At 42.7% G+C, this 62,642-nt stretch overlaps 2 protein-coding genes across 3 annotated transcripts; one reads left to right on the top strand and one right to left on the bottom strand.

Annotated features, from left to right (window-relative positions):
- Positions 1–6,068: 6,068 nt before the first annotated feature.
- CAGE1 (cancer antigen 1) lies at positions 6,069–28,312 on the bottom strand. Its single transcript, XM_074943501.1, has 13 exons — positions 28,201–28,312; positions 26,088–26,284; positions 23,510–23,606; positions 21,726–22,213; positions 21,226–21,417; positions 18,965–20,161; positions 18,246–18,368; positions 16,860–17,009; positions 11,591–11,695; positions 9,521–9,601; positions 7,250–7,357; positions 6,660–6,764; positions 6,069–6,140 (listed from the first exon to the last, which is right to left on the bottom strand). The coding sequence occupies exons 1-13, from the start codon at positions 28,310–28,312 to the stop codon at positions 6,069–6,071; spliced, it is 3,027 nt and encodes a 1,008-aa protein (XP_074799602.1).
- Positions 28,313–28,834: 522 nt separating this feature from the next.
- On the top strand, positions 28,835–58,676 carry RIOK1 (RIO kinase 1). 2 transcript variants are annotated; one of them, XM_074944910.1, is made up of 18 exons: positions 28,835–29,047; positions 29,402–29,513; positions 32,185–32,380; positions 33,655–33,745; positions 34,710–34,779; positions 36,724–36,766; positions 37,558–37,650; positions 39,108–39,220; positions 39,348–39,428; positions 43,115–43,201; positions 43,887–44,024; positions 44,933–45,036; positions 48,323–48,429; positions 49,772–49,837; positions 51,265–51,384; positions 53,020–53,073; positions 54,234–54,383; positions 55,807–58,676. In XM_074944910.1, exons 2-18 carry the CDS (start codon positions 29,443–29,445, stop codon positions 55,915–55,917), a joined length of 1,695 nt encoding a protein of 564 aa, XP_074801011.1. In that variant the 5' UTR covers positions 28,835–29,047; positions 29,402–29,442; the 3' UTR covers positions 55,918–58,676. The 2 variants fall into 2 exon arrangements, with proteins under 2 accessions (XP_074801011.1, XP_074801010.1); XM_074944909.1 differs by having other exon boundaries at positions 28,909–29,047; positions 29,398–29,513; positions 55,807–58,675.
- Positions 58,677–62,642: the final 3,966 nt, after the last annotated feature.

Genomic DNA, 62,642 nt, shown 5'->3' with positions numbered 1-62,642 from the left:
CCAAACAGATATATTATGCCAACTTTTCTGAAAATAAGTCACTTTTGATTACGAACAATCATTGGCAACATTCTTTGACTTACCTCAGTTGTGGCTTTTGGAAAAGCAGACCAACATCTTTGCCTGTGGAAATTACAAAGATAGGTTGTGTCTGTGACAAGAGGTTTTCTGTTTGGTGTGCTAGAACCTGGAATGATATCCTAACATCTTCTGGGCAACAAAGATGAAAATTATTTTCTAACTGAATTAACTGACCACTGCCCCACATCAATTTATAAATGGACACTAAATGGTGCTGTTACTGAAACTGCTAGAGGTGTATTCTAACTTGCGGGTGGTGGAAGGCATATTTGAAAAGAGCTGGGATAGCCCGTATAGCCCAAGGGAAAGGTTGATTATTGTTATTTATAGTGTTGTAACACCTGAAGGCCTCAATTAGGCTGGGGCCTTACTGTGCTAGTATATATAATATACTAATATAGTAAATGACGGACCCTGTAACAAAGACCTTACAGTCTAAAAGAGAACATAACAAGTGTGTGAAACAAGCAAGCAGGTAGGGGGACATCGACGGGAAACACTAACAGTAGAATGTTTTAGCATAGACTAGCTGTGAGCTCAGTTCACAGGTGTAATAAGCCAATCAGTAGCAATAGTTGCTATTATCACAACTTGATTATATGATACACCTCCTCTCTGATACTATTTCTGTGAATCAAAGAAGGAGCATTAGGAATTCCCTGTCAAGACACCTACAGAAGATCTGATTGATACGGACAAACATCTTTGTATTAGGATTACCAACCGCACAGGTTTGTCCTGGAGTCTCCAGGAATTAAAGATTAATCTTTAATTAAAGGTTATTATGTCACATGATAAAACCTCCAGGAATACATACAACCAAAACTGGCAATGCTACTTTGTATTAAAAAGAGTTATTTTCAGCTAGAAGGGGCTGATCATGACAGTGTTCAGTTATATAGATTTTTTTTCCCTGCAAAAAGGGCCCTCAGTTGATAGTATCTATTATAAAAAGGGTTGATTTTTAAAAATCCTTTTGTTCTGGCATTTGAACTATATGATGTTTACCTCAGCTTTCTGGCTTTCATTTTGAACTTCTTTATTAAATCTTCCAGATGCTTGTTTCTTTTCTCTAAACTGTCAGCAAGAGACAATGTAACTGTTTGTACACTGTATAGATATATATGTATCTATCCTTATTTTTCAGTACAAATATTTTTATTAGGTACAGTACAGAAATTAAGACTATCAAACTGTCTCTTCTGCATGTACCGTATGTGAAGACACTGGGTGGGTTGGATGCAAGGGGCGGGTGTATAGAAAGCAATTTGGGCAGCAGTGTCATCAGTGTAACACCACATTCTATGTCTGCCTAATTTTTCTTTCAGCTCAGAATGGTGCAGTGTATTTGTGTTCCCAGTGCCTGGCTGAGATCGGCACTTGAATGAGAACAAGCTGGCTGAAGCTAAATCCAAACATGATGGAGGTAATGCTTGTGGGACAGAGAAAATTCTTGGGGGTACAGCAGGGGTTATTCTTGCCATCACTGTTGAAGAGGTGTCCCACCTTTTGTCCAAGAGGTTCACAACTGGGGGTGCTTTTGGGTCCCCAACTGCTCCTATAATCTCAGGTGCCTTTAGTGGCTAAAAGTGCTTTGTACCTGCAGTTATTATTCTTAGATCTGGACCTTGCTATGGCTATTCATACCATTGAGACTTCAAGGCTGGATTACTTGGCTATTGAGCCAGGTTAGTCACCAATATTCCAGGAACAACACTGGTTTCCTATTCACTTCTGGATTCAGTTCAAAGTGGTAACTTTGGTGTATAAGGTTCTGATGCAGCAAAACACTTAAACATGTGCTTAATTTTAAACACTTGAATAGATGCATTGATTTCAGTGGGACTACTCATATGGTTAAAGATGAGAACATGCTCAAGTGCTTTGCTGAATCAAGGCCTAAAGTCTTGGGAGGTTTGGGCCCGAGTTACCTAGGGACTTCCTCTCCTCCCATGTTTGGTAGCAGCAGCTGAAATCAGATGAGTCCCACGTGGCCGCCAAGGATATCAGCTCTGGCAGCTCCTTCATGGAACCATCAGCATGGGCATGTACCTGGAGCAGATCACTCCCATCCCTGATGCCTGTCCATTTTGCAGCATGAGGGAGACCCTGGCACACATTTATCTGCAGTGTGCCATGTTGCAGGCCCTTTTCCAGTTCCTTCAGAGCCTCCTTTTGAGGTTCTGGCTGCACTTTTCCCCACACTTTTTCATTTTTGCACACCCTTTTCATGGCCCCATGAAGTCACAAGACCTCCTCATCAACCTCCTCCTGGTGCTGGCCAAAATGGCCATCTACGATACCAGGAGGAGGATGTTGGACGGGAAAGTACTCACTCTGTGACTGTGGGGCCTACTTCTATTCCTCCCTTGTTTCATGCATCCAGGCAGAGTTCCTCTGGGCAGCATCCGCTGGCTCCCTAGCCATCTTTGAGAAGCAATGGGCACTGTCCGGGGTTCTCTTCTCGGTGTCCCCCTCTGAATCCCTGATTTTGAACCTAAGACCCTCACTCTTGTCCCTGCTTAATCATTTGTTGTCCCGTGCGATCAGTTGAACCCTGGGTTTAATTGCTCGTCCTCTTAGGCTGTGGGAAGAGTCTTCTGATAAGGGCGGACTTGCGCTAGAATTCAGTAAATCAGATGAGGCACTCCAGATATCAGTTCTTAGAATGAAATATCTGGAACTGTTCGCAGGTTGTTCTCACTGAATATCACTCAACTGAGGAAGATGCTTGCCTCTGGTGAACCAAGAGAACCCCAGTATGTTGACCCTTAAGACACATTGACTGCCTGAGTGGTGGTGGAATTGCATGTTTGAAGAGTTGGTGAGTTGATATTTAAATTGTTTTGGGGGAAAATCTCTTCCTTTAAAAATTGTATAAACTGTATTTTCTTACACATTTTTATACATGCACCTTGATTTTTTAATTAGATGCATTTTATTAATTAAATATAGCTTTTATAGAGAAGGCCTACAGAATTTAAGAGAGAATTAGAACATGTCTATAGAATTTTTAATCAGGCTAGGAAATCTAGAAGACAGGGTACTGGACCAGGAGTCAGGACACCTGGGTTCTACTGACCTGTTGTATGAACTTGGGCAAGTCACTTTACCTCTCTGTGCCTCAATTTCTCCTCCCACCCTTTGTCTGTCTTATTTATTTAGAATGTAAGGCCCAGGTCCTCAAAGGTATTTAGGCATCTAACTTTCACTGATTTCAATGAGACTCAGGTGACTCAGTACCACTGCAGATCTAGGTGTAAGGTCTTTGGGGTTAAGACTGTGTCTTATTATGTGACTGCACAGTGCCTATCACAGTGGGGCCCAAATCTCAGTTGGGGTCTCTAAATAATAATAATAATAAATAATAATAATAATAATAAATACATATCTGATCAACCTATACAATTCAATAGTAAGGATATAATTCTCTATTAAATTCTGTAGTTTTCTAGAGTCATTCTATAGAGCCATATAATCCTGTCGGTTTCAGCCCTATTATATTTCTATAGGACTTTCTATAGGACTTCTATAGGACTCTAAAAGGTAAATGACTATTGTATATAATAATTATAACTAATAATAGGTCTTATTGGAAAATCTTACAATGGGATTTTTGCAATAAAGCATATACTTTACAGAGCACACATTTTACTATTTATTACTTCACTACATGTATTACTAGACTATTAAGTCAAAGTTTTCAAAATTGGCCTTTTGTTTTTTTTGCCTACATTTTTGGATTCCAAAATTGAGATACCCTGGGCCTAAAGTCATTTTTGGATTCCAAAAGTCATGAGATCCCACAATTCTAATTGAAGTCAATGGGATTTGCAGATCTTTAGCATCTCTGAAAATCAGGCCCAAGGCATCTCAGGTTGGGCATTCAAAATCTGAGGCCACTTTTGAAAATGTTGGTTTGGTCACTGAGCCTCTCAGTCAAGAGTTTGACAGGCTTTTTAGTCTTCCCCATCTTGTGCTGGATTTCTCAAATTAGAAAAGAATAACAGGAAAATAAAGCATGTTTTAAAATTGTAAGTAGGCCCAAAAATAGATACTGAATGTCCCTACTAGCCAGACAATGGGAGACTTCAGTAGAAAAATAAGTTTTAACTTGTGTTTTTAATCCCCCACCCCTCCCCCGTGAAATCCTCTGACACTTACTGTATTGATAAAGATAGTCCATAATACATATTTCTGTGGTATAACTGACACCACTAGTCCCATGCAATCTATATGGGATATATATCAGCCTTTGGAAAGAGGTTTGGATTACATAACCTTATTATCTCTTACATATTTAATCAACTGCATGCTTTTACAAACTCAGGCCCTGATTCAGGGCAGCAGTTCAGCATATGTTTAACATTAAAAGCATGTGCTGAAGTGCTGCCCCGAATCAGAGCTTCAGTGACCAGTCCTGCAGAACCTTATTTACAGAGCTTGGTGTTTACTACCCTTAGCAGACCTGCTGATGTACTTTGTACTACTCATGGTAATAAGTAGTGTGCATAGTGCAGGATTGGGCCTTCTCATTGTTACCGGATATGATGTCATATTCATGTGGAGTCTGATTCTGCAAGGTGCCAAATGCTCTCTGCTCCCATTTACTTTATTATTGGGTACCCCATTTGAGATCTGAAAATCAATGGGACTTGAGAGCACTCAGCACCTCAGAGAAATGGGTCCTAGGGGTCCATGCCTGCTCCTAGTGAAATAATGGCAAATCTCCCATTGACTTCAATGGGGTTATGATTAGGCATTGAGGCTGGGATTTTCAAAAGCACTTTAAGAGGTTTAAACTTCAAGCTCTCATAAAATTCATTAGGATTTCAGGCAATTAACTGCCTTGTGTTCCTTTGAGAATCACAGGCTTAAGAGTTTTAATTTCCAGAAAGGAATTGTTGCTGTTATACTGCAACAACATTTTCTCAAAAACATGCTGATTTTTTGTTCTGTCTAAAGAACAGTGATAACTGTTTGAAGATCAAACAAATAAAAACAAGTTGAGAAATAATATGTCCTGTCAGCTTGACCACTTTTGATGTACTTGTCAGACACAGAAGAAACAGAAACAGAAGATAGCTGTTGAAAGTCAAGTGATCTAGATAATTTTATTGTCCTTGTTAAGGAGAAAGATGGAACTGATCATGACTCTTTCAAGTACATTAGGAAGTGTAGCACAATGGTTGAAGCACTCTAAATAGCCACACTTAAAAGCATTTCCAACTTCCATTTGGTGTTGGTGGGTTTGTTTCTGTTTGTTGGTTTTGGGAAGAAGATTGATACCAAAAAATGTTATAAATAATATACAGGCCTCAAGCTGTATATATTGCAAAGCTCTTTATCCCAGTTCTCAACTGGAATGGTGCAAGTTGGCCCTAAATTAGGCATAGCCAGGCCTGGGAAAGGCCCCCATTTTAATGGGATGCTCAGGTAATGTAAGGCAGCCATAACAACTTCTGTGTCCCTCTCCCATTGCCACTGTAGGGAGCATGGCCAAAGCTCCAGAGGCTCCCCTGCACTCTGACAATCCACAGATGTCATATCAACTCTTTGGGACAGATGTAAGCCAATGAGTTGTAAATTGGTCCACTGCAGCTAGTGTAAGCGGGACTCACCCTTAGGCTGCTCTAACATACATTGTGTGAATGCTCCATGACACATCTTTACCAAGATAAGACCACCTTTGCAATCCCCTTCCAAAGATTCACTGTTTACTCCATTGCTGCAGCTGAGGATGGAGGCCTATCCTTTTAGTTTCGGTGATATGTATTGTACAAAACAACTGATCTTTGTTCTCATGTTTTATGTTGTACAGTATCTAGCACATTTCAGTAATTATAAAATATAAAAATACTGTCATATCAAGGAACATCATTTATTCTTGGTCTCCCTGAATATGGGAAGCAAGGGAAAAATCTCTCTCTCTCACACACTCTTCTCTGCAAAATGAAGAAAATCAAGTAATTAGTTCAGTCAACCTACTATGATATCTGGGAACTTGCTATCTCAAGCCTTTGGTCAGCACATTCAATAATTTCCTCATATGATGTTACCTTTCAAAATAAAATCATCAAGCGATTAGCTGCTGTATAATATCTAAAACAGCAAAAGACAGTTTCCACAAAGCAATACATTCTCATCTCCATAGGCCTTGCATTTGTATGTGTTGCTCCCACTGGCCCTAATGAGCATTCCACAGCTATATCCTACTTGTCCTGCTCATGCAGATAATCCTACTGATTTTAGAGGGACTAACCATGTAAATAAAGTAAGCAGGACTTGGCTCATATGCTAAGTTTCTACACATACTGAGTTTAGCTTGCTTTTCTATCAAAGTATATCAAACCCAGCTCTGTGTTCTTTAGAGGTTTCCCATCCAAGTACTGATCTGGCCTGACTCTGCTTACTTTGTGAGATCTGACAAAGAGTTCACAAGTCTAAGAAGACAATTAACATAAGATAGGTCGGAAGAGGGGGAGAAACATACAATATAAACAAATGTCCTGAAAATGTCAACTTTCCATTATGTCAGGTTAACATGTAGAGTTTCTGCTATACAATCACACTTGTACCTTGCATGTCAAGCTACCCAAATCTCCTTGAAGCTTCTCATTTTCTCCTGTGAGTCTCTTGCATTCTTCTTCCTTTAGCGCCAGATGGTTTTCCAGTTTTGTAATCTCAGAAAAAAAACAAAAATATTTCATTGACAATTACTGTCTTAAATGTGTCCTGTTAAACATCAGAAATAAAGAGCTACCACTCAGAATGGAAGAGTGGAAGATAGATGGCAGCTGTGACTTCCTGAAAAGGGATAGTGGTCTTTGCAAGCCTTTATTTGTCACTTGTCTCAGTTCTCAAATTGTAAAGTGAGGATAACGCTGCTTGTACTTACTAGGGGTATTGTGAGGCATAAATCATTAATATTTGTAAAGTATTTTGAGGCTCCCAGATGGCAAGCACTATAAATAGAAAATGCCATTACTTATCACCACCAGAATGTGTCTGTGTTTGTATGTGTATGTAAATATATCCATAGGAGTACGTAAGGTTCACCAGACTTAGGAAGTGAACTAGAATGCAGTGTGACAAAGCATTATTGTACACTGATTTCCAACAAAAATAACTTCCAAGGCTTTATTCTGTCATATACTGGTTTCCTCACCTGGCAATGGAGGTCATCACTTTGCTTATGGTATTCACCCAGTTTTGTTCTCAGCAAATCAAGCAGTTCTGTGCCACTCCCAGTTTCCTCTTGACCAGCACCTGCATCCTATGGATAAATGTGTCATTAAGGAAAATTGGGTCAAATCCAATATTAGTCATTATACTTGCTTCCTTTTCTATAATAATGGATTTCAAGTTCCATAATGTAATTAGTCTATTTTTACAACTATTATCCAAACCACTCAATCTACCAAAGACTAGTTTGGTCTTCAAGGTTTCCAACACACTCATTTTTTTAAAAAATTGCTTGTCAAAATCAGGACAATATAGTCTCTGGGCCTGATTCTCCACTTGTTAATCCAGGTTTAAACTGGTGTAATTCTGCTGATTTTAGAAGTGTTACACTTACCTAAAACTGGAGTAATGCAGTAATGACTCAAATCCTCTATTTAGTATGTTTACATTTTCCTAAAGACTACATCCCAGAATTTAAAATGTTTGGTAAACGTGACTGATCCACAGAGTTCTACTCATTCTGATACAACTTTTTAAAGTGTAAAATGTAAAAAGATTATGGCACAGAATCTCACCCCAACTCCACTCCCTTTGTGACTCTCAGGCAATGTAAAGGAAGCTGAGACCCACTATAACTAAGGCTAAGATTTTGTAATGGTTATTTTTAGTAAAAGTCACAGACAGGTCACGGGCAATAAACAAAAATTCTTGGAAGCCATGACCCCTCTGTGACTTTTGCTGCTGTGGCTCCATGGTTTCCCCCACCACTGTGGTGGCTGGGAGCTGTGGGGTTTCCCCTCCCCCCATGGCAGGTAGAAGCTGCGGGGGGGACCCCTCCGCCCCCGGTGACTGGGAGCAGCAGAGTGACCATATTTCCTAAAGAAAAAATGGGACACCCCCAGCCACTTGCCTGAGATGTCCCCCTCCCCCCCGCACAAGGCTGTCGCCTGTCACTGGAACCCCGAGGAGGGCCCCCTCAGGAGTCTGTCACCTGTTGCTAGAACCTTGCAGGGGGGGCCCCTGTCGCTGCTGTCGCTGAAACCCTGCCAGGGCCCCGCTAGCTGCCACCTCCAGAGTCCCACAGCCCCTGGGGCTGAAGCGGAGAATGTCACGGAGGTCTCTAGAAGTCGGATTCCGTGACTTCCATGACCTCCGTGACATAAACATAGCCTTAATTATAATTCCCATGCAAGGAATTCCCCCAGCACTGGATGTCCCCAGATGGCACACAGATGTCAGACAGGGCTCTAGGCTGCCTTCCTTGCAGGCCCTGGTGCCAGGGGTATATCAGGACTGGGAGTGGAGAGCAAATGACCAAAGTTTGACTCCCTCAGGCATTCCCCAACTGGATCATAGCCAGCTGGGAGAGGTGAGGCATGTGGCAATGGAGTATGGGTGCTGGGAAACAAACACATCCAATTCTGAATCCTGACCTACCTACACCTTGTCTTCTTGATAGTCAATAAAAATATAACAGCTCTTTTACGGATAGGGCATGAAATTTGGAAAGGGAGAGGAAGAGTGAAAAAGGAGGCCTGTCTACACTAGGTAAGTCACTATGTTAATGAATGGGGTAGCACTGCTAGCATTGTCTTGCCCTGCAACAGAGCAGCGTGACTTCATTAGACCGTTTGGCTTATATGTATTAGTGCGGTGATTCCAAAAACACCCAACTGTTATTGTACCTATGCACTGAAACTCCTTCCTCAAAGTTCCCTGCATATCTGTCCACAACAGGGGCACAGCAGCAGGTGCTAAGCTGGCAGAATTCGGATACACACATCTAGTTTTTATTGTACTGTTAGTAGTAGTGTATTTGTCTTAGCACCCACGGCCCTAATCATGACTGAGACCGTATTGTGTTAGGCTCTATACAAACACAAAGGGTATGTCTAGGCAAAATCACAGGGTGTGCAGCTCAAATAGACTTTCCTGAGCTAACTTTAATTTAGCTAGCTGGAGTAGTGAAGCAGCAGCAGCGCATGCTTAGCATAGGCTAGCCCTTAAGGTAGTTATCCAGCGTGCTGGTTTGGCCTGTGCTGCAGCAGCTTCACTCCAGGACCCGAGCCAGCTACATTAAAGCCACTTTGGGTTCATCTGCTTAAACTGCAATCTAGACTCACCCACATAATGAGACAATCCTGCCCCTGGGGAACTAAGTCATATTTTAATCTAATATCACCGTATATTAATACTGACCAAAAACCAACCTATTACCTCTAATTTCTATAACTGTTGATAATGTTGAACTCACCTCAGTCACTTGATCTTGGGAAGCTTTCTCATGAATAATTAACTCTCTCATGGCTGCTATGCTTTCCCTGTGTTTCTGTAACTAAATATTTACAGTGATTAAAGTACGTGAGAGAGAGAATATATGCCGCTCAAGTATAATTTATTTTTAACACAAACATCATAGAAAAACTATCAATCACACAAGCAAATCTTGGGTGGAGAGACTCCCAACCAAAAAATACTGCCTTATAAATGATACACAGAGCCTGGGTGTAGTACATTATTTATATCACTTCAGTATCCACAGAAGGAAGCACAGCTACCAAATGTATCCAATTTATTCTGTTCAGATTTTTGTATCATGCCCATTGCTGTGTTCATCCAACAATTTTTATCACTTCTCATCCCAATCCAGGCACCTATGCAAGGGTACAGCTGCATGGAGATAATTGCAGGATCTGGGCCTTAGGGATCAAGCGTGCCTGTTAGACCCTAGCCCCTGCTGAAACCCATCCCTTCCCTGGAGCTGGCTACAGATCTGTTCCTTAATTTATTTTTTATTTATTTTGATTTTCATATCAATTTTCTCTTTTCTTCAGACAGAACAGCAAACCTGGGTACATTAAGGGACATTTTGTAGCAGTAATAGAGTGCAGCAACTGACATTCCCTTTAAAGAAATTCAGAGTTCCAACTGCACTGTCATCTCTTGTAACAATATTTTGGTATCAATACAGGGGCATAGTCACTCTGTAAAATAGTATGTTTATAAAAGCCTATTTATAAGGCAGTATCCAGAACGAAATGTGAGGATCAGAAGCCAGGTTCCCAAGATAAGTCAGTTTAACCAGCCATTCAAGGTTAAGCGGGAGAACAATTTGATTCCATTTAGAAACATATACTGAGTAAGTTCAAGTGTTATTTACTCCTTCTCATAATACAGGAACAAGGGGCCACCAAACGAAATTAATAGGTAGAAGGTTTAAAACAAACACAAGAAAGTATTTTTTCACGCAACGCACTGTCAACCTCTGGAACTCCTTGCCAGAGGGTGTTGTGAAGGCCAATACTATATCGGGGCTCAAAAGGGAACTAGATAGATTCATGGAAGATAGGTCCATCAGTGGCTATTAGCTAGGATGAGCAGGAATGGTGTCCCTAGCCTCTGTTTGCCAGAAGCTGGGATTGGGTGACAGGGCATGGATCACTTGATGATAACCTGTCTATTCATTCCCTTTGGGGCACCTGCCATTGGCCACTGTCAGAGGACAGGATACTGGGCTTGATGGACCTTTGGGCTGACCCAGTATGGCTGTGCTTATGTTCCACCACTGTACAGCACAAGGTAGGGTGGCAAGATTTGCAGATGCAGAGTATTCCCCATCCATAGTACTAGCAATGGAGCTTGAATGCTTCACCACAATGGGCTTGGTTCTAGCTCCTCCTAGTGGACCAGTACAGAAGGTATGGACACTGCACGCAGTATTGGCACACATCCTAGCATACGGCAATGTACCTGCCATTTATCCCCATTCTTTAGAGTCATGGAAAAGTCATTGCCTGAATTTGTTCTTGGTAGTCTTCCGAATTAAGCAGCCATGCTATTTGTCAGGTTGCTGAGTAAATGGATTCTACTGTATAAAATATTTTGACTGGAGTTTTGACTTACACTCCAGTGGAAACCTCTTGGCCAATTTAAAAGGTGATTAACAGAGGGATATAATACCCAGACCCACAGATCGAGGGCACTATTTTGCTGAGTTTGCCCCAGAAATTTGGGAACATATCTCAGCAGGAATTAGAATTATAAAAAACAGCATCATGGAATTATAGGTGATGCCTTTTATTGGAAAATTCAGAATTAAATGGGTAAGCTTTTGAGGATTGCACCTTCTTCATCAGGAACCAAACAGAGATTCAGACCCTGATGAGGACAGTTTGAGTCTCAGAAATAATTTTCATAGTCATTCCCATAGAAGACATCACCTAGCATTATGTTGTTGTTTTGCTGAATCTGTCTTTCTTCTCGGGACAGTCTGGGCTGGCAGGAGCCTCACTTCTACCTTCACCAAGAATGAGGGAAGATTTACCTCTTTCTCCAAGGTTTTCTTTTTAAGGGCGACGTTCTTCATTTTTTCTCCCAATTCAGTAATAATTTCACTCTTCTTGGAATATTCGATGGTAGAATCCATGTCCTAGTAAGCATAACAGTGAGACAGCATTAACAATGTTTAAACAGTCAAACTAATGAGATTAACCAGGCCTAACTGAGGTCTGTTCAGAGCCATCAGGTTCTGAACTTGTTCCCTAGACCAGATAGTGCTGGGAACAGTAGTGACTTTAAGGGGAAAGAACACCTAATATTATTGTTCAGTGACATCCCGATGGCCTGCCCAGAGATCGTTCAGATTGATTTTGGAAGCAACCACAACTAGAGGTCCTTTGCTGGAAGTCCAACCACCAGGCTTTTAACCATGTAACAGCAGTACCCTGTGATCTGCACCGGCTGCTTTTTAGTTTCCAGGTGAAGTTTAAGGTGTCTGTTTTAACTTACATTGTCCAAAATGGTTTGGAACCACCTGCCTACATGAGAGACTGGCTCCCTCCCCTTGAGGCACAGCCTCATCTGTGATCAGTGGAGGTTTCTGTAGCTGGAGAGCCCTGGCTTAAACAGGAAGGGCCTTCTGATAGGACATTTTCCATGAGAGATCTGTGACTCTGGAACTTACTTCCCCCTTGGTTTACCAGAGCACAGATTTGTGAACCTTCCAGACATGCTGTAAAGGACCATCTTTCTTCTCTTCCTGTTTGGGAAGCATGGCTTGAAGGACATGGATTGAATAATGTAGGGAAAGGGAGGTTAGCTAGGATTACTGTCGTGGGAAAATATAACTATGCCAGTGGTGGGAGATTTAGTTTATTACACAGAATGATTTCAGTGTTACCTTATCTATTATAAAAATTCATAGAGCAATAGGTGGACACTTGAAATAAGTAAAAAATGAATGACAGAAAGGAAGAATTGAGGGGAATAAAAATAATTCCCTCTCCCTCCCAAAGACTCCCCAAGGATTTGCCTGTGATTAAAATTGAAGGGTAGGCTTGAAGTCAAAATGGGAGCTGTTCTTTGGAATTTTTTGTGTGCATTATTTATTTTTATTACAATAGCAACTACAGGCCCACTATGCTAGCCATTGTACATACACTTAGCAAGACACAACCTCTGTCTCAAAAAACTTACCATCCAATTAGACTATACAAACTAAGGGATGGGAAAAATGGAATATTATTCCCATTTGATAGATGGGAACGGAGGCATAGAGAGAGTAAAGCCCTGGCCCCGCAATTGATGATGTGCGGTTGCAGCAGTACACCCATGAATAGATCAGTTCTTTTCACTGGGGCTCCATAGAGGCTCACTGCCACTACATGCAGTTAGCTGAAGGACCAGGACTCAGTGACTTGATCAATGTCATACAGGATGTCTGTGACAGAAATTGAACCCAGATTTCCTGAATCCCAGTCCAGTTGTGCAGAATTTGACCCCTGGTTTCAATTTTGTCCTTTGTTCTGCTCTGAATTTATCAAAGAGGGCTTAAATAAACACTCAAAATATTGAATAAAATATAGACATATTAAGAAATTAAATGATTAAATAACAAACATATCCAATATAGGAATAGCCAGTAATGCTGTTGTACATCATGAAACAGCCATACAACTGAGGAAGAATTCACCACTTCATTGATGCTTGGGTTTTGCAAATTCTTTACTCTTTTCAAACAATGAACTAAAATTAGTCCAATATCAGTTCTAAATTGTCCATCTGTCCATTTCTCTCTTCTCTTCTTCCATGAGGCTTGTAGATGTTCTGCCATGCAAGGAGTCCATACAACTTTAAAGGTCTTCAGTATGGTTTGAATAGAATAGGCCAGTGCTCCATTTCCTGTACATGCCACATACTGTATTACCAATCATTATTAGCCTGTTTCCCATTGACTTCAGTGGGCACTGAGTCAGGTCCTAGATGCGAGGGGAGACTCAGGCTTCCAAGCTCTCCCTATAGTACTGAAAGAGGAAAATTACTGATATATTTTTTAAAAGTTTATCACAAGGAATGTCATACAGACTCCTGCTACCTCTAGCAAGATTCAAACGGAATTATGTCAACACACACTACGGAACTTTTAGTTTGTGGTAGCAGAGTCCACTCAGCAAGTTAATGCACGGCAGGCCAGTGGGCTGTAAATTCGCACCCTGGCTTGCTGCAAGCTAACTCACCATGTAGGCAAGCCCCACTTTTACAAACATAGGCCCTGCTCCTGCAATGTGAACTGCATGGGTGAATCACTGCATCCACCTGGATCCCTGTGGGCTCTGCCCACATGTTGCTCAATGCAGGATTGGAGACTTAGAGAGGACAATGGAAGGAATAAGCTATTTTATACCATTGCATCTAGGGAAGGAGTCCAAATTTTTGAAAGGTGTTATTATTTCACAGTCTATGTAGCAGGGGTGAAATCCTGGCCCCATTGAAATCAATGAGAGTTATGTTATTGATTTCAAAGGGGCCAGGATTTCACCCCAGTTCTTGCAACACTGTGAAACTTCACACATCCACTTGCGTACTGGCAAGACCTTTTCTCATTTCCATGGCTATGAAACATTAACATTGCAAAAGAAATCAAGAATATTCAGAAATTTCTATTTGCAAGATGAAATAGTCACCTTCATGAGGGATACAAGAGAGAACCATCCTTGGATCCAGTGGAGAATTTTCATCCTGTTCCAACAGTTCATCTGTTATTTACTGTAAATTCTCCCAGTATGTTTGTAGTTTTATACAATTCCATAGTATCTGTGTGAAGTCAGCATTTTCTGTACTACAGATCAGATTCTTTGCTGCATCTGGTCAATGTAAAGTACAGAAGGGATGACACAAATGAGCCATTCTGCAGCTCCCTGACTTTCAGACTGGTTCTGTCCCAGTCCTAGCCCTGCTGTAATTTACAGCATCTTGGTAAGTGCTCGAAATCTGCGTGTCGCGGGACGGGTTTAGGAGGGTTGCCAGTGCAGGGCTGGTGCTAGGGAGTGGCAAGCAGGGCAACTGCCCGGTGCTCCACGCCACAAGGAGCCCTGTGAAGCCGAGTTACATGCTTCAGCCCGAGCCCTGCTGCCCAGGGCCCAAGCCCAAGCCCTACCTCCTGGGCTGAAGCTGGAGCCCGAGCCCCGCTGCTTGGGGCTGAAGCCTGAGCCCAAGCTTAAGGTAGGGGGTAAAAAAAAAATATTTAAGTACAAAGGTGGTCACCAGCAAAAGAAGGTTGAAAAATACTTCTCTAAACTATGCCTCAGGGCATGTCTACACTGCAATAAAAGACACACGGTATGGCTGCTGTTGGCCCAGGTCAGCTGACTAAAAATTGCAGTGTAGACGTTCAGGCTCAGGCTGAAGCGCAGCTCTGAAACCCTGCGTGGGTCTCAGAGCCTGGACTCCAGCCCAAGCCCAAATGTCTACACACACTGCAGTTTTTAGCCCCAAGGTCCAAGCCCTGCAAGCCTGAGTCAGTTGACCGAGGCTCTGAGACTTGGTGCTGCAGGTTGTTTTTTATTGCTTTGTGACCAGCTAAGACAAACCAGAGCACAGTAGCACTCTGGCCACACCTCCAACACATCTCCTCTGCCAAGCCATGGAGCAGGGTAGCAGCCAGTCATGCCTGCTCTACTCCAGGGGAGGACACCCCATGCTGGAGGAATTTTCAACTGAGATCCCATTTTGGCCCCTTAGTGCTGCCAGCATGGCACAAGTGGGCTGAAGAGGTTAAATAATTTGGCCCTACATCTCCAACATTGTTTATCTCCAACACATTCTTCTGTTTCCAGTAGACATTGTCTATCAAGAAATAATGTGATCGTAATGCACAAGAATTTTCACATTCTTTATACAATTGCTCAGGAGTCGCACGGAAATATTAATGGCAGCCATCGGTTCCAGAAATAGAGGACACTTCATAGCTACCAAATCAGTTCCCCTGGGAATTAAGTCAAAGGAGCCAGAAGCAACCACTGAAAATGTTTCTTCCCTGGTTTGACACCTATGGCTAAGCCAAGGATACTATGCAGGTAGGTATGGCCTATACCAGAAGCATTGCTCAAAATGCAACCTTGTTGCTAACCCTACTTCAGCTCCACTAGTGTTAGCAACTCACCAGCACTCACTCACCAGAAGCCTTTCTTTAGCAGCAGATCATAGACACACATTTGGTCTAATGCACAGTGCTTAAAATGCTGGCAGCGACATGGAACCTAGTCTACACCCTGGCTCTCAGCATTGTTACGCTGGTGGAGCTGAACCGGTGTTAGCAAAAATGTCCCTATTGTAGACCAAAGAGGCTTACCGATAAGAGGAGAGAAATAATTTGATATTTTTCATTAACCTCAGTCACAATTACTTTTCTTTTAATACGTCGTGTGTGTGTGTGTGTGTGTGTGTGTGTGTGTGTGTGTGTGTGTGTGTGTGTGTGTGTGTGTGTGTGTGTGTGTGTGTGTGTGTGTGTGTGTGTGTGTGTGTGTGTGTGAATTTTAATGCTCATGAAGGGTGCGGGATTGACAGTCCTGAACAACATCGACTTCTCTGTATCTACAGTATAAATAAAGCAAAGTACAGGCAACAGCAATGCATGCATCCTGGCAGCATCCCTCAAACATGCTCCGGAGAAACCACCTCTAGGAATGAGACAGTAATTCTGACTCAGTGCTCATTCAGGCCCTGAGCCAAAGTCCAGCAAGACTACTACTAAGGGTTCCAATGAGCAGAGGTAGTTTTTGTGATGTAGATACCTGTCCACTAGAACTGGACTGAGACCACCAAATCATTTCATATAGGCCACCAAATAGTCATCAGATGGTTGCAGACTTTGCTCACTACCTATGTTGGCTGGATTTGAAAGCAGTGTCAAAACATTTCTTCCACCCGTTTGTCAGTGGAAGGGAGTAGTCTGAGTGCGGTTTTGGCAATGCTAGAAGAAGTTTCAGGTACATCTCCATCTTTTTTTTCTTCTTCTTGCCTTTCCATACATGGACAGAAAATGTTGCCTTGGAGCCAGCAACCTAAAATCACTTCCAAGCTAGAGTTACCAGCTTAGCAGGGGAATGGGAGCTCAGCCGCGTGATTGTGGCTCGTTAAAGTTGCCGGGAGGAGTTAAAATAATACGTTTTTGTTTGTTTGTTTTCAAGACATGTCTGAAATTCCTTTATTTTAAATACAGCAAGAGCGAATACCAGGTGACTAGCTCTGAATGGATCTGAAATCAGTGCCTAGGACCTGTGTAGATAGGCATTGACAGGGTTGTTTTGCATTACCTGGCAGGTAAGTAGTCCCTCTGTGAGGGACAGAAGGCTGCGAATTTTAGATAGAAGCTGGGATGCTCGCTGCACATATGGAGAACTGAAATGGTCTTCTTCACTGTGGAGGTTTTTCTGGATTAAATCAGAATGCATTGACTTCATATCCTGTATGGACACATTGGGGTCTGTCAGATTACAGGACAAAAAGGATGCCTCCCAAATGAAAATGCAAGTAGCGTGCATAACTAGTCTTACCAAAGAAAAGCTACATGCAACACAGGATTCTCACCAGCTATAGTTACCATTCATAAGGAAAGCTTCAGAATGAAATCTGGGGACTGAACATGAGTACATGACACTGTGCTCTTAGGTTTTACAATGATGCTTGTATACTTCATGTTCTGACAAGGATCTCCTACATGGCCACTGAGGGCCAATTCCTATTTACCAGAATTTCTCCCCAAGGAAGGGACCATGTCTTCTTTTATATTTGGAAGGGAACTAGCACACCATGAGTGTTGGGGAACCTTAGGGAAGTGGAGCTTTCAGTTCCCACAGAACAAGCAGCGTGTCTCTCCTACCCAAGATACATCCCGAGATCTGTGGGGCCACCCTGTTGGTCTCACACATCAACAGAAGTGTGATACATTCATGCAAAAGTCCAGTAGTTCCTCACTATTCCTGGTTCTCCCTGACTCTCTTAGTAACTGCTCCCACTAGCTCCCCACTGGACCTATCCCCATTCTGTGAGTTTGACAACACAGAGCTGGAGTCTACATAAGATAGTACATGGAAATCCCAAGAGGTGGTGGGAGAGGGGAGGAGGAGGAGGACCCAGTCATGCCAAAATCATGTACAGAGGTTTCTGCAGTGCTGGAGGAAAAAGGTATGATGCCACATTAGCTGAATCCCCCTCCCTCTGACATAATTTGGGACAAATTTGGTGTGCACATTCCATTCTTTCATCCGCTCCATTGCGGGGGGGATGGATGTGAACACAACTATTTTTCCACTTTAATTTACTGTACATTTCAAATTACAAACTGTAAAACTTATCTCCATTCTATGTAATCCAACATTTGTGTGAGCCATGTATAAGATATTTCCCATCTTAGAGCCCAATCCAGCAAAGCACTTAAACATATGCGTATCTTTTAATTGCAGGAGTAGTCCCATGTACTTAAAGATAAGCACATGCTTAAGTACTTTTTTTGGATAGAAGTCTTAGTACTTAGTCCTCTTCCTGCACTTCTTACTCAGTCAGAATTTCCACTGGAGTCAATGAGAGTTTTGCATAAGTAAGGAAGAAAAGGATCATGTCATCTGTAGACATGAAAGTGTAACTGCTATTTCTATAATAAAGCATTCTTCTAAGAAAGGACAGCACATGTCCTAACATACCAGAAGAAACCTCCTCAGAATGTGCATCTTACACTCTATTTCTTCTTCTTTCTTCCTTAGTTCTTCCTTCTGTATGCCAATTTTATGTCCGAGCCTCTGGATCATTTGATACTGCATCTGCTCCTAGCATGAAGACAGCAAAATTAAAGAAGAAATCAACATATGCTGCTTATATCTCTGCTCAATACAAAGGCTCATTTACTCAGACCCATACTCTCGCCTCTCACTGAGAAAAGGGGGAAAAAAAGATAGAAAAATACCACTTTTAGGGGACCAAAACTCTCCCCCCTCCCCAAACACACACAGTTTGAATGCCATATTTATTTCAGTGAGGGATTTTAAATACATGATCAGTGCTTACAACCACAACATTCAGACTGTAAAAGTTGCATTTAGCAGCTATTTGTGACTTGCATTTTATGCAAGTGTGTGTGTTTGCTATGTGTGCTTTGGGTGAAATTCACCTCTGTATACAGAGGCAGATCAAGCCTATCACCACTGAAGCCTTCAAAATAGGTCTTAAATGGGGCACAGGCCTTGTGCTGAGCTTCTGTGGAGGGATGAATTTCACCCCATCTAAAAAAGTGAGCGAAAGGCACCTGGTGGTCACTGAGTATAATAAGGCAGTTGGGCTCTCTATTCTATTCTAAATAACACAGTTTCTTTTACTTTTTACAGTAATACAGTACGTCAAGGTTCCAAAAAGTGTATACTAATACCTTTAGTATTTGTGACTCCCTGATTTTGTCATACTGTTCTTTCCACCTGCCAGTTTCAAGCTGGAGAAAACGATTTTGCTCTCTGTCTTTCGCTACCTGTTGCTGAAGCTCTTGGTTCTCTATTTTGAATGCACTGATCCGTTGTTGCATTTTCTCTGTTTCAGCCTGTTCGTTTTCAGATTCTGTTTGCAAGATTTTAATCTGAGCAACCAGCTTGTTATATCTGGACTCCAACTGCTGCCTTTCTGCCAGCCAGTCGTCTTTCTGTCTCTGAAGTTCTGCCTGAAGGGACAGGAGTTGTTTCTCTGCATTCTCCTTTTCTTCCCTAAGTCTGTGCAAGGTGGAAGTGGCAGTCTTGACCTCATGATCCAGTTTTTGTTTAAGATGCCGCAGCTCTTGTATTTCTTGCTCTTTCCTGCGTATAGTCTGATCCATCTGTAAGCACTGGGTCGTAGATTTGGTCTTCTGCTCCATCTCTGCCTCATGCTTTTCCTGAAGGAGACTATAATCAGTTTTAAGTTTTTCCAGCTGCAGCAGAAGGGCTTTTCTTTCAGCCCCAGCTTCTTCAAGATGGTCCCTGGCACTGGATAAAGCCTCCTGCACATTCTTCAGACAGCTGTCAGTCTCAGTCTTCTCCACAGTGATCTTGTCCTTTGCTTCAATTAGATCTTCGATGTTCTTCTTCAGCTTGTTTATGGTGTCTATAAAATGCTGCTGCTGGACAATTTCCACCTCTAGCTGTTTAATCTTAGTCTCCAGAGAAATGTTATCATAGTAAAGATCCATGATTTGGGTATGCTGTTTCTTCTGGTCCTGTTCTACTTTCTTCATGACCTCATCCAAATCCATACTCCCCTCTTCAAGCAGCAGCTTCTCTATTTCTTTAATCTTCTTCTCCAAAAAAATATCATCATACTGAAGATCCATGATTTGGGTTTGCTGCATTTGCTGGTCCTGTTCTAATCCCTTGATGACCTCATTCAAGTCCACATCCCCCACCTGAAATAGCCATTTCTCTGGGCCAAGCTCCGAGTTTTTTGTCTCATACATATTGAAGGATGCTTCATAGGGACTCAGGCAGTGACTTCTTGTACTATAAGATGGGAGCATTCCTCTGTCCCCTTGCTTGCATTCTTCTTGGCCATTGAGTGACTTCTCAGAAGACTGGAATAAAGACTTCTCAGATATACATGCTCCCTGGGGGACAACCACAACCTATTGTCACTTATTAGAAAAACAAAAGCATACATGACTTGATTGACTGTGACTGTCTGCCTTACCTGACTACTTCACCTGAGGATAATTTGAATGAGTTCCCATTTACTGTAAGAGAACCAATATTGTTGCCATTTTACCATTACAAACAGGAGGTCATATCCTGCCCTCTTTAGTCAGTCCTCCTTACTCACACTGCATTTCCATTAACTTAAATGGAAGTATTACTTATCTGAGAATTGAATCAATCTGGCCCAGGCATAGCAAAGCAAAACAAGGTTAACAGATAAATATAAATTTTCAAAAACACTTTTCATAATCATTTTTTTCTTTTGAAATTATTAACTCCTCATTTTTGTAACGGCAAAAAATAAAATTGCAATAAATTCGAGACAGAATCTTTCCCAACCAGAAATAGGATGCTGTGTATTTTCCTGGACTGACAATGAATAAAAACAGCATCTCTCTAGGGCCCCAGTTCTGCAATGGCACCCATGGCTACTGTGTCTGTGCAGAGCCCCAAGGAAATTAATGGGGTTCGCAGGGTGCCATTGTAGATTTGGGTTCTAAATTGTGTTGAGCAACCATCTTACAACAGGAATTTATTAAACTCAAGCCATCAGGCACAGCTATTGCACAGGATAGCATGAAAGTGGAGACAGAGCATTGAAGTTGAAAGGGCAAACAAGACCACAGATAAAAAATGACTTTCACTGATCCGTGCAGCAATGTATGTATTGAATTTCTGTATGGCCTACATAAGGGAGATGTCACTCAATGATGGTACAGTTCAACCAAAAGAGAGATAAAGGGCCAACTGACTTCAGTGGGACAGAACTGGGTATCAGTGATGCCTAACACAAGAAGGCCCTGATTTTTGATTGAGGGTTCCCAGATGCTATCATAAAACTAAGAGTAAATCGGAGCAGAATTTGGCCCACACATTTTTATGCAGCTTTTCAACTCATTTAAACAAAAAATTTCTTCCCCTTGTTGCATATCTGTGGCTAAAAGGATAGACAAATTATAAATAAAAGGCATCTCACAGATTCAGACAGAAGGCTGCCGCCAACACTTTCCTCTTTGTTGCAACAATGTAATAAGTTGCTCTTGATATTTTCTTTCATGAGTCTATTTGACTTCATCAGAGCTCGAATATATTCAATGTTTTCATCCAAAGAGACTGGAGAAATATCCTTCAAATTCTCTGCACAGTCAACATGTTGTTCAGTGGCTGTCTGCCAAAAGAAGGTAAGTGTTTGTAAACTGAATGGTTACGTCAGTGAAAATATGCTCTCTCATAAAATTCAGAGCTCAGTTAATTCAATAGGCATTTCTATTGCACCCAACTGTAGTATCAAGGGGGGATTTAGAATACATCTACTCTATTATTAATAACATCATACATCAAGAGGTACACTACTCTCCCACAGAGAGTACTGCTAGGTATACATATCATTTCAAATATCACCACTAGCTATAATAGGGAACATTGTTTTCATCAACATGCTTCCGCTTTCTTGTGGATTGCAGTTTGAAATCTTACCATATTTTCTTCATGACTGGCTGCTTTGCCAGTCAAGTTAAAGTTGTCCTCTCTGAAAAATAATTCTTCAGTAACAAAACACGGATTTTTCTTAATTAAAGAGCCTGTGGGTTGAGTGAGAAAATAGGACACTTCTTTTATGGGGGATTCCTTAACAATGCACTCCAGCAATGACTCCCCCATTATCACAAATGGATCGTCTTCCAGAGGTAACAATTCTTTTGCCAGTGAAACTTCCTCATTCTCAGTTTCCCATGATGCTTTTTTAATTAAGTCTTTTCCAGCAATGGAGCTTTCCTTTGACCAGTCCAGCATTTTGCTGTGTTGTGTTGATTCTTCTTTGGATAATGATTCCTCCCTGGGGAACAATATTCTTTCATTATCTGAGGATTCCTTCCAGTCTGCTACATACAGAGAGTCCTTGTTGCTAAGGCATGTTCTTGTATCACATAATTGTGTCAAGACTTTCTGTGAAGAGTCTTCAAAATCTGCACATAGGATGGCATTGAGTAAATACACTGGAACTGGTTCATAGAACATTAATAGAAATATCACACTGTAACTGGGCCGAGGTATGCTGTTCTGTTTTGGGTTAGCACAACAGGTGTATGATTTCCTTTCAGTTTACATGGCTTTCTGATCAGAAATAACCTAACCTGAACATGATGCAACTGCATGAATGCTCATGCCAGGGATTATGTTAGCACACTCCAATTTCAGCCCTCAGAAACAGGTCTGCAACATCCACTGAAATCAGTGTGCATGTGAGAGCAGAATTTAGCCTATGATGTTGGGGAATAGTGAATGATGCAGAAGAATTAGTGTGCTGTGGACTGAATCCTGGCCTCTATTGTGCCGACATGTAAAGGAAAACGGTATAGGGAGCCTTTTATACTGGAGTAAGCAGCAGAGCAGAATCAATCCTGATGCTCAAGGCAGTTCTAGGAGGTACTTATGATTAGCATGCTAGCTTGCACACTATGGGCCAGATCCTTAGCTGGTGTAAATCAGTGTAATTCCATTGACTTCAGTGGAGCTATGCTGATTTTCACCAGCTGGGGATCTGGGCCTATAGCCTCTAGAAGAGGTAATCTGCCAGCTAGTGGGTGTGTGCAGCCCCCGCAGCCAGCTAAACACACATGCTGCTATCAGCAGCAAGTGCTAGTTGGGTGTGCATCCTGCTCCAGCTCACAGGATTAGGCAGCAGCATGTTGTGGCAGCCTATTCTGAGCCATCAGTGAGCCTGCACGAAATGAAGGTCTGACAAGTCAGGAACAGCTGCAAGGACCAAATTATCTCATTTTGGTGTCACCATGGATGCAGTGGAAGGGAATTTATTATTCACTGCAATTTACAAGTGAAATTTGTGTGTTGGTGAATTCAATATGGACCTCATGTTTCTTCTCTAGGTTATTTTCTGTCCTGTTGACATAGTTGTGTTTTTATGTAAATAAATACACCTTTGCTTAAACAGTATCTTGATTATATTCCTACTGTTTCCAATATTTCCTCTTTGCTCCATCCTGTCTCTGTTGCTTATCTCCCTTACGAATGTCACATCTGAAAGATAGATGGTAAGTGCTTGATCTAAAACCTATTGAAATCAAGAGGAGCTTTCTATTGATATTAATGGACTCTGGACCAGGCCCCATGTGCTTTGGAGAAGAGAGTGAGTCTTTCTATACCTTCTGTGAAGAGCCACTATAGCACACTTAAGGGCACTATAAAAGAAAGACAGTTAAAGTTCTTTCTATTTCATGATTCATTGCCAAAGAGGAACATACTGTATATCAAATTTTCCAACTCTGGCTCAAAAAGATGATCTCCTTTGTAGAGTCTACAGCCAGGATTCCCTTTCCTCCTCGCATTCTGTATTTCATCCTGCAAACACAAAAAGGGGAATCCTTAACAATCCTCATGATTTGGATCTTCAAGGCCTTACTTATCACAAAAAGTCACTACACACAGACGATTTTTCTGTTTATTTTCTCCAGTAAGTGTGAATCACAGTGTATTTCTTTTACTAGCCAAAGATGAGCAAGCATCATCATTAAGGTAACTGAACTGAGGGCACAGAGAGGTTCAGGGTTAGATTGAGTTTTGTGCCACCACCCTGTGTATGGAGCAGTGCACAGCTACAATTCCTTGTTCCTGGAGGTTAGTAAAAACATGATACCGACTGTGATCAATAGTAAATTACAGCTCCTCACATGCCAGCTCACTTATGCCGGCTGGCATGTTAAGTTGGGGTGAAGCTGCAAATTAGTCCTCTCTGTCCACTCCCTGCTGACCTATATGGGGGTGAGGAAAACGTTCTGGGCACGCAAACCCTGCTTCCTCTCACCTGTGCTTGAGACCGACAAGACATAGGGAGGCTGCACAGAGGTGGTGGTGGTGGTTGTCTTATAGCCCTGCACAGTCATGTTGGTCAGGTCCCACCACAAGAAAATAGCAGAACAGAAATTAGAATCCTGATCTCTGAACTCCAGCCCTCTGCTCAGTCCAATACATTACAGCTTCCTCACTGTTTCACTGGCTATCCATCAACATACTATCTGAGTTTATTTATTCTCACAACACCTCTGTGAGGTAAGGAAGTTTTATTTTTCCCGTTTCACAGCTAGGGAACTGAGTCACAGAGAGATATTAAGTGATTTGTGCCAGGTCACACAGGAAGACTGTGGCAGAGCCAGGAATCAAATCTGATCTCCTGAGACCCAGCACAATACTTTAAATATAAGATCATCCTCCTGAGGGCATGGTACTTTTGCTAGCTGCTTACAGAAGTAGGAGCTTCATTGAAATCAACCCTCTCACAGGTGTCACATATTCCTTAAGGAGTCACTTGCATCACCTTCTATGACTGTTTCAGAATGAGCATTGTTGGCCTCCTAAAGGAGCCATATCCAGCCCACCTTGGCTAGAGAGATGGTCACCCACATGGAGGCCTTGAGGAAAGAAGGGAATAAAAGCAAATATGAGAAAGTATCCCTAGAGTAGGAAATAGTTAATAATCAATGTTACAAGCAAGCTAATTCCCAATCATTCAAATGAATCACCATGTTTACTTGAAGAATTCCTTATTAAATATATAATGGAGTAAACCTGCAAGTCTCTACTTCAAACCTATCCCAGGTGATCAGTAGTAGCTGAAACCATGGGATAGTTGATCCTAAAATAAATGAGAGGGTGATCTCAGCCCAGCTCCTAGTTCTCCCTGGCAGCATCAGCAGAGGCAAAGACTGAATGGGCACAGGGAATGATTTACACTCTCACTGCTGGTCCCCTCTAGGTCAGGGTCACCAACATGCTGACAGGACAGCATGAGGAAGCTTACGCTGCTGCTACTCACGCTTCATTTATTTTGTTGACACACAAAGAACTTCAGCCTCTGGGACCATCAACCCTTCATAAACATTAGATTCTCTTTAAGCAAAAAAATATATAGAATACCTAGACTGCAGGCCCTTTGGGGAAAGGACTCCCCTTTTTGTTACTTGTCTGTACAGTGCCAAGCATAATGGGGCCCTGATCCTGGATTGGGTTTCTTAGATACTACAGTATAATAAAAAAGAAAAGGAGTACTTGTGGCACCTTAGAGACTAACCAATTTATTTGAGCATAAGCTTTCGTGAGCTACAGCTCACTTCATCGGATGCATACTGTATGCATCCGATGAAGTGAGCTATAGCTCACGAAAGCTTATGCTCAAATAAATTGGTTAGTCTCTAAGGTGCCACAAGTACTCCTTTTCTTTTTGCGAATACAGACTAACACGGCTGTTACTCTGAAACCTACAGTATAATAATAAGTAAGAGTACAGTTTGTTTTCCTGTGCTAGCTTTCATACTCAAGGCATCTCAAATCATGTTGCGTTAAAATGATGTACATACTGACAGAACGTCAAGGCTGGAAGAAATGTTGCAGCTCTCTGCAGTGTACAGGTACTGGGCAGTAGTGCTTTAAATAGTTTGGGAGCTCTCTAGTGGGCATTCCTCTCTTCTATTTTTGATGCCACCAGAACCCTAACAGAGCAGTGGTGTATATATGGAGCTAGGCCTTGAATACATATATATTTAGTAAATACAGTTATTTGGAACCCAACTGTGTCTGGTTTCCTCATATTCCTAATGCTGTGTAGAGAGCAAAGACACACCACTGTCTTAACAACAGCTCACGCAAAACCATGGCCATGAGAACCTGCCTTACTGGGGGAGAATATCAGTTAGGATACCAGCATGTAATTCCTCTACTCCTTTGGTAAAAATATTCATGGGATATTTAATTTCCATGTGAACTGATACCAGAGACTGGCATGGGGGAATTTAGAGATATCCCAAAGTAGCTCTATGACGTACGTACCTGAGAGATCTCTGAAGCTGTACTGCTGCTTTCAACATTAAGAGAATCTCGGTGGGTCAACTGCAGAGAAGCATTGCTGAGGGAAATGGCATCTCCTTCACTCATTGTATTTAAAGGCTGCTGAGTAAAAGCATCGACCTCTGATTTACTGATTACTGCCAAAGTCAAAAACTTTTGATAGCCTTCATCTTTACATACTGGATGGTGAGGAAACATCTATAAATAAAAGATTGTAACCCTTTTAATTTCACCTAGCATAAACCACAAACAATAGTAGCAAAAGGCTGGCCTCCACCTTCATTTTTCTAACACACCAGCAAGCAAGCAGTGATCAAACTGTCTGTGTATTTGTTATTAACAGTGTTGTGGCAGCCATGTTGGTCCCAGGATATGAGAGAGACAAGGTGGGTGAGGTAATATCTTTATTGGACCAACTTCTGTTGGTGAAGCTTGAAAGCTTGTCTCTTCCACCAACAGAAATTGGTCCAGTAAAAGATATTACCTCACCCACCTTGTCTTTTGTATTGAATATTAAGACATTATTATGACATACGTAGAGAAATGTGATCTAGTGAGGACTGAAAATTGGAAATTCCATTGGGTTCAGTTGGAGTTTTGTCTAAGGAAAGATCTCATTAGAAGATTTCATAGTATAACACAGAGAGTACACAATCTACATTACATACTAGATAATGGGTATATGAGTGTGTATATATATCTGCCTTCATTGAGTAGCAATCTTTACTCGGAGAAAGCTTCAACTGAAGTCTGTGAAATTTCTGCACCCAATATATATATTCTGCCAAGTAAACTCTTCTTGAAAGTAGTGAGTATTTATTCCTAGTAAGGGTAAAAGGACTTCTGGGAGTGATAGTACTACTGATTTATGTAACCTATGTATGAAAATTCTGTAATTCACACCTGCAATGACCTTCAGAATACAAGGCCCCTCCCTGCTTGTCTATCTATCATTACAGGTCCTTTCAGTGACTGGGGTATCAGTTTAGAATAAGGGACAAGCAGAAGAGCATTTGGAACCAGAGTGGTATTGGTCAGACTCTTCAGCCATAAACAGGACTGGGTGCTCACTATGTTCACAGTGGAGAAGTAAGGGCCTGATCCAACGCCTACTAAAAGATTTTCAGATCTAAGGCAGAATCCACTGATTCAGGTCTCCTACTCCAAGGAAACCCTAGTATTTTTGATAGCATGACATGACAAAGTATGCTTTCAATTTAGAATAAACTGTAACAAAATAAGGATGACTTTATAAATATTTTTATTCATCTTTTTTAATCACTAGAGTGTAGTATTAGGGATGGATGAACTGGTTTGAATTAAAAAGGCCTGGGATTAAATCCTGGCATTACTGAAGTGAATGGGAGTTTGACCATTGATTTCAATGGAGCCAGGATTTCACCCAGTTCTTAGACCAAACCTCTCCCTGACCCAATTTTCACGCACCTTTACGCTTGCTGGTCCTAGTTGGATCAGAGGCATACAGTATAAGCCAAAATAACATTAAAAAAAGGGCAATTCTCATGGTATTCCTGGAAAGACTGAAAATAGATTTACCAGAATTTTTGTGAGAGAGCCTGATTTTTGCAAACCAAAATAGTTCAAATTTTTCAGAAAAGCATCTGAACTTTGGAGCTTTTCACTAATCCAAACCTCCTTAAGGTTAATAGTTCATACCATAATATGGGACACTTTAGTAATTTCTCTCTTAGAAAAAAAATCTCCTAGGGAAATACTATCACAGTAATGATAATAACCTGCCCCTCCACCCCCTTTGTATTTTATGAACTGTATTTAATCCAGTTTAATCTTAAATTCTATTTGGGACTTTTTTATAAGTGGAGAAGAAATTTACCACTGGGCAGCACCTCTCTTCACTTCTCATAAGCAGTTTTTGCCAGGTTTTCAATTCTAATAGCCTCACATCTTGGATCCATCTTCTGAATTTCGGCCAGGTGATTCCCGTTCCCTCCTAGACCGTCTGCGTACGAGGTGGGTTGGGGGCTGGCTGTTCTTAGAAGTCCGGTTGGCTAGGGCTGCGGTGACGTCACAAAGACCCTCTGTGACATGACAAATCCACAACCAATCCCCCTACCTGGACGGCTGGAGAGGGGCGGGGATGAGAGAGCCTTGAAGCAGAACGTTGGATGTGTCTCGTGGGCACGTGTAAACGGAATTGGTGCTGGAGATTTGTAACAACGGCTCATCGGCCCGCGGCTCAAGTTTAGCCAGCGACTTGTCACTTATCTTATCCCCCGCAACCTTACACCGCATTAAACGCTGCTAGGTTTGACAGCCAGCTCCTTAACCGCGATCGAGATGCCTGATTTCAGGGTTCACAAAATAAACACCTATCCACACACACACATTTATGTGTACGAACGCGATATACATATAACTATAGTACGTATGTGTTGATTGATGTGTCTGTCCCCCGACTACCTACTGTGTTTCTGTATGAGTGGGAGATGTACCGTTTATGCACCTACTTGGCTTCCGTACCGTATGATGGGCATACTGCTGTGTATAGGTACTTGGGATATATGCATACTGTGTTTGCTTACACAGTGCACATGGTGATGCGTCTGCGATTTATGTACTTTGCACGGATGAGGTGTGCCGTCCTGGGGCCTCGGCATTGGTTTACATGAGACCGGCACTCGGAGGGGTGCGGCTTCTCAGAGCGCGCGGTCGCATTCGTGGCTTTTTGAGCCTCTGGCTGCGCCGTACAGGATGGTTCTTGGGTGGCGCTAGCTGCAGTCGGGGCTGCGCGTGTCCGAGTTTGGAGCGCCGGGGCGCGGAGGAGGCTGAGCGCCGGGCCCGGGGAGCTGCGGCCCCAGCGAAGGGGCCACACGCACGTAGCCTGGGACCCGCGCGCAGCGAGGAGCCTGCGCACCACCCAGTAGGCTGCGGAACGCCTCGCAGCGCGCGCGCCACACACGGTACGTAGCAGGCTGCCTTCCTAATGCCCTGGCTGGGCGCATGGTAACACACTCAGCACGGCCTGTCGAGTGTCTGTCTATACCGCACCCGTGTAGTGTGGTCAGTGCAACGTGCACGCAGGGCCTAACCTGCATACTGAAATATACACTGGACTGTCCTGAGCATACACTCTGTGTGTGTGTGTGTGTGTGTGTGTGTGTGTGTGTGTATACATCTAACACACGTAGCCCTCGCATCAGACATAGCTTCAGTGTAAGCTGCAGACCTAAGGAACTGCACCTAGAATTTAGTTTATAGCTCATAAACACAGAGTACATAATCTATCTAACCCATTGTGTATATGACACAGGCAGATTGCAGTCTTCTGTACACGGTGCGGAGACCTACTGCAACAATGAATTACAGGAAGGAGATGATGCGCCGAACAGTCCCAGGACAATTCGATGATGCAGACTCCTCAGACAGGTAAGGAGAAAACAGGCTGCCAAGATTATTGTCAGATCATGTGAAAAGTTACAGCAGAGTTTGTTTTTCCCCTCACTGACCACCTACTTGTATTTTTAAGAGAGTGTCGAAGAGTTGGGGCAGTGTTGTGGGGTTGTTGGTGGGATGGTGGGGAACAAGATTTTTTTTTTTTTATACAGTGAGGAACAATTTGTTAATGATATTTCCTCTCCTGCTGTTTGCATGGGTACAGGGGACCTCTTGACAGCTCTATTCAGGATCAGGGCCTGCACAGTCTTGCAAATATTACTTATCAGGTGTAGTGCTTACTGTGAGGAATAGTCTTGCTGACTTAAGTGGAACCACTCACTTGAACAATTATATGTGTATGTGTTGCAAGATTGGACCCTTGATTACTAAAGATACTTTTTGCCCATCAGGTTCTACTTCTTCGCAGCATGGCTGTTGCTTCTTGGTCCTGCAGTGACATTGTAATCCAATGTTTTTTACTCCACATTCTGTTGCCAAGGGAATAATTTTGGTGTCAGGCAGTTACTATTGTAAATTAAATCCAGGAGCAAATAGGGACAGGGTTAGGGTGACTAGATTTAAAGAAATGCTGTCAGGTTAGAAATTGAATGTGAGACTATATAAAGTCTATTTACTTTTTACTATTTATGCTCTCTGCTTAGGCAATAAAAATGGATTGGTTTGTTGTAAATTTGTTTATAAGGAGTTTCCAGGCCGTTTCACATTGTGATTCTCCTGAATTGTTTCAAAGCATGGAGGAGAATGTTTTTGTTTGTTTAAATAAAATCATGGAAATATTTCCATTATGTGTAACATTTGTGAAAGATTGATTTGAACGGGGAAAAGTTTTTTCTTTTTGTTTTTTGTCTTTGTTTAACAGAACCTGTGTTCAGCACATTTGACATTCCACAGTCAGCCTGTAAAACTCATTGCCAGGGGATGTTTGGAGGACAAAAGTATAATTGGGTTTAAATAAGAAATTAGATATGTTCATGGAGGATAGGTCCCTTAGTGGCTATTAGCTAAAATGGTCAGGAATGCAACCCAATGCTCTGAGTGTCCCTTAACCTCTCTGTGTCAGAAGCTGGGACTGCACTCAATAATTGTCCTGTTCTGTTCACTCTCTCCGAAGCATCTGGCGCTGGCTACTATTGGAAGACAGGATACTGGGCTAGATGGACCATTGGCCTGACCCAGTATGGCTGTTCTTATGATCTGGCAGGATCCCCATTCTAAATTGAATAGTAGAGTTGTCAGCAAAGGCTGGAGAAGTGCAATGGGGAAGGGAGCGAAAGGGTTGATAAATTCTGAAGGTGAAATTCACCTCCCCCCCCATTCCGTATTGGGTCGATGTGAGACCTTCTGCCCTACTTGAACTCTGCAGATCTACAACTATGGCATGTGAGAGCACAGTGGATATACACAGAGGCCTCCTCACTCCTTTGCTTATCGTGTAAGGAGGCTCTGAATTTATGCTGATGCAGTGGCTCTAAAGCCCAGAGTAGTAGGTGCTGAGGGGCAATAGGCCGTAGGCTGGAATAGAAACCTTGGAAGGACTGTGGTGAATCTGTGGCTTTCCTGGATGTTGGAGGTAAAATCAGTCTCCCAAATTATCCTTGAACTTCTTCCAAGAACCCATTTCCTTAGATTTTGTGCCGGGGAGGGGTAAATTTCACCTCTATAGCCTATGGTCTCATTTTTCTATTGCGCTTGATGCAAAGATATTCTGGACTGCATATACTTATGATAAACTGATCTGGAATCTAGAACTGGTATGTCTCAGGCTAAGGTGATATTCAGTTTATTTTTGAGTTGGGAGGGAACCTTACAAATATCTGAGAGTATGTTTACATTGTTATTAGAAACCCTGCAGTGCTGAGTGTCAGAGCGTGGGTCAGCTGACTTGAGCTTGCAAGGCTCATGCTGTGAGACTAAAAATAGCAGAGTAGACATTTGGGTTCAGGCTGGAGCCCTGGCTCCAGTGTGAGCCCAAATGTTGACACTGCAGTTGTACAGCCCTGCAGCCTGAGCCCGAGTCAGCTGACTTGGGCCAGTTGCATCCATGCTCCGTGTCTTTTATTGCAGTGTAGACATACCCTGAGGTGACTAAGGAGAAATTAGAGATGCATGGGAAGAATATGAAGAGACCTGGCAGACCACAGAGACCAGGCTTAGGGTGGATCATAAGCGCTCATAACAACTAAATGTTCCTTTCTAGCTCATCAGTTTTAGTGCTGGATCTATTGATCTCTCAGACCGGGGTATTTGTTGAGCTTTCTGCAGTTCACCGGTAAGGTCCAGTTTGGGATCATCTCAGCTAGAATCCTCGCGTAGCCTAGTTTGTTAGGACAGTGGAGTTTGTCTGTCTCTGAAGAGTGAACAGATTGGTCTTTTGTAGTGTAGGTGTTCGGTAGGAGTTGCAGAGAGTGTCAGATATCTGTGATTCACTGAACAGAATAGTTGAATGAATTACAAAACAGCATTTAAGCAAAGGAAGAAGATACTTAAAAGTGCTATAGTAAAAGTGAGCCTCCATGCAGAAGAGCTCTTCAGGGCAGATGAAATAATACCCTTATTATTGCATTCTTCTGGATGACTGTACATTAATTTCACAATGATTCTGGTAATATGGGGTTTATTTATATAGATTTTTTTTTTTAAGTGAATTGACCCAGGGCATGGAAACAGTTAAAGAGGAGGAGATAACAGTTAAACATCAGCAATCATGTTTGTCTGAGGAAGTGGACATTGATGAAATTGAATATGACGACGATGATGAGGATGAAGAGTGGGACTGGGATGATTCAGTTGGAAGACTCACCAAGCGTCATACTGCAACTGGAGGCTGCAACCCACAGGTACATTAAAGACACTTCCAGGACACTTTTCAGAGTTTCTAATAGCAAACGGGACTAAAGCAGGGCACAGTGATATGTGAATGTGACCCCAACCATAAATTCACGTTGGGACTTCTCATCACACTCTCAGCTTAGGAGCGACCACACACACCAACCAACCAACGCCCTCTTCCCATGCCCCGGTGGTTCTCCTTCCTCAACTCTTATTGCTCGGTCTCGCTTGTGGCTGTACCTCTGTTCCATTCCTTTGGGGTCTCAACCTCTCTCCCCACCCTGATATCACTGCTATATCCTCTATATATATTCCTGGGTTTCCATCCTTTCCTTCTCACCAGTTTGTGAGACGACATGCTTGATATGACTGGGGAGTGTGAGGGCAAGCATATATTTCATATCATTAGTAAAGGAGGCAAGTAAACTTATGAAAAACACGAAAGGTGAATGGATTTAGAGGGGACTCTATGAGGTTAGAAATCTTGTCTGAATTACTAGCTTAAATAATTAACTCACAGAATTTGAAAACTAATTTACTTTTCACTATGCTCTCAGCTTGGGCAACAGAAGTAGAACATTTCTCCTTGTTTCTTTGACATATGGACATCAGAGTATCTCTGGGAAACTGAAGGGGAGCGGTTACAGAATGTTGTGACTGGCAAAAACACATTTTCTGGGCTACCTATTTCTGCCTTATGGGCTTTGGAAGGAGACCTGGGGAGGAGGGAGTTATGTGTGGTGTGTGCCATCTAGAGGCTTATGATGGGGATCTGGCTGGGGCAGACATTGATTAGGTATGGAGAAGATTGTCTATGGGAACTGATGCCTCTTTGACAAGCCATGCATACCTCTTCTTTGTTCTCTCTTTTTGCTCTGACTCTTTCCCATCTCAATTTTTCTCCCCATCTCTCTCTTTGTGTTTTCTCTCTTTGTTTTCCCCATCGCTGGTGTTCTTGTTCCCTCTTGGGAGCTAAAATATGCTAGTTGACTGAGTTACAGTTAATCCCCTGATTAACAAGCACCTTCTCCTTGAGCTCTTAGCTAATAGGATTTTGAACCCACATACGTTTTTTGTTTTCTCTTAACTGAAATCATTTCCAGTTCTAAACTATGTCTGTACCCTGACAAATTCTGATTTTCTAAATGCAGATAAGCTTGTACAGGTGTTTAGATACATGAGCAGATCAAACTAGATAAGTTGATTTTTTTCCCAAGCTACTGTGTGTATTTAGAAGGGCTGCATAGGGAAGGCAAATTATGTAACAAATCCTTTGTTTCAGGCAAATAGACAGACCCCTAGTTGCAATTCAGCAAAAATGTCCACTCCTACAGACAAGGCCCTAAGAAAATTTGAGCATAAAATTAATCTAGGTAAGTATAATCCTATCGTCATCTTTTATGGTAATAGGTACACCTTGGTGACATTCAGTGACTAATTCTAATTACATTGAGCTGGGGCTTTTAGGCATTATAACTAGCCAGCTGTTACCAAACAGTTAAAAGGGTTAATATTTGCTGTTGCCTTCCGACATCATGTTTGTCTTTAGATACCGTTCCTGGAGTCTCCTCCTGCCCAGAGAGCTGTCCTGTCTCTCTTCCCCGCCTCCTTCTGATCACACAAAATAACTCTTCTGTAATTTCACCCCAGAAACAATCTGATTGGCTTAGAGGCAGGGACTCAGCTGTCCGTCAGACCATCATCTGATCACTCGCAAAGTTGCAGAAGCTCAGCTTCTTTGGTTCTACAATATTCTGTATAGTCAGTATGCAGTGAAGTTGCTGTGTAACATACCATGGTATCTTGTGGTAGCAAATGTATACCAGGATACAGTGATTTTTGTCTAGTATCTTTCATACCAAAAGATTTCCAAAATGATGAGATAAGTGAGTAGGCCAGTGATTTATAAACACAAACAGCAGCAGTACCCTTGGTATTAAGTCACATGCCTCCTTAAACATCGGAATTTGCGTTACTGAGGGAATATTGGCTTGGACACTGAGGGCTATTGCTTACTCTGGAAAATGGCATGGGATTTTTTAAGTTCCTTGAGAGAAGGGCAAATGGACTTCTGTTTAACATCCCATCTGAAGGACAGCATCTCCAGGGCAGTAGCCCCTGTTGCTCCTCTATAATCCTGGAGTGGGCCTCAGACCCATAGAGGAGAATGCTACTACTAGTGCACATGTTTTGAAAACCTGATCATCTTGTTACAAGTATTTCTTTATGTGCCTTGAATGTGTGTGATATGTCTACTGGCAGCAGAAATGTAGCTGCAGTTTTGCGTGTGGAAAACTGCTTTGATCGTCACGTCTTTTTCTTTAATGTATTTTTCAGATAGGTTGAATCTTGCTGACTCTGTTATAAACAAAGTCACAGAAAAGTCTAGGCAAAAGGAAGCAGATATGTAAGTACTTTGGGTGGCTGTATTTCTGTTGATTTATTGAGAACTCTTATGCCCTCAAATTGTTTTCTACTATGAGCTGCAACTTGATCTATGATGCTGAATAAACTAGAAATTAGAGAACGTAAACGTTCTGTGTGCTGGTTGTATTTTGGATTGGGCTGTCCAGGGATTAAAAAAATTCATCATGATTAATCTTGCGATTAAAAAAAATTAATTGCGATTAATTGCACTGTTAAACAATAGAATATAATTTATTTAAATATTTTTGGATGTTTTCTACATTTTAAAATATATTTCAGTTACAACACAGAAATCAAAGTGTACAGTGCTCCCTTTATATTTTTTTATTACAAGTATTTGCACTGTAAAAAACAAAACAAAAAAAAACAAACCCCAAGTACTATAGTGCAATCTCTTTATCATGAAAGTTGAACTTACAAATGTAGACTTATGTACAAAAAACCTGCATTCAAAAATAAAACAATGTAAAAGTTTAGAGCCTGCAAGTCCACTCGGTCCTACTTCTTGTTCAGCCAATCGCTCAGACAAACAAGTTTGTTTACATTTGCAGGAGATTAATGCTGCCCACTTCTTGTTTACAGTCTCACCTGAAAGAGAGAGCTGGTGTTCTCATGGCACTGTTGTAGCCGGTGTCGCAAGATATTTACGTCCCAGATGCCCTAAAGATTCATATGTCCCTTCGTGCTTCAACCACCATTCCAGGGGACATGCGTCCATTCTGATGATAGGTTCTGCTCGATAATGATCCAAAGCAGTGTGGACCAACACATGTTCATTTTCATTATCTGAGTTAGATGCCACCAGCAGAAGGTTGATTTTCTTTTTTGGTGATTTGGGTTCTGTAGTTTCCGCATCAGAGTGTTGCTCTTTTAAGACGTCTGAAAGCATGCTCCACACCTCGTCGCTCTCAGATTTTGGAAGGCACTTCAGATTCTTAAACCTTGGGCTGAGTGCTGTAGCTATCTTTAGAAATCGCACATTGGTACCTTCTTTGTGTTTTGTCAGATCTGCAATGCAAGTGTTCTTAAAATGAACAACATGTGCTGGGTCATCATCCAAGTCTGCTATAACATGAAATATATGGCAGAATGTGGGTAAAACAGAGCAGGGGACGTACAATTCTCCCCTTCAAAGAGTTCAGTCAAAAATTTAATTAATGCATTTTTTTTTTTTTTTAAACAAGCGTCATCAGCATGGAAGCATGTCCTCTGTAATGGTGGCCAAAGCATGAAGTGGCATATGAATGTTTAGCATATCTGGCACGTAAATACCTTGCAATGCCGGCTACAAAAGTGCCATGCACATGCCTGTTCTCGCTTTCTGGTGACACTGTAAATAAGAAGAGGGCAGCATTATCTCCTGTAAATGTAAACAAACTTGTTGGTCTTAGCGATTGGACGAACAAGAAGTAGGATTGAGTGGACCGGTAGGCTCTGAAGTTTTACACCTTTTTGTTTTTGAGTGCAGTTACGTAACAAAAAAAAAAAAAATCTACGTTTGTAAGTTGCACTTTCATGACAAAGATTGCACTACAGTACTTGTATGAGGTGAATTGAAAAATACTATTTCTTTTGTTTATCATTTTTACAGTGAAAATTTTGGAATTAACATTTTCCCCATAAAATGGGATGATTTGCTAAACAGTCACTAAAGTCATTGCCAGGTCTTGATCCTGCTTTCTTTGAAGTCCGTGGCAAATATAATTAATTTCAGTGGCTGTGGGATTAGCCAATAAGGCAGAAAACGCTGCTGGTACTTTGCCAGCAAAGGAATCCCATTTTAATGTAATGATGCTTCCTCTTTTCTCTCCCTTCCTTGCCTACTTATCATCTTGAGCACTCATTCTGGAAAAATTATTGGCGGAGCTATGGATGTTCCTCCTGAGTAGACCATGTCATGCTGTTATATTTTCATTTCCACTAGGTATCGAGTCAAAGATAAATCAGACAGAGCAACAGTGGAACAGGTAAGTCTTAAATATATCAAACTGTTTGTTAAAAGGCTTATTTTCATTTGAATCACTAACCAGAGGTAAAATCCTAGCTTTGTTGGTGTCAATGGCAAAACGTTCATTGACTTCAGTGGGTCAGGGTTTCATCCCATGTTTTTCTTGTCTTTCTGAACAAGACTGCTTTATTGAAATTGTGTCTGCTTTCACAGCTGGTTTGGAGAACATTGTGGTGCTGAGTATTATGATTTGCTGTTGTATTCAACTGGGATTTTGTTGATAGGCATAGAATTTCATTTTAGCTTTACTCAAAAGTGGAATTTTCCATGGAAAAGATGAAATGGTCCTTTTTTTTTTTTTTTTTTTTTTTTTTTTAATCCACACATTTTTGCTTCTAAAACTAGTATGATACATTAAAGGCCTGTATACCACAAGGTCCACCATGTGCTATCGTGAATGCCTGGCACATTTTAAGGTAGCTGAGTTCTAATGCACTTTTTTTCTTGGTACTGTGGATGGGAAATCACTCCTTTATTAGCATTAGCCTAAGGATGCATGTCAAATATTATAAATCACTGATTAGGAGTTGCATACAAGTCACAAACACATTTTCCTCTAATATTGTAAAGATAATTCCAAAATTATAGAAGAAACAGAATACTATCCAGATAGAATTTTGAATGGCTTAGAACCACAGCATCTTAGTGGACCGTGGGTTCTTCAGTTCAGGATGGATTAGTTTAATAATATTTTCAGTAAACTGGATAAAGTGATTTTGCTTATTTTTTTTTTTTCTAATTTTCCATGAGGTATTGGATCCACGAACACGAATGATCCTGTTCAAGATGCTAACTAGAGGTGTCATATCAGAGATAAATGGCTGCATCAGCACAGGAAAAGAAGTGAGTTTCATTTCAACTGGCATGCTACAGACTTTCTTTGCAAACTGAAAGGAAGTTGACTCTGCTAAAAGGGAAATAGTAATTATTTATTATCTCTGGCATTAAATTAATTTTCTTGTGTTTGTCAAGAAGTTAATTTATTTACTGTAAAGTGAGACATCTGTTACTTTGAATTTCATCATATATCAATAGCGAAGCTACTGAACTCTGCTTAATAATCAAAATATGGAGCACCATTTAAATTCCACTTAGACCATAAGCGGTCTTGAGGACTTGAGTGGTATGTAGGTCTCATGCTGACACTCGGCACAGAGGCTAGTTTCACTCTCACAGCCAAAGGCTGGTCTCATTGAAATAACAGGCAAAACTCCATTGACTTCAGTGGAACCAGTATTTGGCTCTGAAGATCTGACCCTGCAGACCCCTGCTTATCATATGTACAGTCCTCACTCATGCAGTTAGTTCCATTGAAGTCAACGTGACCACACTCAGGAGTGCAGAGCATCAATGAGAGCTGAGGGTGCTTGGCACCTCTTTGGATCAGGCTCCTCTCTAGTTGTCTGTAATGGACATCCCAGCCATTATTGTGACGTTCTACTGCATGTATGCATTTTAGAGCTTTATACACACACTAACATCTTCGTATGGTTTTAGATCCCAATCCTGCAAAATATTCCCAGCGGTTGGATCCCTGGGCCTGTGCGAAATCCTCTTGACTTCAGTGGGGGCCACCCCTGTTGGGTCCAGGGGTCTCTAGGATTGAGGCATGTAACAACATTGCCACCACCTTATATCTTGGGGTGTCCCTGCAGCACCCCAGCCTCAGTTTCTCTCTTCTCAGGGCTCCTTAAAAAATTCCACACAGTCCCAAGATACTCAAAAACAGGGTTCCCCTTCTGTGGTCCAATTTATTAAGTCCTTATACAGTTACCCATAGTTCCCACCCCGCCATTACACTCCTTTAGTTCTATTTGGACTGGCAATAAAGTCTGTCAAAACAAGTGTAATTCAGAACAAAACCATCTTAACAGTCCTTCCTCCAGGGCATTTCTGCTGGAGTGCAGTTTTCCCACCTTTCTCCAGGGCTTGGAGGCCCGGACATACCACCAGGAAGCGTGCAAACAACCTTCCCCTGCGGTCTCAAGGTCTCCAGCAGGAGCTGTCTTGCTTTCTGCAGCTGCGCAGGCTCAGATCTCTGCCTTACCCAAAGTCTCTCCCTTCTCTACACCAGAGGCCTGATTGGGTCACCTCTCTGCGAAGGAGAGTTAGCTGTGTCATAGGTGGGATTCAGACCCATTTCCCTTTAAAGGGTTAGTCACCCTGTGACAAATCCCAAAGGTTTAATTTCTCTCCTAAAAAATGGTGTTCTTGACAGTATTTGATACATGAGCAAACTTCTCAGTACTTAAACTATTCCCAGAACGTTAATATTGTTTCTCTTACCTTCACACTTATAGGCTAACGTCTATCACGCCAGTACAGTGAATGGAGAGAACAGAGCAATAAAGATTTATAAAACCTCTATTTTGATGTTTAAAGATCGGGATAAGTATGTGAGTGGGGAATTCAGGTGAGTTGAAGTTCTTTTCTTTAATGACAGCAAACCTCTAACTGTGCATTTACCTACAGATTGCTCTTAATTTTTGTCACAAATATTCTATAAATGTTTAAGTCTCTGTGGTGTGCTTGTTTTTAAGATTTCGTCATGGATATTGTAAAGGAAACCCGAGGAAAATGGTGAAGACATGGGCAGAAAAAGAGATGAGGAATTTAATAAGGTGATTTTTCTGTTTAACTTTGGTGCAGACATGACTTGTGCATTCCATTGCTGGTGGGAATGAACGTAAGTGTGTGCTGGCTGCTGCTCAGTGTCCCCTGTGTGGTATCTGTGTGGAAAATTGGTGGGATGAGATATCACGGCCTTCAGGGCTGTCACCAATTCCCCACCTGTTTATTTGGGGGCGTTGTTCATTCATACGCTGTTAATAAGGAACGTTGAAAAGATTTCCCCAATACTGCTAAGCAGCAAGATTCCCAGCCTGATGTGTCTAAGGTGTTTCTTCTGCATTAACAGCACTTGGGCAGACTGCCGCACCCACGCACAGCCTCAGTGATCTGAGCAGGCTCCACACAAACACAGCTATCCCCCCGTCCACTGTCCATGCAGGATCAGGGTCTACATCGCACCAGCTGTTGTATTGTCTCTGTTCCTAAAACACTACTTTACTTTTTCTATATTAGGCTAAATATTTCCATTTACACTTAAGTTCCCCATCTTAGTGTGCATGGATTGTACGATGGGCCAAATCCTGCAATCCTTATTCAGACGAGATTCCCAATGGAATCGGACAATCAGGATCTGGCACATGACATTAAGCTTTGAAATCCACCCTGTCTTTGTGTCATGCTGTGACTAGCTCATTCATACTGTAGCCACCTATTAGTTAGACTTCGATGGAAAGCCCTAAATTGCATTTCCCCAAACAAATCTGTTTTTAATGCACATCCCTATTGTGATGTTTTTAAGTGACAGGCAGGCAGTGACATCACTACAGAGCTCACTATGTCACCTCGTTCCCTCACAAACACAGTGAACAGGAGAGGTGGCAGAACCATGTTTTTTTGCACTTCACACAAGAGATCCCGCAGGGCAGAGGAGCAATTGTTCATCACTGCAGTCTGGCCCTCTAGGAGAGGAAAGAGCAGAAATGCTGCAGGATGACTGTTTATCCTTGCCAGGGTCTGCAGAAGTGTGAGCCCCTCATGGTCACTGGGATCAGAGGCGCTGATGAATTTAAGGGTCTGATCCAAAGCCTGTGAAGGTGAATGGAAAGACTCCTATTGGTTTTAATGGGTTTTGGGTTAAGCCTCAAAAGAATCAGCACGGATGTGATTGTTGTTCATCACCATGTTGACATCAATGAAGACCAGTGCCTGTCCCATAAACAGGGCAGAAACCAGACTGCCTGGGAGCCAGGGAATCTGAAGACTCTGGGTGTTGCCAAGGCTGTTTGGTTAAAACCTTCCCCAGAATAGTAGGGTGAGAAACAAGGTGATCACAGGAGATATTGTCAGTGTCTTGGGTGATTCTCCAGCAAGGGTCAAACAATTACTTTTTTGAGTGATTCTGGCACCCTGCCCTCCCCGGGGAGGCATCAGTCACCGCTTCCTTTTACAGACCCACTGTCTTCCCACTAGATTTAGTGTGGGATTTTTGGAAAGTGTCTAAGTGAGTTAGGAGCAAAAGTCTCATTAACTTTTCAATAGGCCTTGTTCTCCTCACTCACGTATCTTTGAAAAATCTTGGTGATGAGGGACATGGATCTAAATCTCCAGCATTTCCACACCTGCACAATGTGAAACCTGCTGAAACTCAAGGAGAGACGACGACGTGGCCTCTTTCCACTAGGATCAGTGGTTTCTGCGTGTGTAGTGGGGTCTCAGGGAGGAGAGAATCAGGCAAGCTAGAGAGCTAGCCAATAAACCGGTGCCAGCTGGGGGTGGATCATTTGATGGTAGCTGTTCTGTTGAGCTCCTGCTTGTCCCAGGTGCCCCCACAGGTACAAAAGGTGGGTTCTGATTTTAATCTGCCTCAGATCCGGTCCTCAGTTATGGAGGAACAAGATGTTTGGAACCTGATCTCCCATATAATCCCCCATGACTCATAGTGTCACTCACAAAGCCGCGATAGAGGGTGGGAGTCTTTTTAGTGCTGTCTGTTTCAGGAGTGAAACAGCAGAGAATTCCAGCCACTGCACCAATGTACCTCCCAGGACTGGGGAACAACCCATGGGAGACAGCCCTCCAACACACACACACACACAAGGGAGCTTTATTATCCCCTCTCTCAACCTGTGACAGCCATGACAGGGCATAATTGTTAGGCTCTGCCTGCATGCTGATCGTTCTTCCTCTTCAAGTCCCCTCCTCCTCCTTGGCATGATTCCATGGCACAGTCTCTTGGGGTCCTCCTTCCTTGCACTGCTTGGTGTGGGGTCCTTATTCCTCTTCCTGCCCAAGCCCCAGCTCTGGGATTCCATTCCATGCCTTCTGCCTTCTCAGCTGGATACAGGAGTCCTCCTCATGCCCTGCCCTCTCAGACAGCTGCTGTGTCCCAGATCCTGGCTGGGGGAATGGATCCACTTATGTCCCACACCCACCATTGAAAATGATGTCAGAACATGGTCAGTTTCCCCATGTAAATGGGGAGCCAGAAGTGCAAAGTATTATTTATTCCCTGTTGAAACACTGTGACCTTTGCTGACCCAACCGCATCACACTCTATGGTAGAACACTGACTGATGGGTGCATTGCTTTCCACTAATGGGCAGTGTTAATGCCATTTTATTGCAGGGTAAAGTCGGTCCCCACTGCACAGACCCTCCTAACATCCCCACCCTTCCATCGGGGAAGAGAGTAGAGCTGCAAAGGACACCTGGGACAGGGGAGACGGTTGCCTTTGCAGAGTATCAGTTACACAGTCACCATCTCAGGGAATCTTTTATTATTTCATCTTTTTGTGGGGAAAAAAATCACAGTTATGTCAACAACTCTTGACCAGTTGTTGCTAATGGAGGCATCTGTCTGTCTGGGGAGCGGAGGGTGGGATAAGGATGAAACACGTGGTCAGCAACAGAGAGAGAGACTGGCTGATGCAGCTGGATAGTGGGAGGTGGGGTGTATGGGGCAATTTAGCTTAACAAAAATATATGTAATTAAGGGTATATCTACAGGGTGCAGCAGTGCACTGCAGGGGTGTGATTTCTAAAGCACACCAATGTGTGGCACACTAATTGGTCCATGTAGATCCTGCTGGTGCACACTAAAAGTTTAATGTGTGCTATGGAACTTTTAGTGCTAACCAGCAGGGTCTATACGGACCAATTAGTGTGCAATACGATAGTGTGCTTCAGAACTCACAGCCCCATAGCGTGCATTGCCACAGTGTGGACAACACTGGACATTTATGACATACCTTCTCACATTCCAAGTGGTTAACGCAGGACTCAGTGCCACTCAGTTTGGGAGCCCTCTCAAACAGTGGGCCGGGCCAAACTGCCCTTCAACCTGGACAAGGGGCTTAGGGGGTCAAAGCATGACAGTCCTGCAAAACCCAGGACTGTCAGGAGGTCTGATTTATGGTCTTATGATTAAGACACCAGACTGGGACTCAGGAGGTGTGGGCTCACTTTTCAGGTTTGCCACAGACTTCCTGTTCAACCTTAGACCTTCTCTCTGTGTGTCCATTTCCCATCTGTAAAATGGGGATAATGATACTTCTCTTTGTATATTTAGAATGTAAGCCCTTTGGGACAGGGACTGTCTGTTACTCTGTACAGCACCTACAACAGAGGGGTTCCAAACTTAATTGGTGTCCCTCGGCACTACCCTAATACAAATTATAATAATAGATTGCATTTATTTTTTTATAGGTAGTTATGGGTTTTTTGTTGTAATGTTACAGGTTGAATACAGCACAAATACCTTGCCCAGAGCCAATTATGCTAAGAAGTCATGTACTTGTCATGAGTTTTATCGGTAAAGATGACATGTAAGTATCCTCAGAAAATCAATGAGAACTTCTTTATCGATAGGCTTGAACAAAGGTGAATTAAAAAAAAATCTGTTGAATTTGCTTATTTGATGGCGGAGGCTGGTGATTAATTGAGTACATTGCTCTGGTGTATAAATGAGATATAAAATATCAAGATCCCTCCCAGCTCCTGGTGCAGAGGGTCTGCCTGATTCCAAAGCCTTATCCATGCAAGGAATGAGCAAATAGTCTGCATTAGCTAGAAATTAAGGCCCCAGTTCTGTAACTGGATCTGCATGGGCATTTTTATACTTCATAGAATACGGATGGTTAGGATTATATGTTCTAGAAATTTAAAATAAACTTCAAAGCTCAGGTCGTGATGTGTTAATGCTCTAGTTGGAAAGTTCATTAGCGATGCCCACAAGTGTTAATTCAGCATTTTCTAGTGTAAATATTTAATATTTATAATGTTGTGGTCTAGTTCTTCAGCTGGTGTAAAACATAGTTCCACTTTCTACAGTGGCGCAATAAATATTTATATTAGCTGTGGAGGTGGTCAAGTGTTTGAGTAAATCACTGAGGTCTTTCCATTTACTGAATTAAAAGGGATCAAGTGTTGTGGTGAAGGGACTATACAGCTGGTGTAAAATGGGAGAATTTATTCTGGTTTTTGTTGTGTTTTTTTTTTTTTAAATCCAAGGCCTGCTCCTCTGTTGAAAAACGCTCAGTTATCTGACTCAAAAGCCCGGGAGTTGTATCTACAGATCATACAGTACATGAGAAGAATGTACCAGGATGCCAAACTTGTTCATGCAGATCTCAGTGAATTTAATATGCTGTATGTTTTTAAACCTTGCTCTGTATTTTAACATCTAAAATGTAGGCATTGGTGGCTTCTCTCATAATATGTAGAGCTATTCAGTATACCTCTACCCTGATATAACGCGGTCCTCAGGAGCCAAAAAATCTTACCACGTTATATCGAACTTGCTTTGGCCTCGAGCATTTCCATTATTCATAGTCACTTCCTGCCCCCTGACTGACCCCTCAGAACCCCCGACCCATCCAACTGCCCCGACCCCTATCCACACCCCTGCCTCCGGACAGGCCCCCCGGAACTCCCATGCCCTATCCAACACCCCTGTCCCCTGACCGCCCCCCGAGACCCCCTGCCCCTTATCCAACCCCTCGGCCCCGGCCCGACACGCTTAACACGCCGCTCAGAGCAGCGTGTCGGAGGCTGACGTGCTGATCCGCTGGAGTGCGCAGCCCCGCCCCCCAGAGCGCTGCTTTACCGCGTTATATCCGAATTCATGTTATATCGGGTCGCGTTATATTGGGGTAGAGGTGTACTAATATGCTCCTATGGGAGGGCAGTATCTTCCTTTCATCTCTGCTTTGTAATTTACCTGATTATTATATGGATTTCATCCCAAATCTCTCTCAGATAATTTAGCTTGCAAAATACTTCCCTGAGTAGGTTATTCAGTGAGGTTTTTTTTCCATCAGCTGATGAATAAACAAGTAAGCTATTTTAATTCATTGTTCTAAAATTGCTTGTTGTGTTCACCAGGATTGTTCTCTCAAATAACGTGCAATAGTATAACTGAAAACAACTATTATATGGAACGTGTCCCTAGCAAAACTTTAGTGTCAGGCCCCCAAAACTTGAATCATTTTCTCAAATGGTGGGATTTAAAAAAATAAAATAAAATAAAATCTGCTTTTCCCTTGCTGCATCTCCAGATACCACGGTGGAGAGGTGTACATCATTGATGTGTCTCAGTCGGTGGAGCATGACCACCCACATGCATTAGAATTTCTGCGGAAGGACTGTGCCAATATCAATGGTGAGTGGGCAGTAGTTCAACTCCTTCTAATAGCTCATTCCTTTAGGAAGGTTAACTGTGTACTTCCTTGTATTCCTCAGACTGACACTGGATGTAGAACAGGATGGAGTTAGTTAAAATGCACGTCATCTTAGGATGTGTATAAGTTTCGTTAGGAAGCCAACAAACTATGCTACGCAAAGTACAGCCAAAGTAGAGTAGGTCACGCAAATTCAGTTACATCTGAGCTTATGTTCTCGGCTAGTCTAAGGAAAACCGAGTTCACACAATTTCTTATATTACAACAAAGGAAATATCTACCTGCTGTTACGGCAGAGAACATACAGACTACAGATCTGTTTTGTTCAGTGATTACAAATCAAGTACAGAACTTCTTAGTCAACAAGAAGTTGCTCTTGGTTTGATCATGTTAGTCCTTTGCACCTGTGCAGAGCAGGTTACAGGTTTGGGGCCCTTGGTGATCTGTTGTTAAAGGACTATACTAACATTTTATATCTAGTTCAGCAAGATGCAGTGAGCACCCTCAATCAGTATTTTATTTAAAAATATTGAAATCATTGTCTTCATAGCAGAGGTATGGACAACTCTGGTCTGCATTTTGCTCTGGGCGGCAAGAAATCGGTGTCTCTTTGTAAACATTGTCTTCCTTACTGAAATCTTTATTTAAGAAAAAGGAAAAATCCATAAAACAGAACTCACATTTTGATGTCACATATTGCTTGAGAGCCAGTGAACTAGTAATGTCTTATCCCTCTTGTGTTCCATGGGTTTGTGAATATTTCCTCCTATTATCTGTAATCTTTCTTCTCTACATTGTTCAGTTTGCTTTCTCTAAGTGCCACGTGACTTTGGAAGTTTCTTGGGCTGCTCTTTGTCATCCCAGTTCTCTGCTCTATCACTTCCACACTGGTGTTTACTTTGTCTACTATAGAACTTGCAAGAGCATTTCTCCATGACAGTGATCTTAGATGCCATGTGTTCTGTCCCTCGGCTCTGAGAGCCACCTGGACTGCTTCCAGGCTTACCTTTTGTTCTGTCTTTCTAATTCATTTCTCAGGGATGCTATGTTGGTTTATCCACAGAGAACATTAGCATTAGAGACTATTCAGCTAAATATCCCATGGAGTGCCTTTGGTGTTTACTTGGATATGGAACCTTATTTTCTCTGTCAACCTTCAGATTTAGTTAGGATTGGTATCTTAAGCCTGCTGGGTGTGAGTATCAAAGAATGGCCGTTAGCGTAAGACAGGGGTTGGCAACCTATGGCATGCGTGCCAAAGACGGCACGCGAGCTGATTTTTAATGGCACGCTACTGCCTGCTGTGTCCCAGCCGCCGGCCTCGCTCAGCCAGCTGCCGAACCCAGGCCGGCAGTGGGCTGAGTGGGGCTGGTGGCCGGGACCCCAGCGGGCAACAGTGTGCTATTACAAACCCTGCCCGTCCCGGCCTGCTCTTCTACACACACCCGCCGCCGCGGGCCCCCCCCCCCCCCACACACTGAAGCTTGGTTCTGTCGGCTGCTGCTGCAGGGCAGGCAAGCTCCCCTCTCCCCCACCATGCTGGGTTCCCGCCCCTCCTCCTCTCCCTCCCTGCCGCAATCAGCTGATGGCCCTTGCAGGGGAGGGGGAGATGTGGAGCCGCAGCGGGCTAGCTGCTCCAGGAGGAGGCAGAGAAGAGGTGGGGAAGGGGGTTGGGCATATCCCCTCCAGCCCCATGTCTTGAGCAGCTCTGGGCAGGGGGCTGGGGAGCACCCTCAGGACCCTAGCCCACACCCCAGCCCTCTGCTCTGACCCCTGCACCCCCTCATACACACCCCAGCCCTGACCCCTGCACTCCCCCATGACGCCAGCCCTGACTCCAGCACCCCCCACACATGCCCCTAGCCCTCTGCCCTGACTCCTGCACCCACCTCACACGCCCCCAGCCCTCTGCCCTGACTCTTGCACCTCCCACATTCCCACCCCCACCCTGAGCACCAAATGGGAGCTCCTGCATCCGCCCCCCACACACACACACATTCCCACCTGCACCCCTTGCACCAAATGGGAGCTGGCCAGGTAAGCACTCCACACCCAAACCTCTTACCCCCAACCCTGAGCCCCCTCCCTCATTCTAGCTCTTGGCCAGACCTACACCCCACCCCCCCAGTCTGCTCCTTCACCCCCAGCCCTGTGCTCAGTGCACTCCCACCCTCAGCTCAGTGCAGAGAGAGAGAGGAAGAGAACGGGCTAGAACCAGGGAGAAGGTAGGTACCCACTCTATGTGGGCAGGGCCGGGATCCCAGACCAGCAGCGGGCTGAGCGGGGCCAGCAGCCGGGACCCTGGCTGGCAGGAGCTGGTGGACGGAACCCCAAACCAGCAGCGAGTTGAGTGGCAGTGGGCTGAGCCACTCAGCCCACTGCTGGTCTGGGGTCCCAGCTGTTGGCCCCGCTCAGCCCGCTGCCAGTCTGGGTTTCTGGCTGCCGGCCCCTTGCCAGCCAGGGCCCCACTCGGCCTGCTGCCGGCCTAGGTGAACGGAACCCCAGGCTGGCAGCGGGCTGAGCGGGCTGGGGGCGTAAGATCAGCATTTTAATTTAATTTTAAATGAAGCTTCTTAAACTTTTTTGAAAACCTTGATTACTTTACATACAACAATAGTTTAGTTATATAATATATAGACTTACAGAGAGAGACCTTCTAAAAAAGTTAAAATGTATTACTGGCACGCGAAACCTTAAATTAAAGTGAATAAATGAAGACTCGGCACACTTCTGAAAGGTTGCTGACCCCTGGCCTAAGATGTGCACCATATTGTCCCCCCATGAATGAAATTTAAATAGATCTTAACTGTACCTCAGGGCACACCTTTGATTCTCATCTGTAGAAATTCCAGAACTGCAAATTTCACTGATTGACATCTGCAAAGTTTAATCTCAATGTACTGCAACAGCTTGATCCTTTATGAAGCCTTCCCTTCCACCCTCCTGCTTTTCGCTTGTTTCCTGGTCGCATTTGGCTTTCACTGAAGTCAATTGGACTTTTGCCCTTAACTTCAAGAGGAACTGGGATTGGGCTTTGAATTTGCTTGCTTCATTCAGCATTTGTTGTATCTGAAAGGTGGGCAACTTGGGCTTTGGGTGACCAAGAGTTTTCTGATAACTACACCTGGTGGGATTCTGCAAACCTTGTAGGGAATTTCCTCAATTCATAGAACCATTATTCTGTATTTACTATCACTTCAGTGGTGTAGAAGCATAAAGTGAACTTGAATCATTCTATCTTTGTTTTTTTTCCCCGCTTCCTGGCAGACTTTTTCTGGAAGTACAGTGTTGCAGTGATGACTGTCAGAGAGCTCTTTGAGTTTATTACAGATCCTTCTATCACAAGCAACAACTTGGATGCTTATCTCTCAAAGGTCAGACTTGAAGTTCCTGCTTATGTAAGAAGATTTAAGGAGTAAAATAAGATCTGGTTCAAGCTCATCTGTCCTGTTTATCCCACAACGATGCTTCTGCAGTAAAGATTGTGCATTGTATAATGAGGCAGCAATTTAAAAAAAATATAGAAATGTTTTAACATCAATACATGTAAGCCGTGGGAACTTATCCACACCTCCCTTCCATGTTTGTGTGGGGTGGGGCGTATGAGCGGGACGAGTGAGGTGGACTTGGGGGTAAATGGGTTTGAGTGGAATGAGGGAGGCTTACACCCCACCCTAAAATACCCAGCATCACCAGCTAAATGCTGATTGGTCCAGAAGATGAAAGGAACCTGCCTATTCTAGGAGGAGGGGGGTATGCTGGCTCTAGGCCCCACACCTGGAATACTTCAGGCTGGTCTCAGTTATCCACCATTGCTCTCTTCCCGTTCCCTCTGTGTCTGTTGAGTCTTGTTCTGACTCAAGCAGGGGTGCGTTTAAAGTCAGCTGGGATTCAGTTGTTGCCCCTTGGGATGCTAGTGAATAGATGATCGCTTTCCAGCCCCCTAGCTCTAGCAGTCCCTTCGGTGTGTCATCAGCCCCAGCAACCACGTTGCATTCTCCTTTACCAATTAGCTGTTGCGGTAAATCCCAGCTCGGGTAGTCAAAGCAACAACGATGGTGAAGGATCAAATTAAGACTCCCGTATCCTGACCTCAGCCATGTTGGGAATTGGGTGACAGGAGACATTATTCCTGCCCCAAACTGGAACGCTGGGTAGTGGGCAAGTGCTTCCAAGCAGCCCATAAACACTTGCACAGCTTTTCGCTATTCGCCGGTACACTGGGCTGGAGGGAGTAGACGTGGCTACAATACTCCCATCTTGCTCATGCATGCTCCTCTGGCTATTCAGTGCTGCTGGCAGCAACTCTGCATCTGCGGAGTGTGGCAGCCTCCGGTGTGAGAGCATGAGCAGCAGACAGAGGCTCCCTGTGCCCTGTTATCCCACACTGGTGTAGGGACAGCCATTATTTGGCTCTGTGTTTGGATTGGCAGGATTGGAGGGAAAGTTTTTTTGCTCTCATTAAGTAGATCAGTAGCCAGGAGTGGGATTTAAGTGGGTGTGCCGTGCAGAAGTTTTCAGCACCGTTAGGGGTCACTAAAGGCATTGTGGTATGAAAAGCTGGAGTGTTTTACATGAGTGAGAGAGAACAGTTTCCCAGCAAATGAAGTGGAGGTGGGGAAATATAGGTAGGAACAGCTAGATGAATTATTATCCAGCATGAGGGACTGGATTGTGAAGAGTGATGATTTTGTATTGCATTTCATATTGCTGTAGGTGATGGAAATAGCAACCCAAAGAACAGAGGAAGAAAGGTCCAGTCAAGATAATGTGGATGAGGAGGTGAGGATCTTTTTCCTCTGCCAGGAGGGAATCTTTGCAGTATCCCTTTTTGAAGACTTTTTGAAATGTCCTCTTTGATACCCTGATCCCCAGAATGTTACATTTAATACACTGATACATCCTGAGCTAAGCGGAGAGGCTTTCAGATAGTAAATGGTTCTTTAAATGATATCTAAACGCTTCTCATGATATCTTCTTTGCAATCTCTGGTCAGCATCATCTGTGTCATTAGGATGTTTTCTAGACCAACATGCTTGGCTATAACTGGTCTTGAACTTAGACATTACAAGGGACCCAGCTAGCAACGAAGGGGAAATCTTTGAGCTTCTGCAAATATGGCTGAAAGAATAATGTGCTAAAATGAGGATTCATACAGTGTGAAGATGTGAATAGTTTTTGCCCCCGGTTGTTCATATTGACTGAAAAACAATTCCAGCTCCCTCTCCGAGATTCTGATTTGGATCTTCTAATTATGGTAATGTTTCTCTCTGCTTATTTCTGATGCAGCAGTAGCCAACATAGGTCTGTTTTCTTTGCATCACTGAGGATGTGTTGTTCACTGACAGTATTGTTTAGCATGGGAGCATAAGACAAAATCACTGTCTTGATTTGACTCTTTTAACTTGTCAGCAGCAAAGTGATGGATTACAATAAAACCTGAATTTAGTATATTGAGGGGCATTTTGTACCAGATAAGAACTTTTAAAACAGGTCACTCTTTGTCCCTTAGCTAACTGCTGGTGTGTTTATAGACCAAAGGCCCAGTCTATGAGGTGCGCAGTGCCTTCTGTGAGGTCCTGAGCACCCTCAGCTCCCACTGACGGCAATTGAACTTCATGTATGTCCATCTGTGTTGTTGAATTCAGTGGGTGCTCAGCACCTCAGAGGAGAGGGCCTAACCTCGTTACATACTTTATATTGTTGCAAGCTGATCTTGTGTAAGGAGATCCACTATTGTAATTTACATGAAGTTTTGGTTTATATATAATTTAAGTGGGCCTGTACTGTGAGAGGAAGGGTGATCTAGTAGTTAAGGCACTGACCTGGGACTCAGGACATCTGGGTTCAATTCCCTACTCTGCCACAAACTTTCTGTGTGACATTTTAAATAAACCCCTTAAAATTCAAACAAATTAATGGTGAGGACGGGGCAATGTATGGAGGTGGTCGTAAAGAGGCCAATAGCAGTCATGCTATCAAGACCTTAATTATAAAATCTTAAGATGTTGTTATGAGTGAGCTCCATAGTGTAGGACCCACCACAACAAAGAGACAATCTGCTGCTGGCCAAAGACAGCGAGGTGGGATCTCTAAATTATGGGTGTTGTCTGATCACAGACACCCATCAGGATGATTCCCAAGGAAGAGGCCTATAATCAGGACTATACGTAAATCAATCTGCATGTTGTTTCATTTCACTCTGTTAGGTATTTAAGAAAGCTTACATCCCTCGAACCCTGACCGAAGTTAAAAACTACGAGAGGGATGTAGATGTCATGATGAAATTGAAGGAAGAGGACATGGCATTAAACGTGCAGCAGGATAATGTAAGTAGACTTCCCAAAACATTACAAACAACTTGAGTTGGCAGAGAGAGACAATCCAAGGCAGTACCATTAGCTGTGGATTCTCGTGGAAGAACCACCAATGGGGTTTGTTTTGAAGTATTGGTGAATCCTCGTTCTATAGCAGTATACCATCAAAAACTTCAAGAATGAATGCATTCAAAAGACACACTAGCATGTCAGGGATCAGTTGCAAACAATCACATCCTCTTTCTGAGTGGATGTGCAGTAGCTGTCAAATCAACTTGAGATTCAGTTTCAGCTATGTATGGACTAAACTTCATATATTGTGGGGGGAAAGACCAAATTAATCTCTGGTGTAAATTCATTGATCTTAGTTATATCTCAGCCCAGGGATCTCACCTCTGACTTGTTTTTACAGAATTAAAATGCTGCCACATCCCTTTGAAATTTAATTTTATATTATTTTTTGCGCTTGCCTAGAAGCGTAAGGTGGAAATACATAAGATGGTGCCTGGAGTCTAGTAATAGGAATCACTGAACTTTTATTTTTCCATCATTCTTTGTCCTGTTGGAAACTCTAGATATTTTCCAATTTTCCAAAGTAAAGCTAAAACTCTACTATAGGCAGGTGCTCATCCATCAACCTTACTTCAGTAGAGCTGTATAACAGAGCTTCTGTGCTACCTGTATACACATACCACTCACCATCAGGCCCTTGTTAGATGCCTCTGTTACTCCATGAATAGTGCAGATCTTGCTCAAGGTCTGAGAAGTCAATTTACTGACGTGTTACAAAATGTAGAGACTGAGTGCTTAAAACCTATGTTATGCACAGTTGCAGATTCTAGCTCAGAAAAACAAGGCTTTCCAAACAGATCCCCTCTCGAGTGACAAAAGAACATAATTAAAAACACCTGGATAGCTGAAGATTCTAATACGTGAAAATTAGGGAGATGATTTAAGTAAAGAAGTCAATCACAATATTCCCTTTGTGGTTTTTTTTTTGTTTTTAAAAAGTGCCATCAATGCATTGTAGCATATTGGATGTGTACATGCGTTGAAACAGTATTATTTGTCCCTTTTCTAGATGATCTTCCCATTCTGGGTAGTGCGAAGAAAAAGCCAAATCACCAGATTGCTTGCAAAATATAGACAGCGTAGTCTATAAGGGCGGCATATCTCTGTCCCCCACCCTTCTTCTGTTTTGTCATTTTAGACTGCGAACTCTGTGGGGTGGGGTTCTGTCTTTGTGTGTTTGTGCAGTGTCTAACACACTTGTACACTACTGCCGTATATATGATAGTGCTAGTGAGCTGATAATAAGACAAACCCTTCTAAGGCTTTACAGGAGAGAGCTGTGCCTTCTCCCTCTCAGCTCTTCCGTGTACATGTTGTGAAGTTTCTCCATACGAAAGATTCACAGGGAACAGACTCTGATCTCAAAAAATGGAGGTCAGGCCTAGGGAATCTCTAGTTTCTAAAACCTGATGTGCAAAATCTACTGTCTGTGCGCAGAGAGCTCTGTGGGTGGTACTGGAAAACAGGCACATCTGGTACAGTCAGCCACCTGTTTTCTCTGGTTGGCAGGTTGAAAATGATAGTTTTGCAGCTAGATGTTTTGGGTAATTGATTTTCATTTATCCCGGTGTATAGATTCTCTACCAGACAGTGACAGGACTGAAGAAGGACTTGTCAGGTGTTCAGAAGGTAAGATGGCCTGTTAAGTTTTTCTTCTATAGTGAATTTCATTGTTCATAAAGGTGCCTGAGAAGTATTAAATGAGGCCCGGTCTTGCATTTGGTTCCATGCAGGCAGCCCCCTGATTTCAGAAGGTTCTGACTGCAGGTTCTTCCAGCACAGAGGCAGTTGCAAGATCAGGGGCTAAGATCGCATCTTTACACCACTGTGTACCTGCATACCATGTGCTGCAGTATATGGAATTACTTTGCATTACTCAGCCAGTGCTGGAGTAACTCAGGAACAAAAATACTCCAGGAGCCACCAGATGGTCAGTATAGGAAGATACAACATATGGCCAGATCTACATTTAGGAAGGGGGGGGAGATTTCCCAGTGCAGAAAACTTTACTTTATATAGAATGCTACATTTTCACAAGTGTTATGTTTTGTGTGGCTTGTGCTGTAATTGTTGTACATAGAGCATTTATGCAGAATAGGGCATTGTACTAACTAATGGAAATGTTGCAATGCAGTACTTTAAAAACACACTGATTAGTACAGCATGTTTATCCAGTCTGTAAGTGATTGCAGATATCCTGCTACAGTAGGAGCCAGGTTGGGTTTTTCCTTTTTTGGAAACCATGCTTAGTTAAACAGCACTAGGCAGACCCCGTCTACAATGCAAATATAACCATGTCAAGCGACCGGGTTATAACACGTTTGTTCCCCAGTATGATTAAAGTACAGGGCTGTTTTGCATTGTAGATGCCTGACTGTTACTGCTAGAGCCCATGTGGGTCACTGCTAAAACTGGCTTTGGTATGATTCTTTAAAAAAAACCAAGGTGTGCTGTACACCACAGACCTGAATAGTACTTTAACTCTGTGTGGTGGGGAGGTAGCGGTGCAACTGTTTTGTAAGCAAGTCCCCAACAAGCTGTATTTCCATTGTTTACTGTACCCTTTGTTTTTAACGTGGATTAATTTTGTTTCATTCTCTTTTTTGTAATTTTAATACCAGTGTCGAGAGGCACATTGATTGTGAAGAACTGGATAAACACAAATTAGCTGAAGGCTTTCTTTCTAGGAGGCTCTACCACTTAAATGCTACGTCCTTTTTTTTTTTTTTTTTTTTTTAATGTTCCACTGACTTTTGGTTAGGGACAAAATCCTTCTGTGTTTCCTTTAGGTCCCTGCCCTCCTTGAAAAAAAAGAAGAGGAGATGGAATCAGATTCAGAAGATGGGGGCAGTTCTGATGACTCTGACTCAGGCTGTAAAGAACAGGGAGAGCCACTGCATGCCAAAGATCAACCGACTGATGCTGACATGGACAAAAAGGTTAGTTGGCCAGGAAGTCATGCACTTTCCCCTCTCTGCTCCAGGGAACTACTCAAGTGACAAATATATCTATTTTTCTACATTTCTACTGCTCAGTGAGAACAAAAACGCTTTTAATTTATTCTTTTAAGTATTTTAATTAAGAGAAATGAGAGCAGAGATTGAATGTCCCCAATGAAGTGTTGTTTGAAGTGCTCTCTTGGGTTTTGCTAATGTAATTTCTATACAGTAACATTTAACCTACACTTACCCACCCACCTCCAAGCCAGAATACATAAGCTTTGTGTGGGGAACTCCACCTGAGATGTGGGGAACAGAATCCGATGTGAACAGGGCACAGCACAATTCTACAGCATGTTTTCTAGCTCTTGGGCTGGAAGAGGGGCCATGACCTTTGCCCGCTTCATATAATTGTGGACCCAGTGGCTATGGCCCCGGCTGCATCCATAGGGGTTTATGTAGAGCTGGGGTGTGAAGCCCAGCTCTGCCTGAGCACTAGGTATAGAATCTTCCTGAGTGTCAGCTCTGTGGCTTTCTGAACCCTGCACAGTGGATCCACTCCAGTGGGTCAGAGACCTTAGCGAATTTCACAGTGTCCCTACCCTTCAGCAGCATTCCAGGCACTGCATGAAAGGAAAACTCCGTGCAGTTCAAAAGGATTAAAGTGTCATCGAAGATGAGATAATTAAAATTGAGTCTAAAGATCTGAACTACAATGGCCGTGCCATGGTGAAATTCTTGGGGCTAGGATTGTAAAATGGAGAGTGCTTGGCCACTTCTGACCATCATTCCTTGTCCTCTTTTGTAGGATGGGATGTTACTTAATCGCATTGTATTGGTCAGATCCCAGTTTGAATTGTATTCTGTTTAGCTAAATTGCACCTGCTGTTTCAGTGAGATAAAATAGCATTCACCATCTGCCTTAAATTGCTGCATAGTGTTGTGGTATCAAATCCCCTCCCTTCAGCTCCGATGATGATCAAGTTGCTGCATTCTGAACTCCTTGCAGGCAATGGATTGGTCTCTCTTGGCAGTCCATGAAAGTGTTCATTGCAGTAGTCCAGCCTGGATATTGGAAAGCCATGCATCAGATTCCTATTACAATTTGTGTTGAGTGGAGTTTACAAATTAAATAGTATGAGTTCTCATCCCCTTTGTAATCTGCTATGTTTGGCAGCTGCTCCCACCATAACTTCCTGGTTTCAAACGCCTCTGAAATTTGGAAACTGGATTTTGTGGCTCAGTCTCATCTCTAGAAATGTGGAGTTCATTTAATTTCCTAATACAGCATTTGAAAGCCTGGGCCAAAATTGCTTAACTTCTGTCCTCCACCTTTTCTAACAGTAACATATCACGTGTTAGGAACCTGCTCACAATCACTCTGGATCATTCTTGTAAATGAAGTGTTGTTCACTTTTTATAGGAAAGGAAAAAGATGGTTAAAGAAGCCCAAAGAGAGAAGAGAAAAAACAAAATCCCAAAGCACGTAAAGAAGCGAAAAGAGAAGACAGCAAAAATGAAAAAAGGCAAATAACGTGGCTTTGATCTTGGGGGCAGGGTTAGCTGTTGCTGACTATTGGTCTCCATCAGTTATTTTTGCTACAAAATATTCTATTTATGTAAATATAGACTTCACCGTGATGGTGGATTGTTAACAATCTTGTGATTGACTGGATGCAGCGTGTACCATTGCTTTTTTGATGGAGAAGATTGACTCGTGTGCCTGTGTAAAAATGTGCAAAGCCTTTAGCCCTCAACGTAGGTGGCCATTCTCCCACTTCTTGGACTGCCAAGAAGAAGGCGCTTTTTATGATTTTCATCCAGCACAGAAAAAAGAGAAGCACATACTTGTTTCTCTCTTTAAAAAACAAAGGAAAACCCCAGCAGCAGCATGGACGTTGAGTTATACTTTATCATGGTCAGTGTTTTCACATGGCGGGGCAATACAGGTGCACAAGTCCTTATGTAGGTGCATATATAAGCACCTGCTCTCACGGAACACCAGTGGCAAAACTGCCATCAGCTGCCATGGAAGTAGGACTGAACATGAGTGATTTTTTTGAGAAGTGCTAAATTCCCTAAATTGACTACAGTTCCCGCTGGAGTCAATGGGAGCGATGAGTGATCAGCACCTCTGAAAATCAGGCCGCTGATTTAGGTGCCTAAATATGGGTTTAGGTGCCTGACTTGAGGTACCCAAGTTTTGAAAATATTGGTGTAGCTGTTTAAATGCTTCACCTTAAAACTCTTTTCCCCATCTACGATGCTTCTTATACGGTTGATGTCAATTGGCTGCAAGCTGTTGAGAGGTGGTAATTGTAGTTAAGCTTCTAATAATTCTTCTGTGTCAGTTCCATACCTGTTGCTTCTGTGTTTCAATGCTCATTGGGTGTTCCAGTGGTAAAATTTAACATGCAGATGTTTCCATTTTGAGTGAGAACATCTGTACTGAGGTCATCACATAAGACTGCAGCTTCAAATCATTATGGCTTTGGATCCGCTTATGCAAGCAGAACTTTGTTATATTTGTTGTCTGGAATATATTTCAGAATATAAGCATAATGTTTCGTGACTGGCATACTTCTGAAATGGGTTTTATTCAGATTTAGTATAAATCTAAAAAGCTTCAGTATGATGCTTATTTAATTATAAGCTGCTTTTGTTCTCCCCAATGGCTAAAGGAATAGCACAGATATAAGTGGTTGGTTCTAACAAGGGTGCTATGTACTGTTTTTAATCAGTAGATAATGCTAACAATTAAAATGAAAAAGCAGCCATATTTCATTTCACTGTGTATGAATAAGATCATGATCATCACGTTGGTTTGACATTTGATCAGGTCTTAAAACTGGTATTATTTTTACCATCCAGAGCTTGATCTGCAAGGTGCTGAGTGCCCTCCGCTCCTACTCCCATTAGAAAATTTAGGCCCTTGCTTCTCTGAGTCAAAGTGACACTAGTGATTTTGGGTACTTAACTTGAGACACTGTAACGGAGCCTGATATTTAGAAATTGCTGAGCACCTGTCCTCTGAAAATCAGACCCCTCTAAGGCACCTCACATGGGACACTCAAAATCACTAGTCACTTCTGAAAAGGTAGGCCAAAATGCTTAGTAGTATGCAAGAGGATTAAACATGCAGAATATGAATATCCACAGTTACACTGTCTAGGATAAAAATTAAGGGATGCTTTATCCCCATGCTTCAGGATGTAAGCCAACCACTGGACTTAAGAAACTTTCCCCTGTGGGCATGTTGTTGCATATTAGTTGTTCATTAGTTGGTTTTTTAAATACCTTCCTCTACTCCTAGGAATCCAGCACTCTCCACTGTTGGAGAGAAGTGGATATTGGATTTACATGGCCTGATGCGGTGTGGCAATTGCTCTGATACTGCAATTCTAAACAACATATTTGTATTCTTTGGTCAAGCCTTGCAAAATTCAGCTCATTTATAAAGACGGTACTGGGCCAGGTATTGGCATGCTGCTTCTCTCACACATTAGGTGTACGCTCTGTTTATGTAACTGTTGCGCAGCTTTGGAAGGTGGAGAAGTGCAGATGAGTTCTCCATGGTGAAGCCAGTAAATCCAGTTTTGCACATAAGGAGATGTTGACAGGGAGGTTTTTAGCTGCGCTGAAATATTTTGATGAAGGAATGCAAAACTAGCTCTGACACGCCTCTGTTGTACTTGTATCAGTCACTTATTCAAGAGTAACACCTAAGATACTGCAAGATACGGTCTCTGAGAAGCAAAAGCCCACGCTTTCCAAGACCCCTTGGCCTGCCCTGTAATTTTTCAGCCACAGTCAACTGAATGCATTCACATGCATGTGCAAAGGGTAGACGTGGACCTCTTAACTATCTGATTTGTGGTACATTGGAGGTAGAAATGAAATTCAGGCATTTGTACCTGAAAAATTGATTGTGGGTGCAAAATTGTGGATGTGAAATACTGTGCAGAGTGCAGCTGACTTCCCCTTCCCTGCCCATTCCTGATCAGCAGAGCCTGAACCTTACAGGGCAGCTGCAGAGAGAATTTAATAGTAACAGAAAAAAGGGAAGCATGCTAGGGAGTCCACACTCCGATCTTCCACCCCCACCACTTGTCTCACTCCCCTCTGCTCAGAAATGGGAAGGAAGGAAGAATCAGGCCCTTAGTTGCTTAGATGTAATAGTGATAGGGGGCTCATAAAGTACTTAGATTATTTTTTTGTAATTGATTAAAAGAAAATTGATACCATGATAAATAGTTCAGTATATATTTTAAAAATAAAACAAAGGATCCCTGTACTGTTAACTTCTTGGGGTGTTTTGCTTTGTTAAAATTTAATAAATGTATAACATTTTTTCTAAAAGCTCAGTTTTATTTGTTCATTTGTTTTGTTTCTTCTTTCTTTTAAAGCAGTGGTTCTCAAACTTTTTTTTTCGCAGACCACTTGAAAATTGCTGAGGGTCTCAGCTTAATGATCTTTCCAAATGTTGTTTGTACCATTAGCTAACTATTATAAAGCGCTTTGGATAAAAGCGTTTATATATATAAAAAACTTAATAATTAACTTTTTTTTGTTCTACAGATAAAAGCACACAACTCATATTAAAATATCAGTAGTCTTACCTTTTAATGTGATGGATGTGCCCTCTCTCCGCCGCCGTGGCAGCCCCCAAGCTGGGGCTGGGAGGGAGGGGGCATCTCTCTCCGACACCCGCAACCCTGGAGCTGGGGAAAGTCACCTCTTTCTCTGGCTGCCACAGGCCTGCACATCCCAAATTCCCCCATCCCCTCTTCTCACCCCATTTCCCCCTCCCACCTACCCTGTATTTCCCCCCAAGGTCACCACCTCACCTTACATGTGCATCGTCTCCAGGGTCCAGGCACCTAATTAGTGGAGACACGCCTGCCCGGCTCCACTAATTAGGTGGGTGGCCCTTCATTCTCTCATGTGCGGCTGCCCAGGCACGCACCTTTAGAGGGAACTAGCCACAGACCACCTGAATGGAGCTCTCGGACCACTGGTGGTCCATGGACCACAATTTGAGAACGTGTGTGTTAAAGCATCATTAGATGAAAAGAGAGAGCTCTGGCCTAGTGTCTGTATAATGTCCTGCTCCACATTTTATTTAACTTTATTGGAAATCATTTTTACTTCCTCTAGAGGGAGGTACAAGTTCTTTCTCAATACATGCTGGACACAAAATGAATATCACCTACATTTTGGGAAACTCAAGCAAGACAACTCTCTTGTGGGTTTTTTGGGGGTATTTTTTTTTAAATAGTGGAGGGACTTCTTAATTGCATTCATTTGTGAAAATATTGAGCTTGATCCTGTAGCCTTTATGAAAGTCAAACACATTATATTCCAGAGGTCTTTGATGTGTATGAGGACTGCAAGTTCAGACCCATTGTTGTTAAGAATAAGCTTGTTTTGATCTGGATTTCAAATAGGCCAAAACTCTTGGTGTTCAAATCTGGTACAGCTGGTTTGGCCAATTATTCAGGTGTGGGCCATTTGCAAAATGTGGAGTTGAGTCCAGGTTTGGATTTCAACACCCCAACATTTGGGATTTCAGTGTGTTTCAGTCCATCTGTGTTAATATATTAAAAGTGCTAATGAGGTTTGTACTTATGCATAAAAAAAATTGGTGAATTATGGTGGGGGACACACACTCTCTCTCTCTCTCTCTCTCTCTCTCTCTCTCTCTCTCTCTCTCTCTCTCTCTCTCTCAGTACAGACCCAAAGAGAACTGATCTTTTCACGTGTACAAAGACCACCCCCAAGAGAATGTCTGTCTGAAAAACGTATAGTTCTTCATTCAACAGAAGACAGTCCCAGGGCTGGCTGCGTTCATGATGTACAAACTAGCTTTCTGTGCAATTAAGTAGTAGTAAGTGATCTCCATACCACATGCTTCAGCAATTACATAGTACTGATGGTAATCACTAGCCAGGGAACAGCTACTCTTTTGTTGGTGTTTATTTTGAGAGCATCAATTAACTTTCACAGGTGACACCCACCTCAAGCATTCAGCTATCAGCTCTTTGCCGCACTTATTTTCTGCTCCTTAACAAAATATTTAATTTAAAAATGGAAAAAAAGGTTTGTTTGTTTGTTTTTTTAAAAGAAGTGTCATTAAAAATCAAGTTGTATGCAATCCCTGGGGGTAGCTGTCTTCGAGGAGACATCCTGTGCAGCATTATAGATCCCCTGCTCTATTTTATCAGAGTAAAGGTTTGTCCCAACCAAACATTTCCCTCCCTAGTCCTGCTGTTGCCTGGCATGTTGTGCACCAGTTGGCTGCTTGCTTCCCTCAACACGGGAGGTGGTTGCACTTTAGGGCGTGCCTACACTGCAGCTGGGAGCATGCTTCCTAGCTCGGTAGATAGACGTTTGCTCGAGCTAGCGCACTAAAAATAGCAGTATTGTCGGGGTGTAATGGGTGGCAGCTTAGGCTGGCCACCTGAGGACAAACCTGCCAAGACCCACCTGGTTTCACACTCGGGCAGCTAGCCTGAGCCACCCCCAGCCACACTGCTATTTTGAGCAAGATATTTTGAGCAGAGCTAGTGCGCGTCTGTCTGTCTGAGCTGGGAAGCACGTTCCCAGCTGCAGTGTAGAAATACCCTTAGTGGTACTCTGTATGGGTTCCCTTCTTGCAAATACTTACGCATGTGAGTAACTTTGAGTTTAATGAAACTACTTGTGCATAAAGTTACACCCTTGCAGGTGTGTTAGTAGGCTCAGGACTGTAGATTATCCATGCTTTGGGAACTGGGGGGATAGAAGGAGCTTTTCAAATGTGAAGTGTATTTTATGCTTCTATATAAAAAAGCATGACTTGTGGGCTTATTTTCCCATAATTTTTAATACCAGAAACAACTTGCTCTGCAACAGTGATGCTTATGTTTCAAGTGAAGGGGCAACTGCAGGGGATGGGAAAACTAGATAAGAGAGAGCCTGTGGAAGGCCTGTACGTTGTTGCTCTAGAATGTCCCATTCCCCCAGAGCTGTAGTAACTTGTGTGTGGTACTTTACTTTTCCATTAATCTACACATATGCAATGAGCACCTGCTTGCCCACCCCCACCCCCGTTTTCTGGTTCATCCTACCTCTGTGTGCTTCCCTTGGCCACATCCTTCAGAGTAGCTTGAGTGCCAATTATGAGTGAGGGGAAGGGAAGGCGGAGGTGTATTTAATAATTCCGGAGTGGCCTCAGCTTGCTTGGGATGCCACTCTCTGTGTGGGCAGTGACTTCCTTCTGGTGCAGCGGTACCAGCACCACAGTGTGGAGTGAAACCATGGCACAGTGTGGGTATAGTATAAACAAACACTTGGTCCTGTGAGGTGTTCAGCACTCTCAATGCCCATTGTGGGTAATGGGAGTTGAGAGCTGGATGAGGCCCAAAGCATGGGTAGAGGGGAAATACTGGTTGAGATCTTCAAAGCCAATTAGGGGATGTAGTTGCACAACTCCCAGTGAAATCCATTTCGGTGGGAATTGTGTGGTTAAATCCCTAGTTAGCTATGAAAATCTCAGCCACGGTTACTAACATAAACAGAAGAAAAAATTACACAGCTCCTTTAAAAACAATTTTTACTTGGATTTGGAGAAGGGGCGGTTCTGGAGAGGTAATTATGGTCTCTCTCTCTCTCCAGACTTCAATGGACATTGCCTGACAATGAGATTTAAAAAGGACTATAGAAGATGAACGGTTTCAGAGTAGCAGCCGTGTTAGTCTGTATTCTCAAAAAGAAAAGGAGGACTTGTGGCACTTTAGAGACTAACAGATTTATTTGAGCATAAGCTTTCATGAGCTACAGCTCACTTCATCGGATGCATTCAGTGGAAATGCATGCATCCGATGAAGTGAGCTGTAGCTCACGAAAGCTTATGCTCAAATAAATTGGTTAGTCTCTAAGGTGCCACAAGTACTCCTTTTCTTTTTGTTAGAAGATGAAAAATATCATTAACTGTCTTTTCTGATATGATGAGTCCCAGTGATTGTCATTGCTGTCCCCCTATAGCAATCTCAGTGCTTAGTCAGTAAATAGTAAAGTAGATGGGGAATTTAACCATAATCTCCCGAAAAGTAAAACAAACCCAGCCCTGCAATTACAATATACACATTTTAAAACCAATTGATTTTACGCTTAACAAATCATTCCAAGAGGATTGAACTCAGCAGGCTGGTTTCACAGATATTAACATGGAGGTTTTCAAACTTTTTCAGAAGGTGGACCACATCTTAATGGACAGAT

This window comes from Natator depressus, chromosome 2 (assembly GCF_965152275.1).
Source record: "Natator depressus isolate rNatDep1 chromosome 2, rNatDep2.hap1, whole genome shotgun sequence".
NCBI lineage: Eukaryota > Metazoa > Chordata > Testudines > Cheloniidae > Natator > Natator depressus.
Note: the sequence above shows the minus strand (reverse complement) of the source record. Positions and strands in the feature narration are given on the sequence as shown.

Coding starts and splice junctions, on each gene's coding strand:
- CAGE1 (XM_074943501.1), bottom strand. CDS start 28,312: ATGAGCCGTTGTTACAAATCTCCAGCACCAATTCCGTTTACACGTGCC. Junction 17,010..18,245: donor TTCTGAGGAGGTTTCTTCTG/GTATGTTAGGAC, acceptor GTGTCCATACAG/GATATGAAGTCAATGCATTC. Junction 9,602..11,590: donor AGAAAACCTTGGAGAAAGAG/GTAAATCTTCCC, acceptor GTAAATATTTAG/TTACAGAAACACAGGGAAAG.
- RIOK1 (XM_074944910.1), top strand. CDS start 29,443: ATGAATTACAGGAAGGAGATGATGCGCCGAACAGTCCCAGGACAATTC. Junction 39,429..43,114: donor GAGATGAGGAATTTAATAAG/GTGATTTTTCTG, acceptor GTAATGTTACAG/GTTGAATACAGCACAAATAC. Junction 48,430..49,771: donor TGGATGCTTATCTCTCAAAG/GTCAGACTTGAA, acceptor ATATTGCTGTAG/GTGATGGAAATAGCAACCCA.